The sequence below is a fragment of the Pisolithus orientalis genome (assembly GCF_024613125.1).
Source record: "Pisolithus orientalis strain OTSU chromosome Unknown F5J12scaffold_70, whole genome shotgun sequence".
NCBI classification, from domain to species: Eukaryota; Fungi; Basidiomycota; class Agaricomycetes; order Boletales; family Pisolithaceae; genus Pisolithus; species Pisolithus orientalis.
Genome location: NW_026260851.1, coordinates 1 through 72,089, shown reverse-complemented (window position 1 = coordinate 72,089; position 72,089 = coordinate 1). Strand labels below are relative to the sequence as shown.

The following is a 72,089-nucleotide window of genomic DNA, read 5'->3' as shown; positions in this document are numbered from 1 at the left end:
CATCTGTGGAGGTTGGGGTAGCTGAACCTCTTTGTGTAAGTCCCATACCCTCAGTCCATTGAAACCTGTTGGCTAATATGCATTGGATTCAAAATAACACTACTGAATTCCTATCTCCACTTGCCAACAGTGTTCCAGAGTTTGACACTGCTAGACAGAGGATTGCATCCTGGTGTCCCCACAAGTGGCACCCAAGTGCATACTTTGTCAGCAACTTGAGAATAGAGCTGAATATCATCAGGTAAATTGTTCATTGGTAAGGCAAAGTCATTGTTGATGGAAATACATTGTATCTGTTATTGTCTAACAGCTAATTCACATAATGTTGTAAAGGCATAACCTGAGCATTGCTAATGTGACACTTTTATTGTTATTGTGCCCTTACAATGGTGCCTACCAGGGCTAATAGAGGTGTGTTTCCTCCTGACTATGACCATTATGATGTTGCCTATTATTTCAGCTGTTTGTGAGGTTTAATTGTGGGAAGAATGCCCATTCTGATTTTAACAAGGTGAACAAAAAGCTCAACTTGAAATAATGAAGTGGCACAACTAAATTACTACCATAACTACAATCAGATAGTAGATGCCTGTAATGACAATGGAGGTGCATTTGCCTGGCTGTGCTGGAGACTGATCAGATCTTTGCTTTTGAGCAATTACCTCCTCCAGACCTGTTCTGTTCACCTGGGGTGATTATTGGCAATAGGCCCATACCTCTGCATGCATGTATGTGAGCATGCCTGTGATATCAACTTATTTCCCATATGGCAATGTGCCCACATTTGACTACCCTGTTTTTGTCTGCTTTTGTTTGCCTAGTGCTTGTCAAAGTTGCACAACACCCCTGACTTCCTCTTAGGGAAGAGTAGGAGCAGGTTGGGCTGCAGAGTACAGCAGTCAAAGTCCAAAGTGAATCCAACCACTGGGTGGTAAGTTATTCAACAAGCAGTGAGTGGAGGGGTATGGAGGAAAGTTTCAGAGACAGGAATCAAAGTCAGAGGTCAGAGGTCAGATGAGAGGGCATTGGGATCAGCTAGTGCACTGCCCCCTTGCATGAGCTCAGCCCTCATATTTCAGAGGTAGAGCACACTCAGGAGTGGAGGTGAAACTCTGGAGGGGACTCAGAGGGAGTCAGAAGTGGGGACTTTATTGACAATATTCATACTGATTACATTGGAGTACTATGCAGCCTTATATATGATGTAAGTCAAGGGCAGGGCAGTGTAGAATGCAAGCCAATAAACATATAACAGGTTAGCAGTACCTCCAACACAAGGGATAGAGGATAGGGACAACAGGGACCTTAACTGAGACAAGGGAACTACTATGATGGGGGAGAGAGGGTAAATACCAAAGGAGTGGAAGAACAGAAAACCAACACAAGGGCAGAACCCTATCTGGGATGCAGGGCTGCAAGTCTGATGCCCTGACAAGCCAACCAAGGTCTTGGAGGAGGCACAGGTGAAGGTCTGGCCTTCATGTGACTGGCCTGAGAGCAGAGGTGGTTGGAGTTGGTCAGAATACAGACAGGGGACCTCAGAGAGGTGGGGAGACATGTCAGAAGGATTGGAGGAGTGTGGGAATGCATCAGAAGAGGGCAGAGAAAGGCTCCCAGGGTGCAGAAGAGGGTGGAGTAGATGTTAGGGGCTTATGTCATGGTCATGGTCATGACAGTCATGACACCAGTGTGAACTTGCCACCCTTGAGAAGACTACATAAAACTGCCTTCTCACTGCAAAGAATGTGTTTGATTTGCAGAAGAAAGTTCTATCTGATATGCATACTTTGCTTGCTACTCAAGAACAAGAGCTCTGCAGACTCCAGCATGAAATTCAAGTCAGCCATCACATATCACTGTCTTGGACTGTATTCATGTGAACCAAGGAGCATCACCAAGAGTGCAGTGGTTTGCAAAACCTCCAAGAAGAGGTTCAGGTAAGAAGTGCATAGCTTTACTTAGTATCACACTCATGTGTTTGAAAGGAAAACCACAGACAGCAGGAAACTCTTCTTAAATCTCATGAGCAGGAACTTACCATGCTCAGAGATGAAATTCAGGTATGCCATCCTCAGTGCTCTGTCAGGCCATTTCTCAATGAATGAAGGAACAACACTGTCAGCATGATACCTTACTGGCAGCTCAAAAGGAGAAGTTTTTGAGGTTCTGAAATGAACTGCAGGTGAGTCATTGTGGATCACTATACACTCCTGACAATTTACATCACACTGAAGGAACATGATTGACTATGGGAAATCAAGATAGAACAACATACTGCTGCTATGGAAGAGCACTTGTGATCAGAACTAAAGAAGGTTGATGATGATGTGGTGACACACTCCCAAGCAGAGAAAGAGAGGGAATTAGCAGCAATTGTTCAACACAATATGTGACATAGACATGTAAGTGACCAAACTATGTAGTTTGTCAGGCTATGCTGACTGCCCTCAGACAATGCAAACAGCATCTCAAGCTGAACTAGCATGCTTTCCAGCTGAATCCAAGTCTCCTACCTGCCAGGACAACCAGCCACAAACACCATGACAAGCATCCACTGCACCACTGCCCTGGCATGCATGAACTCCATATTTGGATGCTATCAAGAAGATCAAATGAACCTGAGCAGCTTCATGAAGAACCCACCTCATTGGCATATCTCACAAGGTAAGGAAATATATGACTTGATATGAATATCTCACCAACAATAGCCTATTGACAATGAAGAGTTCCAATCTACTGCTTCAGAACTGAGGTATCACACACAAACAACAGTGATCCTGTATCAATGGTGGAGGCAATTGCCAAGGGGGTTGAAGCTGTGCTTTGGAAAGTACTTGGTGATGGTGCTATCACTATGGCATGAACAGGGCAGTCACAGTGGTCACCTCAAAAACAAAAGGAGGTGAATAAAGAAGTGGAGATAGAGAAGGCTACAGAGCCACAAGGACATCATGATCTTATACTGGTAAGTGACATTGCTAATTCTGTTCATGTGTTAAACCAGCTGTGATAGAGTGAAGTCTGTTGCTTCTTCAAGGAAAAACTCAAAATAAGTCAGGACCATGAATTTATTGTGAACAAAACAGCCACCCCTGATGATGTCCATGCATACAAACACGAAGATGGTCCACCACCCAACATGGACTCACCAACTTTCAACCTCACACAGGGCTATTCCTCACCATGGAATTCTTTCATCATCGACCACCTGCTCAACAAATTTCAGAGATCAGGCAATGAAGAACACTGGCCTGTAATGAAGTCCAATGATTATGTGTTGGAAATCTTACATGAATGCTACAAACATCTATGCATGACATGGCAGAAAGCTTGGCCATGTATTACAACAAAGGGCACAGTAGAAACTTCCACTGAGATTGAAGAATGCTTGGTAGTGGAACAAACCTGGGTACTCAAAGAGGGCAGACAGACCACATGACAATGAAATGTAGGGTGTTGATTTTGCTGTTTCATACAAGTAACTCAACCTGTTTTAGAAATATCAACATTGATGTGCTGTTCTCAAACATATCATTGCTCTCAAGAAAGAATCCATGAATGGCGAAGGTGATCTCCATGCTTGGCAATGGCTCCTGCAGCTGATCCACACACTGGGTGAGCATGGGATGAGTTCCAAGGACAGTGACATTGACAATAACATCATGACTATCCTTGGAGTTAAGAATATGGCATGGCAATGCAGTGTCAAATGGGAACTTGATATTATTGACCTCCAGAGACTTTTCAACAATGATGTTTTTGCACTCCAAGGATCAAAGCCTATCCAGAGGTTTCATGCACTTGGAAACCCCCAAAGTTTGTGCACTCCAGTCCCAGGCTTACCACAGTCTATCTATGATTCCATTTGGCTTTCTGGGCTTACTCACCATGAATGGGACTGCCTGAAAGTATCAGAGGAACCATTTCCATGGATGGAGATAGCCATTGCCTGATACTAGATACCAAATGTAGTGTATGTACATATGTATCAATACTAAGAACATCTATGTGAAAATGGATGATCACACTGAGTGGTTGTTGTGTGACCACAGGGCAATCATTGGGTGATGAACAGGTGACTGTCAGGCGATTAGTACAGGCTGTGGCAAAACTGAAAGTGTAGGCACATGTAGGAACACTAATTCTAGACTTTGAAGTAAAATTTGTTACTGGAATTTTGGCAGTACTTTGTGTATTGTCAGTTATGCAAATTAGGACAAAACTTAAAGTTTCACCCCACACTGCATGTGTTCACCTTGTTTACAAGGTCACTCCAGCCTGAAATGTGAGACACATTTTTTGACATCCACACTCATGCCAGTCAACCAACTCCACTCAGCACAACCCACTGGTCATGACTGCTGGAACCACCCACTGCCATGCAAGCTAAGGGTTGCCATGCTGGGGAAAGGCAATAGTACAGAGGTAGACTGAAGAGTATTTTTATCTTTATATACAATCAATCAGTCTCTATTTGTTTATATATCCCTTCTGTCATCTTTGTCAGATCCCACCATTGCCTTGTCTCTTCATCCATTTTGTGCAGATGCTTGTCTTCCCTTCAAGAGTATTCACTAGGATGCTGAGTGAACAGTTGGTCATTGAAGTCTCTTAGCAGCTGGATTGTCTCATGCCCATGGCTACACAAGAGTGCCACATATGCATTAAATGGAGTCAACTGACCACAAGGTGGTGTGCCAATGTTGACTATGCAGTGCTTGAGTGTTTGAGCTTGTGTGTGATAATCCATAAATGCATATGCTGGTGTTATTGGCAACTGCACATGGGAGATTGTTGATCAGTGTAGGGAGCTGTCTACTCCCTGAGGCTGAAACAGGATACTGCCAGTAAAATCCACTGCCTCCGTGACAAGCCCCTAGAGCTCTGTGCCTTCGGAGTTCTTCTGCTTGCTGCCTCATGTTCTGTCTTACCCCCTTTCAGCCTTGGAGTTTCTCTAGTCATCAATAAGCCAATCCAAAAAATTCCATGTTTGCCCAGAGTCCTCAATAGGCTCCACCCAGCCACATTGCCAGCCATCTGTGCAGCTCATTGCTAAAAAAAAAAACCCTGTTGCCCCTGTTGCCCCAAATTCTGCAATCTGACCCCTCAAACCTGGACACTTTTACCTTCTGCACTGCTGCTGTCCCACTACCCCCACTCTCCACCTGTATGCATATCCTTGTTCTGTTGTAAGATACCCCCCTTGCCCTTGTTCCTGTTACTCTCATTTACCACTTGCCAGACTAATTCATGTGCATCTGTATTTCATGTATGAGCTGATTTTTTTCTGCCATTTAACAGTATCATGCCTCTGAGCATTGCCTTAGATGTGGTATTGATTATAGCAAGTGACTGTACCTATATTGTGCAAAGTCTTGCTGTCAATCACCAAAGCTGCAATGCCTGTGTATGCTGCCTTCACAAGCATACCACTAGCACCTCAGCAGGCAAGATTGTCCATGATCATTTGTATCATCTTCAACTTGCCAACACCACCCTCCCCTGGAATGATCATACACAGCTGATTGGGACACCCACCCATGACAAACTGTTGTAAGTGCCAATCATTGATGTTGTGTGCTCAGTGTTGATCTTCTAACAGGTCATTGATGTCTGTTGGCTCAAGTCTGTTTTCATCACCCACCAGTTGTGCAAGCATGTAGGTGCCTCCTGCATCTATGCCTGCCATGCCATTTTTTTCAATGACACTGCCCTGGTCCATTTCATCATTGGCCATGACTGACATCTGGTTTTGGTTAGCACTATCCACCATGGTATGCATGGTGGTCATCCATCCTTCTAGTTGAGGTACATCCCCTCCTACAGCTATTCAATATGAATAATTATCTGAGGGCTGGGTGGGGGCACTGGCTGTGAATACCCCATACTGTAGTGCTATGGCTAATGTCTGTTTAGCATGAGCTTGTTCTCATGCTGAAAGTTGATCATGTTGGAAAGTTGCAAGGTCTGCCTTGAAGAGAGTTGCTGTCCAGTCCTTGCAATCCTCTGAGTCATTGGCAGTATCCACCACAATGTCTGCCAATTGATGATCACATACCAGTGCATAGTGTTGACATGCCTCACCAGGAACTGATGCTGTTTTGCATGCTGTTTTAGAGTCATAATAGTATTGCAAACTGGCCAGCACACATGTCACCCATGGTGTATTTGAACTGTTCATACATTCAAAAGCAGCACTCCATCCCTTGTCCTTGCCTTTCAGATCAGCTGCTATTTGCCATGGCTTCAACAAGGCCAACATGCATGTGCAGTAGAAATCATATGTGTTGCTGTCATCATGACAGGGTAGCCATGGGCCTACAACTTGAGGGAGCATATTGTGTCCTTTGGCTCAATGAACCCAGCAGTGTGTTTGAGCTTTGGGGTGATGCTCTTGATAAGGTGAGTGCATATGAGCTGTCCAGCCCCTTGTGTGAGATGTTCACTAACTTTGCTCCTCATCCTTTGGTGTATAACATTCTTCCCATGTATCACACATGAATGTGAGAAGTGACAGTTCCTCCAACTCAGTGCTGTGTTGGAGATAATCTTGCATTTGTGTGCTTGTATACAGCTGCCCTTGACCACTGCACAGTAATGTCACAACATCATTATTGTTGTCTCTGTCCATGCACTCCTTGTCCTCACTGTTCATGTGGTATGATACCTGGCCAGACATGACAGTGTGTACACTGGCCATCATGCTGCATGGGTGACATATGTATTAGCTTTCCTTTCTGTTGAACCTACCAAGAACTCTGGGTAAAAGCCTCTAAGGGTACTGAATAATGGTCCTGTGTACACCACAGTGTAGTGGTGTGATGTGAATGTGTCACCATATCCCATCAGGTACAATACAACCTGTGGTCCCTATAGTTCTGCTTCACAATTGATCATGTTGATACAGCAGTATATCAAAAGGCAGTTGTGTTCACAGACATCATCATACTTTGGATTATTTATGTGATAGGGCAATGCTGATGCCATCAAGGCAGAAAGGTTGTGGCTCTTCTTTTGTTTTTTGGTGGTGTATGCAGTGATATAGAACACAATGTCTTTAGTATCTACACTGTTTGTGTTAATTTTGAGGTCATTGTTGCATCACATCGTCATCACAAAGGCAGGGCAACATGCATTTATATATCCATACATCCATCATGGTCCCCAATTCCCTTCCAAATGTGAAAAGTCTTGACTGTTCATGGCCTCTGGACCATTGTTGCTGGTACAGACATGGAGGTAAAACCTCCAGACCAGAAAACTCATCCTGATGAGTATGAGGAATGGCTCCTCAAGGACCAGGAAGCATGTGCACAAATCACACTCACACTCAAGGATGAACCCCTTAGCAGAGTGCTGTATGTGAAAACTGCTGCTGAGACATGGAAGAAACTCAGTGAGAGATATGAAGGAAAAGGCAAGCAGACTATTGCCTGCCTCATCAGCAAGTTGTTCTGAGGAACACTTGCAGACAACCAACCAATGGAGATGTAGCTGAATGCAATGCATCAGCAGGCTCATATTCTTGCCTCACTTGAAAAACCACTCAAGGACTCACTTGTAGCCATTGCAATGGTCATCTCACTCCCACCATCATACTCTACCCTCTGCACAATCCTAATGTTGTCAAATGACAAGATATCTCCTGAGATGGTTATTTCCCAAGTCCTTGTTGAAGAAAAGTCACAACAAACTTTGAAATCACATTCTGCTCTTGCTGCAAAGACAAACACAGGCAAGAAGTCAAAAATGGCAGACAAGAAGAAGAAAGAGAAGAAGCGTGCCTATGCACCATGTGGCAAGACAGGACACACAGAGGACAAATGCTACAAGAAGACAGCAGATGAAGCAGCTAAAGCTCCATCCCAAAGTACCTTGCATGGGGATAAGGACAAGTCAAAGGAGAGGTCAGAACTGACAGCAAAGATTGCAGCTGTGGCAGAAGAAGAGGAAGGCACTCTTCACTTATTCATAGCTTGCACATGCCCAGAAAATAGTGCATCAGAGTGGGTTGTAGACTCTGGGGCCTCCACACACATGTGCTGCCAGTGGTCATGGTTTATGACATTCAGAAAACTGGTCCCCTCTCAACCAGTGATCATTGGTGATGGCAGAACAATCCAAGCCATAGGCAAGGGGAGAATCAAACTCTCCATGCACCTTAAGGATGGATGCACAAGCAAAACCATCCTACAAGACATATACTGTGTTCCTGATCTCGACACAAACCTCATGTCAGTCCCCTCCTTGGCCTTGAAAGGACTAAAAGTTACCTTTGGAGAACAGACATGCCAGGTTCATGCAGAAGGCCAGGTTGTAGCTCTTGCCACCAAATGCAGATCCCTCTACATACTTGAAGCTAGTGTCATATCAGGGAGCCATGCTGCCAATATCATCAATACCCCAGATGCACTTGATGCAAATGAGCCAAACATGTCTCTCACCTCTCAGATGATGATATCCAAAGCTACTCTGATTACGTGGCACCATCATCTTGGACATGCCAATGTCAAACATGTCCTAAATTTGCTGGACAAGGACATGGTGTCTGGAATGGATGTCTGTCATAGGGACCAGGGAGATCAGCACACACACATGCAAGGCCTGTCTCGAAGGCAAACAACACAGGGACCCTATTTTGTCAAAGTCAGACATGGAAAATCCATGCATACTACATCAGACTTACACAGATGTGTGTGGACCCATGGAAACAACAGCATGGACAGGCCACAAGTACTTCATGACCTTCATCGATGGCCATTCACATCATCTAGTGGTGAAATTGGCTAAATCAAAGGACAAAGTCTTTGCACTCACAAAGCAGTACTTTGAGAGAGCAGAAGCAGAGACAGGTTGTCAGCCAAACTATCTTTGGAGCAATGGTGGTGGCAAATATGGCTCAAAGGAATTTGAAGCCTACCTGAAGTCCAAAGGGATACACCATGAGAGGATGAATGCATATACACCACAGGAAAATGGAGTAGCAGAGCACATGAATCACACTATTGTAGAATCTGCATGTGCTATGCTAAGTGATGCTGGCCTACCCAACAAGTACTGGGGAGATGCAATCCTCCATATGGCACACATAATAAATTGCCTGCCTACAAGGGTACTCAAGCAAGATCTTACACCCTACAAAGCATACACAGGAAATAAACCAGTAATTTCTCATCTACAGGTTTTTGGATGCACAGCACATACCCACATACCTGAGGAAAAGTGGCAGAAGCTGGGAGTTAAGTCCCTCAAATGTCAGTTCCTAGGCTACTCAGAGAACAAGAAGGCATACACCTGTGTACACAAGTCTTCAGGTCAGATCATGGAAATGTGTGAGGTTGTTGTTGATGAGGGAGATGGGACAGACAAGTCCCAAGTCCAGATTGACATTGTTGTCAAGGGAATGAAGCCTGTAGCACCTGCTATCAGTGATCAGACCACTCATCAGGAAATTAACACTTTACTATTTTTGACCTTTTTGTGACTCTTTTTGACTTTTTTGTGACTATTGTGACTATTTGTGACTTTTTGGGAAGGAACCTACTATCTGTACTTTTTTTTTGACCATATACAGCATTTTGAAGAATGAAAAGAGAACAGAATCTATTGAGACAACTAAGTGATGATATATCTAAGCCAAGAAGACTAGAAAATGTCTGAAAATTCAGAGATATTGAGCCATTGGTGTGATGCACACTGTCTGAGAGAAAAATCACAATATCTCTTTGGAACCTCCATCAATTTGAATGGATGTGGTATCTACTGAAAGCTATGAATTAGGTGGTTTGAAAAGGACCAAAATCAGCAAGAAAAGTGCAGCCATGCCTGCAGGACATGGGTAATGATAGTAGATTCCTTCCCAAAAAGTCACATTAGTCACAAAAAGTCAAAAATAGTAAAGTGTTATTTTCCTGATGCTCAAGGGCACAAGTACCAACCTACAGAGGAAAATAGCAGCTCTGACAGCTCAGATGTGGCCTTGGAAGGAGGAAATAACCTAGTACATGACTGGGGGGACCTAGACGACACTATGGCTACTAATGGTGATGAGGCAATCGCAAATGATCAGGATGTTTCAACACTTGAGCCCAGAGCTCAAGTCCAGAATGAAAAAGGTGTTAGTGGGTTGAACCATGGGAATGATGAGGACAAATGCACCTTGGAATGAAGGCACCAGGCAATGCCTATGCCTGGTCGACACCCTGGGTCACCATGAACACCTCCAGGACCATATCCAGTCTCAATACCACCTCCAGGTGTCAGAAGATCATCTAGAATTCGAAAAACACCTGTAAAAGATGATGATCAACATTACTTTGTCAATGCCTATGAATGACACACACTACCTGTGATGGGGGACTCTGTGGGAAGGGATGAAGGTGGTGAGAGTGGCAAGAGAGTGCTGGAGAGCATGGAAATGGTGAGTGAAGGTGGTGATAGGCCTCATGGCAAACAGCAACACCACAATGCTTACCAAGCAAACATGTCATGTGATCACAAACCAGCAACCTTCGCAGAGGAAATGTGTCATCCTGATGCTGATTGCTGGTATGCAGCCATGGCTGATGAACTCACAATGTTTAAAAATATAGGATTATATGAAGAGGTCCCTTGGCTGCCTGATTGAAAGATCATTGACTCAAAATGGGTCTACAAAATAAAATGAGGACCAATGGGCAAAATTGATAAATACAAGGCATGACTTGTCACAAAAGGATTCACACAGGTGCATGGTATTGACTACATGGAGACATTTGCACCCATAGCCAAGTTCTATATGATAAGAATTCTACTTGCCCTTGCTGCTAAGTACAATCTCAAAGTTCATCAGATGGACATGAAGTCTGCCTTTTTGAATGGCAAACTTGAGGAAGAAATTTATCTTTGCCCCCCTCAGGCTTTTGAGACTCTAGCAATGTCATCTGGTGCCTTTATCATGTGCTCTATGGACTCACACAAGCTCCAAAATCCTGGTATACAAGACTTTGAGAAGTTTTTGAGTCACTTGGGTTCATGCACAGCAACACAGACCATAGTCTATTCTTCAAGGTTGAAGATGGTGCCTTAATCATCATAGCTGTGTACATTGATGATAACTTAATCCTGTCAAAGAGCTGTGAAGCCATTGAACATCTAAAAACCCAACTGTCAGCCAAGTATGACCTCTCAGACTTGGGAGAAGCTTGTTGGATACTTGGGATGGAGATTATATGAGATTGCGACAAGGGAACAATAGAACTCTCCCAATGTCATTATATAGAGTCAGTTCTTGAGTGTACAGGCATGCAGGATGGCCAGACAGTGTCCACACCCATTGAGCAAAACCTATAACTCAAAAAACTTGATGCCCCTGCATGCAACCTTCAGTCATATCAATCAGCACTCAGCATGCTGATGTATGCCATGTTGGTGACATGACCTAACCTTGCTTTCGCTGTAGGTGTACTCAGCAGGCATGTTGCTACCCCTGGAGACCAACATTGGTCTGTGCTGAAGTGGGTCTACCAGTACCTATGCAAAACTTCGAGTGCATGTCTACAGTACACAAGGGACCCTAGTGGCTCTCCCTCATTGGTTATGCTGATGCAGACTGGGCCACAGATGTTAATGACCATTGCTCAGTCTCAGGCTATGTCTTTATCCTGTCCAGTGGAGTTGTAAGCTGGTCTTCAAAGAAACAAGTATCAATAATAGAATTGATGAATTGAATGGCATGGACAGCATTTTTGAGCTGAGGACAAGGAGTTTGAGCTGGGTCAGGTTCAGGGAATTCTGGGGCTGGCTGGGGAGACACTTGGAACAGCAGATCAAGGGTGCACAGGTGAGGTGGGAAGAGCTGCAGAAGCTGAAGGATGAACTCCAGGACCTGTAGATAACCAGATCATGTCTGCAGATATTTTTGTACTTGTATGTTCTGAAAATTTAAGACTCTTTTGTGTGTCAGTATTAGTACTAAAGTGAGTGAAGGAAAAACAAGACCTTTGAATGAAAGAGTGTCATGGAATTTTTTTTTGACTGTTTCTTGTGAGCAGTGTGGTTTTTTATATGAGATGAAATGGGTATTGATAAAAGTCTTGCAGAAGCACCAGTCAGCTGGGTGACTTCAATATGAGTGCTATTCTGTGGGAAATAGGGGTATAGATGAAAGGCAGAAAAGCAGAATGTGAAGACAGTGCCATCTAATCCTGCAAGAATTTATGAGCCACCTTTAGTGAGTTGGACAATGATCATTGTTCCCAGGTAGCATGGTTTAGTTTTCTGGTTGAGTTCTAGCTCAATGCAAGAATTCCAAACAAGGATGAGTGACCCTGGTTCAAAGTCAAAGTCTTTGATGGTATGCCCAAAATGAGCAATGAAATCCTTAGCTGACACAAAGTGGGATATCAGGACTAGATCATGGATGCAAGTGAGGTCTTTGGGATGTTTCTGGAGCTGGTGAGCATGATGAGCAATGAGATCAGTAGTCAAATAAAATTCTGCCTTGAAAGGGGCCAAGAATGTTGCTTGATTGCTCCTTGACTCTGCTCCACATGGCACCCTGACTAGGACCCCAAAAACACTTTTGCCCTTGTCATGCCAGCCCCAGCAGCAGAGGCCCATCACAAGCACCTGCAATGTATAGTAGCATTCTTCAGGAATACAATGCTAAGACACATCATCCAACTCCCTAATCCACAGAGCCAGCAAGCCCTCTGTACACTTGACAACCCATGACCACAACAGGACAAACATCCTTAAGGTCAGGTTCCCACACCATGTCAAGCCCCCTGCTGGGACCCTGTATGTCTGGTGTGGCCCCACCCAGCAAAACCACTGGAAGCAGTGGCATCCCACTTGATGATATCATCAATGACCCAGAAGCAGAAATCAAAGATGCAGGAACAGCAAGAACCCTCCTAGACCAAATGTACATGATCCATGGAGAACCAGCATCGCCAGAACACATCTCCCAGGCACTCTTCTACATATTGCAAGCAAAAAATGTCAACAACACACTATGCCTTACCATCCATGCCACAGCATTCCTCATTAAGGAACTAGTGGTACCAGCCCTGGCTGACTCCATCATCAGGGCAGTCACAGATAAACTCAACAGTTTGGTACTGATCACAATCTCCCCCCATGTAGGAAAGATACTGGCAGCTGCTGACAACCTAGAGAAGATCATCAAGAAAGCTAGCAAAAACATCCAACTGCTCAATGCCAGGGTCACCAATCCCATCAATCTGCCATCCAATGCCCCCACCCACTCAAGCATCAACCACCTGGAAGGCAAAGTACAAAGCCTTGTTGACAACTTAGGAACAGTCAAATCAGTGCTAGAAGTGAAAAATCTCCTCAAATCCAATGCCCCCCCAGCTCCTTTCCCCATATCCTACAGGGACATTCTTGCACCAGCAACAGTCAACCTGAACTGCCTCCTAAGGGATGGCCTCTATAGGGGCCTAGACAGACTCTGCCCATACAAGGATAAAAGGGAACCAGTCTGGTGCCTCAAATGTCAGTGAACAGGTCACCTGGCAAAGGATTGCAAACAAGCTGAAGATACTTGTGGCCAGTGCACCCAACCATACTGCATGCAAGGGTGCAACTCCCTCACAGCCTACTGCATCATCTGTCAGAGTGACACCCACCCCAGCAATGACAGACAATGCCCTGGCTTCATAAGACAGTGCAACATGCTATATGACCACACCCCAGAGAACAGAATGCTGTATTTCCCAACATCAGATGAATGGACACAGGTAGAGCTACCCCCACACCCCCAAGACCCCATCAAGTGGACCAGACCCCCCCCCAAACCAGCTCACCACCCAAGGTCAGCTGAGGCAAATGACCTTAGGTGAGGTCATGAACATCCACACCCATGTCCCCAAATGTGGTCAACACAACATGATATGAGGGGGCAGAGGAGGCCCACCCCCTCATCCCCAAGCCCTACTTCACCCCCTACCACCCCACCCCAACTTCCAGCCTGCCACAACCCTACCCCCAGTGATGTCTGAAAACCATACACAAAATAATGCATTGACTAAACTACACATATGGCAACAAAACCCTAATACATCCCACATAGCCCTGCACTCACTAATCAACAGCCAATTAGCTGAAGAATGGGACATAGTCATGCTACAAGAACCACTGATTGATCAACTTGGCAACACCAGAGCAAATACCCACTGGAGGGTGGTATACCCATCAGTGAAACTAGCACAGGGTGTGAAGCCCCAGGTGGTTACCCTGATAAACTTGAAAGTTAGCACTAACTCCTGGGAGCAGATTGACTTCCCATCTGTGGACATGGTGGTCACAAGGATGAGGATGTTGAAAGGGGTGTACACACTTTTCAACATGTACAATGACTGCAAGCATGACTGTATGTTGGAGGGAATAGGGACGTTCCTGGCAGAGAGCATAAGAGACATCAGGAAGGGTGAAAAGTGATGGAATGACCTGGGTAGGTGACTTTAACAGACACCACCCCATGTGGGATGAGGAATGTAACCACCATCTCTTTATGGCCTCTGCAATTGCATTGGCACACAAGCTACTGGAATTAGTGGCAGACTATGGCATGGCCCAGGCCCTGCCCAAGGGCACCCCCATGCTCCAGTCCTCCTCCTTGGGGAACTGGGCACATCCAGACAATGTCTTTTGTACAGAGTCAGTGTTAGCAGACCTACTCAGGTGTGACACCAGCCCAGAGGACCACAGCCCCAATACCAACCAGCTCCCAATACTGACATTACTAGATACAACCCTCACCCCCTTGTTGACACCCCCACTCCTCAACTTCAGGGAGGTTGACTGGAAGAAGTTCAACAGTACACTAAAAGCTGAGCTAGTGAAGTTAGGCCCCCCAATGACCATCATCAGCAAGCCAGAGTTCCAGAGAATGGCCAAAGGCATAGAAGAAGCCCTGCACAGGACCATGGAGAAAGAGGTCCCAAGAACATGCCCACACCCCCATAGGAAAAGATGGTGGATGAAAGAGCTGACAATAATGTGCAATGAGCTGAAAATGCTAAGTAAAGCATCACATACATTCCATGCATTACACAATCACCCCAGTCACAGCCAGTGTAAGACAAAAGCCAAGGAGTATGACAAGGCCATTCAGTCAGCAAAAAAGAACCACTGGAGGGACTGGTTTGAGGAGGCAAACAGCAATGCCCTGTGGATAGCAAACAGGTACATATCCAAGCCCCATGGAGATGGCAACAAAGCCTGAGTACCAACACTCAAGAAACTAGATGGCAACAGAGTCACATCCATGCTCAGCACCAATGAAGACAAGAGCCAAGCCTTAACAAGCATGCTCTTCCCTCCCCCTCCACCCCAATCCTCAATGCTGCAGGACTACAGATACCCACTGCTGGAAGCACAGTGGACAACCATCACAAAGGACCAGCTTGCATGCAAGATCAAAAACCTCAGCCCATACAAGGCCCCAGGGCCTGATGGGGTGGCTAACATCATTTTCCAGAAGTCTCCTATCCTATCGAGCTACTTGTTACACCTCTTTAATGCAGTGTTCATGCTACAAACCTACTATGACCCTTGGAGGGAATTGACAACAGTAATTCTCTGCAAACCCAGAAAAGCAGACTACACCACACAAAAGGCTTATTGCCCAATTGCACTCCTCAACACCACAGCAAAACTCCTCTCAGCAATTGTAGCAGAAAACACAATGTACATCCTCAAGAAACACCACCTACTCCCAGGCACTCACTTCAGCAGTAGGCCAGTCTGTTCAACTGAAGATTCACTAATCCTACTAGAATCCATGATATGGCACACATGGCAATAAAAGCAAGTGGTCTCCACACTCTTCCTTGACATCAAAGGAGTGTTCCCAAATGCTGTCACAGACCACTTGTTACACAACATGAGGAAGTGGGGCCTACCTACTGAAATCATTAACTACACAGGGTGGCTACTCTCCAACAGGAAGACCAAGATTTGCTTTGATGACTACAAATCCAATTGGTTTGAAATCTGCAATGGAATAGGCCAGGGAGACCCACTATCAATGATCCTCTATGTAACTTACAGCTCAGACCCAGTGGACAGAGCCAAAGGAAAAAATGAACACTAGCCTTTGTGGACAACACCACCTTCATAGCTATCAGTAAAACCTTCGCAGAAACCCATACCATCCTATGTGACATGATGGAACAAGACAATGGCAGCTATGCTTTGTCTAAAGATCACAACTCCTGATTCAAGACCAGCAAGTTTGCACTGATGGACTTTACACTCAACTGCAATAAACCCAGGCCACCATTAATGCTAAGAGATACCACCATAAATCTGTCAACTACTCACAAGTTCCTAGGTGTGATACTCAATCAAGAACTAAGGTGGAAGACACAAGCAATGCAAGCTCTAGCAAAAGGCACAAAGCAGGCCCTCCTGCTTCAAAGGCTCTCTATGACCTCATGGGGCATCCTATGGAGAATCCCCAGCAGGCCATGGAGAATCTCCAGCATGACATGGAGAATCCCCAGCAGGCCATGGCAAATCTCCATTGTGGCATGGAGAATCCCCAGGGTCCATGGAGAATCTCCAACATGACATGGAGAATCCCCAGCCAGCCATGGAGAATCCCCAGCATGCCATAGAGAATCCCCAGGGGCCATGGAGAATCTCCAACATGACATGGAGATTCTCCAGCATGACATGGAGATTCCCCAGTGGGCTGCATCAGGAAAACAAAACTTTTTCTAAGTGGTCTAATAGTCTACACTGCATCTAATGATGTCTTGATATTTGCAGCACTTTAGTGCTCATTGTCTAACATCATCTAATTCATGCTGTCTTACTGACACACTTTTTTTTCTGTGGTCCTAATGTGGTCTGTAAGTGACTTATTGATATCTTCATGCCACTATATTACTGTAACTCTTCATTCATAGTACTTGTCACAACCATGCATTTACTCTAAGTCCTTACTCACTCCACACCCTACTCCACTGCTCATTCACACTCTCTGCACCAACTCTGCCTGCACTCTACCATTCATGAGTCTCCTCCACTCTGCCTTCTGTTGGACTTGTACCAGTCTCTCATCAGACCATGCAGACCACCCTTGTGCACCACATGGCCCATCACCTGGACTGTTTCCTTTTTGGCTTGTCCTGTGTTACCTGTCATATGTTCTCCATCTGCCCTTCATTCATCATCCAGAAAGTTGTTACTTGAAAACTTATGAGTCTCCATATGTCAGTCCTGATTCCAGTTACTGCACCTCCATAGCAGTATAAAAGCATGTACAGTACTCCACTGTTCTCCAGTATGAACATCACCAAAGTTCCTACTCCATCTCTCTCCATCTTCTGACTGTCAGAGCTATCTCCAAACATCTGTCTGGTCTCTTCCTCTGAAATATGAGGGCTGACATCATGCAAGGGGGTAGTGCACAAGCTAAACCCAACACCCTCATTCTGCTCCATTTCTGCCTCAGCTGACTTTGTCCCTGCCAATCTTCCACTAGTCAGACTTCCATTCATCTGTGTCAGGCTTGCTTCCACACCTCTCTCCAGACTCAGCTAAGCATCAGAGTTGGTTGGAGTAGGCTCAGACTTGACAGTGCTCTATAGAACCATATGTGTCTTGCTTAATTCACTTGCTCTATACATTCCTTGGCATCCATTCCACTTATACATCTACCTTTCTGAGATAAGTTGTGATTAGAACAGTTAGAACAACCACTGTTTTCCTGATGCATGGAGAATCCCCACCAGGACATGGCCTGGTAAAGTGGGCCTATTTAGCCTGGGGAAAACTCAGGTTTGCCCTGGAAAGGTGTCTAATTAGCCTATGGGAAGCCCATGTTCTGCCTGGAAAGCAGGTCTATTTACCCTGGGGGAACCCAGGTCAGCCTAGAATGTAGGTCTATTTAACCTGGGGAAAGCCCAGGTTCACCCTGGAGAGCAGGTGTATTTAGCCTGGGGAAATCCCAGGATCAACCTGGAAAGCAGGTGTATTTAGCCTGGGGAAAGCCCAGGATCAACCTGGAAAGCAGGTCTATTTAGCCTGGGGAAAGCCCATGATCAACCTGGAAAGGGGGTCTATTTGGCCTGGAGAAAGTCCAATTTGGACCCCAGCTACCCTTTCATTTGATGTATAATATATATATATTATGGAGAAAATGTTTTCTCCAACCATATTAAATCACTGCCCTGGAGAATCTCCAGGAATGGTGTGAGTCAAAGTGAGGTTCAGTGGTGAAAACCAACCAAAACCAATACAAAAGACAATGAAAGCAAGTGGTGGTGTGCCTATGCGGTACCTAGATGGTAGAACCTGTTCTTTGGGAGGGTTTTTGCAAGCTACAACACTCAAAGATGAGTCTGAGGGTTGGGGGTGCTCCTGATGGGGAGGGAGCAAGAATGTGATAGAAAGTGATAGGGTAGACTGCTGTCAGCCTACAGAAGGATGGATGGTGACTTAATTCGATGTCCTAAGCTGTACTGAGCTCAGGGAGGGCTTGGAGCGAAGTATATGGATGATAGATGATGATAAGCGAAGTAGATGATAGCTAGACCCTTAATAAAGTCTCAACTATCGAAGCTGATGAATGATTTACTGAGAGATGATAAATTGCGAGCAAGAGGGGCTCTCTGATGTCTTCTTCTTTTTTTTTGCTACCTAAGTACAGTGACTTATATACAGTACAGGGGCGTTGCCTATGGAAAATAAGGTGCAAACACTTGGTAAGTGATTGGTAACTGATGAGTAAGGAATGTAAGCGATGGGTAATCATCTTGGAAAGCATTGGTAAGCATTGGTAAGGATAAGTAAGCCAAAAAGCGAAGAATCAGTAAGCAAAGTCAAAAGATTGGTAAGTATTGGCAATAGGTGAGTCAAAGACAGTCAGAATGTCACAGTATGAGTCAAGCAATGTCAGGAACTGGGAAAGTGCACTGGAATCACATTAGGGGGAGGGCGTGCATGTCACATCTCGAAGAGATCACTTCTAGGCCAAAGTGGGATGACAGAGAGGCAGCACTGATCTGATGCCAATATAGTACATCCAAAAGCGGACAGGGTGAGTCAGATGTCAACAGGGGTCAAGCTTTGGGGGTCTGTGGGGTGACAGGAGCATAGGGGATCGCAACTTTCCCCCCCAAACCATCCTCTCAGTGAAGCAAATAAAAACTTCATGAATGAGGCTCTGTTGGAAGAGAGGATGAAGGGGGAGTGCCTTCTGCTGTATCTTGCAACAAGGAGGCAAGATGTGCATCATACTCATCATGGATGCGATCAGGGAGAGTGGAGAACAGTAGATTATACTGTGGCTGTCGCAATTTTGGAAGAATGATGGACAAGACTGGTATGAAGATGTTGCAGGGGGCAGGGAGGAAGGATCCATATGCTTCTTGGACTGGAGAGACTGAAATGACCACATAAGACCTTTCCAAGTGAATGACAGACCTGAGGTGACCAAAGAACGTCCTCCTGGAGGTCATACTGACAAAAAGAACATGCTGTCCAAGCTGGATGGGCTGAGAGGGGGCAGATGAGGGTGGGATGTACCAGGATGCTTCAGGACAGAAGCTGGTAGGAACTCCTGGTAGATATATGTAGCCATGGTCCCTAGCAAAGGGGACAAGTGAAATGACTGATGTGGAGGCAGCCATATCAGAAGAATTAGTGAAATGAGTGTCTTTTGGAGGGAGTGCTGTAGAAACGTGTGGAGTGTGCAAATCCTTTCCAATCTTGGAAGGTAGGATCGCATGGCTGCACTACAAGCGAGTGTGGGAATGGTTTCGGTGTCCACAGAATTGGTGGAGATATGTCGAAAACCGGAATGCCATACATGGGCGCTTAAGAATTTTATTGGCACTTAGCTTGCCTCCTCCTTTTTCTTTGGCATTGACAACTTGTTCTTGTGCGAGGGATGACTGCTGACATTGCTGGCTGTCCTTCTTCGCATGAGGGCTATGGTCTTCACCTCCATTCATCAGCTACATCCATGTCCACCTCACCAAACACCTTTGGTGTGTGACAATGGTAGTGGAGAATCCCCAAAAGTTGGGAATTCCCAACAAAATGACACCTATTAGGTTAATACTTATGTCAAAATCTCCAGACCTAATAGGCCTCCAAGGGGGGTTGACTGAAGTGACCATGATCCAAAGAATGGCTATTCTAGCAGCAACAGGCATCATGAAAGCCATGCCCATGGACACCCTGTTAGCACATGCACATATCCTCCCAGCCCCCCAGCTCATTCAACACATGCTTTACAGAGCATCCCTACACTTGGCATCACTACCAGACACACACCCACTATATCAACATATCAATAGAGCAGCAAAAAGGAACATAAAATGCCATCACACAGCTCTACACCACCTCTTCCACAACCTGGAAATCAACCTGAGAACTGTCAAGGTAATCTGCCCATGCCTGCTGCCACCTAGTGGCCTCCCCATGCATACAATCACCATAGCCCCAGACAAAAAGGAAGCAGTCAGGAGTTTCACAAAAATCAAGGACCAGACCCTAGTGTTCACAGACAGATTGTGCACAGACAAAGGGGTCAGTGCAGCAACTGTCCTGTATGTAAACTACCAGCATATCACCACCCTATGCTACTGGCTAGGCAGTGCATCAGAGCATACAGTCTTCAAAGCAGAAGTGACAGCTTTGCTCCTGGCAGCCCACCTGCTGGCCACAACAGACAAAGTTACCTTCCCAGCATCAATACTCACAGACAATCAAGCAGTCATCTGATCCAGTGAGTGACTGTCAGCTAAACCTGGGCATTATCTACTCATGCACCTTAGATCAATGTTACAAGACTTACACAAAAGTGAATGCCTATCTAGAAGAGACATCATGCTACACTGGATAGCTGGTCACATGGAAATAGAAGGAAATGAACTGGCAGACAGAGAAGCCAAACTAGCAGTGAAAGGAGACAAGTCCATCAGCCTGCCAGAAGCACTTCCATCAACAGTAGCTGAATGCCTACCCCTCAGCATCTCTACCCTGAAGCAAACCCACACTGCCAGATTGAAAGCCCTCTGGAACAAAGAATGGAGAAATCCCCACATTACAGCAGGATGTCACACATAGACCCCTTCCTACCCAGTAACAAGTTTGTGAAACTAACCACTTCACTCCCTGAAAGGCAGTCAGGCCTGTATATCCAACTCTGCACAGGCCACATCCAACTTAACAGACACCTGCATTGTTTCAAATGCAATGGCATGCCCTTGTGCCTGCAGTGTGGTGAGACCACCCTGGAAGATGTCCATCACTTCCTGTTCCAATGCCCAAGATATGACAAGGAAAGACATGTTCTCCACAACACCTTGGGCAGAGATGCCAACTTGCTATCCTACATCCTCTCAAATGCAAACATGCAACCCCATCTCCTCAAATACATAACATGCACAAAATGACTACAGGAAACATTCAGTGAGGTATCCAAATGCAAATGTGACACCAGTTAAAAGCCCTAGCACAGGTAAAAGTGGCCACCCAGTTGAACCTACCCAAACCCTCCCATCCCACTCCTCACTGCACCACCACTTAGTGAGCTTGGGTGACATAGTGAAAGCTGTTCAACTTTGGCATTAAGAACATGTCCATGTATGCTTTGTAGAATAGGGGTTTGGGAATGGCAATGACTGGCAGAATATGTACATATGTGATCCAGACAGCAGATCTGGCACTCATGGCATGATTTAACATACCAGCAGACACCCTGCTCTAGCATGGGCCACCAAAAGTGAGTCAGCAAACACATGTGGGTCAAGAAGATACCCTTGTGCCCCAGCTCATTGTGAGCCTGGTGGAGAATTTTGAGGTGTTTGTGTGGGGCTACCACCAGCTGATGCCTTCTCTAGGGCTCCTTCCTCCACAGTTCCCCTCCTTTGACAAAATACCAAGTTGCAAGATGCACTAGGCTCTCCAACTCCCCCTCCTTCAACCCTTCTGGCATTTTCTTCATCCCCAAAAACTCCTCCACCATTCTCAACCTCTCCTCTCTCAGCTTCACTTTCTCTGTTCTCAGAATTTCAGTCTCAAGGTTTTCTGGCACCAACTCTTTGGTGGTAAAGATGCCTAGACTCTGTGGCAGGGCAAGACAAGAGATGAGTCTGATACAATGCTCAGAATTCCAAAGGGTAAGGCTGAGACTTGAAATGTGCTTCCCTACAATTCAAGAGCTCAACAGTGAAAGCCCCACACTCATCTATCCAGTCCCTGTAGTCCTTGTCCCCCTCATCTTCTTCTGCTCTCAGCCTCCTCAAAAGTCCATCCAGTGCTGTATGCTTGTGTGCTGGAACATGCACAAGCTTGAAATTGAATAGAAGAATTCTGGCAATCCAATGGTTTATGGTTGTGTTAGGCTGCAAGTCAGAATTGTTAATCATCCCTTTGATGTACTGTGCATCCACCTTGACAACAAGATTCCACATGCCAAAGATATGAAGCCAGATGTTGTGTAAGGCATGGAAAAGTCCAAATAGCTTGAGCTTGGCTTGGCTGTAGCAGCATTTGTGATCATTGAGGGTTATCAAGCTGAACCTAGCATGGTAGCATTTGCTGTCTTCCCCCTCTTGCATGAGGAGGTACCCAACAGCAATGTTAGAAGTGTTGACTGCTGAGATGACTTTCCTTTCAGAATTATAGTTGATAGTTTGCAATGTGGGGGATGAGATGATCACCTGGCAGAGGTACTCCATTGCTTCTCTATGTTTGTCATGGAATTCAAAGGGAACATCTTTCTTGGTCAGCTCAACAAGGGGTTGTGCATGTTTGGTGAAGTCTTTGATGAAGATCCTCCAGTATGAGCAGAGACCTAAAAATCTGTGCACTTCAGTAATGTTTGTGCAGTAAGGCCAATCTCTAATCTTTTGGACTTTAGCTTCATCTGGAATTCTGCCCTCAAACAACACCTTGTGCCCAACCACTATGATAGACAGTGCAGCAATGACACATTTCTTTGCTGAGACAGTGGCTCCCACATGGTGCAGATGGTGTAAGACTCAGTTAAAATTCTGCAGATGTTCCCAGATGAAGCATCAAATCCCAGAATTCTGTGGGATCATCTCATAGGTTCCATTAGGAGTTTTGGTGACAGGATTTGGGGCCTTTGATAGGACATTTGTTGATAAACAGAATGGTGACTTCCAGAATTTCATCCTTCAAAATCCAACAGATGTCTCCATGGAAAATCTGGACAGCATTTGTGTAGTCCATAGGAAGTTTGGTGAGTCAAAGGGTACCAATAGGGGTTTGGAAGGTAGTGAGGTCGCAGTAATCATCATGGATGGTGTTATGATCATATCTGACCATAAGATCTAAAATTCTGTGGACCAAATGGCAGGTGAAGGCTTCAACAATTGAATTGACAAAGGGGGGGATGGCTGAGTCCTGAATAGAAATGGCATTTAGAGGTTGCAAGTCATGGATGAGGTACAGAGATTTTCCATCCTTCTTGACTATGCAGAACCATTTTGAGTGATAGGATGACATAGAAAGTTCATAAACCCCTGTGGAAATCTTTTGTTTGATGATGTTAACAACTTCACAGAATATAACTGGATGAATGGGAATATTATGCTTGACCTAAGGCTTGTGGGCTAGCATAGGTATCTTCAGAGGTGGGAACATATCCTCTCAAAAGGTCCCTCTTTCTGAAGTGTCCCAAGCAAAGGCATCCTCTTGCTCCCTGACCAACCATTGCACTAGGTGGGAAAAATGCTGGGGACTCAGGACTCTGAAAGATCTCATCTAAACTGAGATCTGAGTCTGACAAGTGTGGCTCTGAAATTTCTCTGGGATCACTTCAGTCAACCACCTTTGGAGACCTATTAGGTCTACATATTTCTACAGATGTATATACCTATGAGGTCTTGACAGGTTGGGTATCCCCAACCACTGGCAGGGAAAGTTTTTTCTCCAGCACCATGCCTGGGGATTCTCCAGGCCCCCTTTGGATTTCTCCACAATTAATATATGTTTCCCCAAATATGTCAGAGTGTCTGGGGTCCATATGGGCCTTTCTCCCACTGAAATAGGGCCTTAATGGGCCTTTCTCCATGCAAAAAAAAGACCCAAATGGTGCTTTCTCCAGCTTAAATAGGGCCTCCATGGGACTTTCTCCACACCAAATGGTACTTTCTCCAGCTGAAATAGGGTCTCCATGGGACTTTACCCATACCAAAAAGGACCCAAATGAGGCTTTTACCAAATGGGTTGGGGGATTCTCCAAACAGGTATGGGGAATCTCCAAGCAAGTGTGGAGAATCTCCAAGTGAGTTGGGAGAATCTCCAAGCAGGTGTGGGGAATCTCCAAGCAAGTGTGGGGAATCTCCAAGTAGGTACAAAATACTTGGAAAAACACAATTGTTTACACTAAATGTCACTTCTCCACAGTTAGATGGAGACTCCCCATATCTGCTTGGAGATTCCCCACACCTACTTGGAGATTCCCCACACCTGCTTGGAGATTCTCCCAACTCACTTGGAGATTCTCCACACTTGCTTGGAGATTCCCCATACCTGTTTGGAGAATCCCCCAACCCATTTGGTAAAAGCCTCATTTGGGTCCTTTTTGGTATGGGTAAAGTCCCATGGAGACCCTATTTCAGCTGGAGAAAGTACCATTTGGTGTGGAGAAAGTCCCATGGAGGCCCTATTTAAGCTGGAGAAAGCACCATTTGGGTCTTTTTTTTGCATGGAGAAAGGCCCATTAAGGCCCTATTTCAGTGGGAGAAAGGCCCATATGGACCCCAGACACTCTGACATATTTGGGGAAACATATATTAATTGTGGAGAAATCCAAAGGGGGCCTGGAGAATCCCCAGGCATGGTGCTGGAGAAAAAACTTTCCCTGCCAGTGGTTGGGGATACCCAACCTGTCAAGACCTCATAGGTATATACATCTGTAGAAATATGTAGACCTAATAGGTCTCCAAAGGTGGTTGACTGAAGTGCTGGGATCAGCTACTGGGATTAAGATTTCTGATGGAGAAATAGATAGTCTGCAGAAGGGCTCTAGGAACTCTTCAAGTTCAGTTCTTTGATGAATGGGTTGTAAGGATCTCCTTTCCAGATCTACAGACCCCCCACAGTGGGCTCTAAAACAATGTGGGACACAACTTCTGGGAAGCATGTGACTAGAGGAAAGCTGAAGGGAAAATTCCCTAGGATTATCTGAAGGGGTGATGAGTGGAAGGAGAAGTCAAGGATTACTCTAGAAGGGATGGGGTATACATGCAAGGATCACAGAAGTCAATTCTGATGGATTGTTGACATGCAAGCAACAGTGAGTTGGGTATACAGAATTCTGAGAGGCAGGTATGTGATGAGAAGAGTGTAGCTGAGACAAGGGAGACACAAGGAAGGATGTGATAGGCTTGAAAATGCAGGGGGCATGGAGAAAACTGAAGACACTGTAGATGCTGTAGACTCAATAGACACTTTTAGACACTGGGGAGTCTTGAACTTATGAAACACACACCGATAGTGACTCCAAAAGTGGGTGGATATTTTTCCATCACTACAGGAACATGGGATGTAGGTATGAGTCAGAGTAAAGTGGGGTGGAAAATCCAAAAGACCAGAAAATAAAGGAAAGGATGACAGACATCAGCAAAGTACAGATGCATGTGAAATAGATTGGTGAGTGGTAGATGAGAGTAAAAGGAACAATGGCAGGGGGGGTATCTTCCAACAGAATGAGGGTACATGTACAGGTGAGAGGTGGAGTTGGCAGGAAGGCAGAAGGGAAGACCCTACAGGTATGAAGAATGATCTGTGGAAAGTTGAGGTGACAGGGGGAACTAGAATTTTTTAGAGATAACTGGCATGGATGACTGGTGATGTGGCTAGGTGGTGGCTTGGTTGTGGAATTCCACATCAGCTTATTGATGACTCTCAGCAAATGCAGAATTTTTCAGATCAGCTTATTGACAACAAGGGGACACATTGGAGGTCTGGAGAAGCTCTGAAGCCAACAGGGGGTAGGGCAAAACATGAGGCAGTGAGCAGAAATGATTCTGAAGGCATAGAGTGACAGGGGCTTGTCAAAGAGGCAGCAGAATTTACTGACAGTTTCCTGTTTCAGCCTCAGGGAGTATACAGCTCCCTGCACTGGATGTGAAGAGAACAGAAATTTTCCCAGTGTTCCACATAGTTCAGTCAACCATAGTCCTGAAACTGGGACATCCAAAGGGTACATTTTGGCCTAAAGGTGGGACTAACTAATGTTGGCTGGTTGTCCCTGATGAAGGATAGGCTGACATGTGGAAGTGAGGGTGGCATGATCCCACCCTCTGAAGGTGGTGTTGGCTGACCCCACTGTTGGATGGTTCCACCCCCTGAAGGTGGGATCAGCCAACCTCACTGGTGGATCGTCCCACCCCCTGAAGGTGACATTGGCTGACCTGGGTCTTGGATGATCCCACCCCCTGGAGGTGGAATTGGCCTACCTGGGTCTTGGATGGTCCCACCTCCTGAAGGTGATATCTGCTGACCTCACTCTTGGATGCATGCACTTTGGCTTTTCCTGCATCTTGATAGTTGGCTAGGATCAATGCTGAACTTGGAGGTGTCAATGCAATCCCAAAAGCACCTGCATTAGACAAGTTAAAGGAGAGCATCATTGGATGTACCCACCCCCTCACTAGTGGATGGTCCCACCCCCTGAAGGGGGGCTTGGCATAATCAGTCACTTGTCAATGTAGATATTACCAGCAGTAGGCAAGCTTCCATCTTCCAAGGATCCCCTGAAAATTTCAACATCTACATTATATCTATCAGGCCTGTCCCAGAGCTGTCTTGCTTGGCTGCCTCTTTCTGCTAGATCTCTTTCCCTCTTTCCCCTGATCCCCATCCTCCCCTGAAACCCCCTTTGTCATCTTCTTTTTCCTCTCAACATTCCCACTACCTCCCCTTGTCCTTTTCCTGTTATCCTGTGTATCCTTCTCCTCACCACCCCTCTCACCACCACTGAAGTCCTCTGTATCCCCTCCAGGGATTGTTTCAGTGCCTCCCACCTCCTCTTAGTCACCAGAATTTTGCTGAAGCCATGAAATCACCACCACCAAGGGAGCCATAACATCTTCCACTCTGTTGATGTCAAGCTTGGAGTTCAGCAAGAAGCCCAGATTGACAACTTCTGGGTCATCCTCTTCCACTTCCTGTGCCTGCTTACACTGCCTCCACAACATACCAAATCCAAGTACCACAGGAACACCTTTTGACATGCAAGCAAACCTTTCTGAGTGCAATTGACCCAGTGCCTTCCAGAAGGAATCCCCCTGGACATGGATCTCTTTGGGTAGATACTGGGCACTCCAAGTCCAGGATTCCCATTCAGCTAACTGGGAGGTGTGTTCCATATCAGGTTCCTGCAAAATTTGTTCATTAGCTCCATGATCAATGCAACATTGCCACTTATGATCTCTGGTAAGGCATATACAAGATCAATAAGCTCCTGGCACCTGGGCATGATGCAAAGTGACTTTAAAAATTTGATCTGGTCCCTGTCTGCATGCCAAGTGGTGTCACACACCAAAGGTGTTGTGATGTCTGCTGAGATCTGACATGCATTGCCACCCCCTAATGTGATACCATCCTTACTCATTACTTACCAAGCATTTGTGCCTTGTTTGTCATAGGCTGTGCTCCCCCTACAGTATATAAACCCCCCTGTACTTAGCTACAAAACCTCAGAAATCATGAATCAAGAAGTAATCATCTCTGAAGTCACTCATCATTGAATCATTGACAGTTGAGGCTCCACACAAGGGTCTATTTGTCACCAATCATCATCTGTGGTAGTTGAGGCTCCATCAAGGGTCTATCTACCATCATTCATTATCTGCAGTTCCATTCACACTTAGTCATCATCCACTGCTTAGTCATCCTCCTTCAATCACTTTCTTATTGATGCTGTGGAGTGCAAAACCTCTGCTATGAGTTTCTATCAGAAGCTGAAGGAGGTTTACCGATAATGCTTTTCCAGAATGGGTGCTAGTTGAGTGCCATTCCCCATTCAACAGCTTACATTAACATTTTCCCTCAGATCAGGATAGGTACAGGGAGCTCATGAGGGTGTCCCATCAGTGGAGGAATTTGAAACATAGGAAATGGTTTGGGTTTGGTCATGATTCTGAGAAAGATCCTGGATGGGGAGGGCTTGCACTCTTTTGCCCTGCCTGCCCACAACCACATATCAATCTACCTGCAGACTGGAGAACCCAATACTGCAGGTACAGAGCCATGATCCATAGGGATTCCATTCCTATCCCCCTTTGGTGATACTGTGATGAGGCAATATGTGGTGCTGTAGAAACATGTAGGGTGCAAGGATCCTTTCCAAACCCAGAAAGCAGGATCACATGGCTGAGCACTATAAGCAAGTGTGGGAATGGAGTCAATATCGTTGGAAATGGTGGAGATATGACAAAAACTGGAATGCCATACACAGGCACTAAGAACTTTTGACAGGTGTGCTTAACTTGCTTTCTCTTTTCTCTCTAGCACTGATGACTCATTCTTGTGTGAAGGATGACTGCTAATGTCCAGTGGTCCTACTATGCATGAGGGCTATAGTCATTCATCTCCATTCATGGCATTGTGTGCAAGCCATCAATGAGTTAGGCAGAGTCAGCTGTAACCCTGTCCACAACACCTTTGGTGTGTGACAGCAGCCACCTACACTAACTTGGAAGTTTTCAAGGCCCACCATGTACATGTCCTTGTAGTAGGGATCATTCTTGAATATGACTTTAGTGAAATAGCTTGGACTTCTTTCTTGTTATGGCCCACTGGCCCCTCATCAGGTGAAGGTGGTGTGACAGTTGTGGTCTTATCACTAAAAAGGATGCTTTGGTTTGTGGGATGGGTGAGCAACCAGTTGACAAACATATTGGTGTGAGGAATGTCCCAGTTGTGGTTCTTTGGCTGAAGACCTTCTATTGTAGATGCATCACCAGTAGTGGTGATGGCTTGCTGGCTGGATGAAGCTGGGTTCTTGCCCTTGGTTCTGCTATGACTAGATCTACTGCTCAATTGTGACCAGAACCTGCATTCCCAGTGGGTCTGTTGGATCCTCCTTGATGGGTTTGTTCACTTGAAAACACCATGGGCTGACCTGAGCTTGCTTGCAGGCAAGCAGATAGAGCAGACATAATTTTTCAAACTCTGCAAGGCCAATGCCAGTTTTAAATGCCACTCCAGAACACTTCCAGAGTGCTTCCAGCACCACCTGGAGCACCACTATTCATTGAGATGGGGAGTACTGAACAACACTGCCAAGGAAAATACATTCTGGCCAGTTTTGTATGCTGATATCTAAGCATGAACTTTTCAGGAAATTAACACTTTACTATTTTGACTGTTTTTGGAAGGAACCTATTATTTGTGCTTTTTTTGACCATGTACAGCATTGAAGAATGAAAAGAGAATAGAATCTATTAAGACAACTCAGGAATAATAAGTGGATGATATATCTAAGCCAAGAAGACTAGAAAATGTCTCAAAATTCAGACACTGTCTGAGAGAAAAATCACAACATCTCTTTGAAACCTCCATCAATTTGAATGTAATTTCATCCACTTAGTATTCCTGAGTTGTCTTAATAGATTCTATTCTCTTTTCACTCTCCCAAAAAAACCACAGATAGTAGGTTCCTTCCAAAAAAGTCACAAATAGCCACAATAGTCACAAAAAAAAGTCAAAATAGTAAAGTGTTAATTTCTTGATGAAAGTTCCATAGCAATTCATAGTAAGATACTGGACCAAGTTCCATGACAATGTGACCATTCCATAGTAACAGACAACTCACCATAGCAAACAGTGTTGTTGGGTGCATCTGTCAAGCCTGGACCTAGCTAGGGGACTCTGTATTATGGAGCACTGTGGAGAGCTCCACAGCACAAAGTGATCTAATGATGTCAGGAGTGCCCAACATAGTGGTTACCACCTTGGCCACACAGTTTTGGACCATCTTTTGATTACACACACCACCTTGCTGTCAGGGACAAAGGGTTGGGTAAATCTGCTGAATCACCTGTACATCTGGTATGTCATAGTAAAATTACAAAATGCGACGGTAACAGTGATAGAGCAGAGAACATCATAGTTCCATGAAGAGTAACTCAACGATCGAACGAGTGCGGATTGTCAGCAACGTTAAACCACTTATCGTCTCGCTCCAGAGCTGCAGGTGGAATATCGGCAAGGGCCCTGGCAATGCCTCTGTCGTCAACTGCACTCATCCCAACTAGAGAAATGATCTCGTCGAGGACGGCGTCGCGACCCGGGATTATATAGTCTCGACTCATGATCTTCCGCTGAGCGTCACGCTGTGTTGTCGACGTATAGTATGCGTTGAAAGCCAAACTAATGGCTCCACGGGAAAGCTTCTTTTCGTTGTTGTTAGCAGTGAGTGCGAATAATATCTCCAAGATGTGGACCAGATCGACAACATAAGCCATGAACTTGCGATGCACCTCCGGTCTAAGGAGAAAGTTATTCGTAGGGAATACTGAATATCGTGTCACCCACAGTCGCTGATACGTCTCATGAACCCATTGTGCAAGGCCCAATCCCGCTTTAAACGGCAAAATTATAGGCACAGCAAGCAAGAGGGGAGCCCCTAGCCTTGATGTGTGACTTCTCATAAATGTGATGTATGATGGCTTACACAGCAATACTTACTCGCATATGTTGCTGGTAGTATCAGTATGAGGGAGAGGTGGAGCCGACGAGTCAATAGTCTCCACCAGTTTTATCATCAGCGCTCGAAATTTAGTACTATAGAGATACTGCGGGACAGGCATCACCAAGTGGTCACTGCAGTGGTAATTGAGTCACGCTCACTTGAGATGGGTCATTGAAATTCCAGACGGATACGATGTCGGTATGAATAACGGCAAGGCATTCAAGAATCGTATGATCCCCAAAATTGGCACCAGAAGTCAGTGCTCTCCAATATCCTTCAAAACATGGGTATCAATGTTTCGCACGTTGCGAACCATACAAGATTGCTTACTCTGCTTGCCGACACTACAAGAAAACAGCCTCAGGTCGTGATATGCAAACAAGTAAGCGCAACTCACGTTATCGATCCCTCGATCTTCAACCTTGGCGACACTCTCTGTGCCATTTGAGTCACGACCGAAACTGGGGATGGCGTGCCCAGCTGAGACCCAAAAGTTGCGACAACCTTCTTATGAGTGAGCTCAATCAATTCCTCAAGCCCTTGCCTATGCTCGCCGAACTCTAACAACACAAGGTAGAACCATGGAACGGAGTCCAAATAAATTAAACCCACCACAGCTAACTGTGAGATGTGTTAGGTTTGAGTTTCCGGTGAAGAGCTGGATGGGCTTGATGCAATGCTGTTCCAAGTATTCTTCTGCAGCTGAACCAAATTTGTCCACTCCCTGCAGTTGAAAGCTATCCAGGAGCCTGTCGTATTTCGTGAATACCACTATAGTCGGAACTAACGGCAATCAAGAGCTTGGAAGATGCCACCAAAGTGTGGATTTGCTTACTGTCCCCGATAGTACCCATATCTTCTTGCAAGAGCCTCTCCGCGCATCCTTCTGTAAGGCGTTCGCCATTAGATACGAGGGGCGTTTGGAAGCACAGCCTACGACCTAACTGTCCGTCAGGGTCTTATGATTATCTTGGATCTACTTGCCAGACTGCATGCAATTGATCTTTGATATGTAGCTGATTTTTACGGTTCTCTACGAACTTCTTCACACTGCTATAGTTGTTGTGTTCCGCCGGTTCGAAACCCTTGCTGTCATGTAAGACAAACCGGTCGTTCTGCCACGAAGTGAGTTCTTTGCCAATATCAGCTTCACCTGGCTTGTCGTCCTTAGCGACCTGGGAATTTCATGAACAAAGAGCATGCACATGCTCTCGGTTACTCAACTGCCTCCTCGATTCCAAAGGCTTGGCGAATCAATGTAGATTTCCCGACACCAGACTAAAATGATATCATCGTCAAACATGGACTTTGGGCACCGGCCAATGTTCACCACCTGCCCGATTACCAGTACCCGAAAACTAGTATAGATGTGTCAGATATTTGTGCAATGGTATGTTGGACTTACTCACCGAGGGCACTCTTTAAGGAGGTCCTCAGTGGTAGGACGTAGGACACCGGTGTTCGTAGGCGCGGAATCACCCTGTGGATGCTGCATGAGAACCCTTCAAGGCTCCATCCATTTGCACATACGACCGGGGTGCTACAGGGTGAGAGTCCAATGGTGATGTCCAATTTGTTGCGCACTGTCTGAAACTCTACGAGCGTTTAAATGAAACATGGGAGAGAAGGGGCTAGTTTCCTTCCGACTTACTCTGCTCCCTCGAATTAGACAGCACATCATTGACGTTGATCCGGACGACCTTGACGACTGGAATGACTTTGGAATACCACTTTTTCTTATGAACGGAAAAAGAGAAGGCTTCGCCTTCAACGGTACTATTGGGTACGAAGAACCTGAGGAATGGCAAGCGTGTCACATAGACACTCTTACAGAGGTTGAGGGAATTCTTCCCGAAAGAGATTTTTACTTCGTGGACGAATACTGCGTCGACAACTGGGGAGGATGACCTCGATAAATTCAATATGATCCTCCAACATCTGGAGCTCGATATCTGTCCTATCGGTGTTAGTCTGCACAACCATGGGGAATCGAAGTTCGAACGTCGTACATGAAATTTGCAGCGGCTGAGCTATAGACATGGTAAGAGGTCAATGTAAGCCTAGGTACAGAGTTGCCTAGTGGCAGGCAGTTGAAGGAAGCCGTTTAGGCCTATCAGGCGTGCACGCCAGACGGTAGACACGAGGCTGAGTGTACGATATCAGGATGATGTAACATGGGAAGTGCCGTCCGCATCGGCGCTAACCTTGCTTGCCAAATATGACTTGGTTCGAAAAATTTGCAGGTGGCGATGCCGTGGGAACGTCCTTAAAAGGAAAAGCCGCCCTCGGGCGGGTGGGCGGGGAGGGGGTTCGAGTGTTCGAGTGGGCCCTGCCGGGCATCGCAATGTCAGGGCTCCAGCGGGATGGCTCAGGAGGGTGCCGAGGCACTCTGTTCACGTCCTACACATGTTTATCTATGCTCTTAACCAACGAAAAGTGGGAAATTTGCAGCCGGATAAGCAAATTTTCAGGAGGGCGGCCGGTGCCAATTTTTTTGCGAGCGCGCGTTCGCACGCATGCAGCCGAGCCTGAAGCGCAAGTGCCACACGCGAGGCGTGATCACGTGACCACTTCCCGCGCCCGAACACCACTCATCTAGCAAATTTGGGCGGGCCTCTTTGCAGAATACCCATTTATTTCATGAATAATTACATGGCCAACATAGAGTGGCTTCCAGTAGCATTGAATTGAGTACAGATGTACAGGCAAGGGTTGTGCACAGCCTGCAAGTCTCCCGACCCTCACTTTCTCACACACATGCCTTCCACTTAGTCAGTGAATTTGCAGTGGCTGTAAGCACAGCCACCTGCAAATTTTTCAGAATAAATGTACTTAGCACGAGACATTCGCAGTGGCAGTGAAGCAGCCTTGCCAACCGCAGCAGGTGCACGCATGTGATCTGAGAGGCCGGAAACCCTGTGACATCACTGCTGTCAGCCACCATCAGCCACCTCAGCCCCATGCCAGCATTGTTGGCACAGCTGGGCATGCCATATGCAGTTGTGTGCCATTGGCAATAGTGTGATTGAGTGCAATCAGGCTCTGTCACCCAGCTTGGAAGCTTCTATGGCATTGTCCACATATGCCAATGCACTGCACACATTTACTATGGTCAGACCATTGACTTGAGACCCCCCCCAAAAAATGCTGGTTGTGAATGATGAAATTGCTGTATGATGTGTATGACAGTAATATGTACAGCATGTGAAGACAACAATGACAACAACAACAACATAGTTTAAGTATTAAGGAGAAGAAAAAGACAAAATGATGTCAACCTGGTGCAATGTGCATCAATGCTGATCATTGCTGGATTGCCCCATTGAAGGAATGTCATGGACTTCATCAGTGAGGTGATGATGGCATTCCCCATCTCTGGGATGCCATTTGCAAGCATCCACAATCACCTTGAGGAGTCTTGTGTGTCCTAGACTGGCAGTATTCCATAAGCCTTGAGGAAGGCTTCCTCTTCACCTTGGAATCTGAGGGGAAATGTCATCAGAGATTCAGAGGGCAGGATTTGCCAGGAGGAGCTCAGGAGGAGGTGGCATGAACAAACTGACTTACTCATTGAGAAATTCTGTTGTGATGACACCTTGCTGGTGGTGCTTCAGATTGAACTGCCACCCATGCTTCCCATTGTGGTGGTGGTGTGGCCAGTCCTTGAGCAGAATGTACAGGCCAAGACATGGCTCACCTTCCATCCAGTGGCACACTATGTCCCTCCAGGAGTTGGATTTTGGTGTCCAAGTCCCATTGACATGCAAGGCAGGCACATTTGGGATGCAAAGGGGGACTGAGGGGTGGTGTCACACACCAAAGGTGTTTGGTGAGGTGGACATGGATACAGCTGATGAATGGAGATGAAGACCATAGCCCTCATGTGAAGAAGGACAGCCAGAAATGTTGGCAGTCATCCCTTGCACAAGGACAAGTCATCAGTGCTGAAGAAAAAGAATGGGAGCAAGTTAAGTGCTGGTTAAAATTTTTAAGCACCTGTGTATGGCATTCCAGTTTTCGACATATCTCCACTGTTTCTGCAGATACTGAGACCATTCCCACACTCACTTGTAGTGCTCAGCCACACGATCCTACCTTCCAAAATTGGAAAGGATTTGCACACTCCACATGTTTCTACAGCACTCCCTCCAAAAGATGCTCATTTCACTAATTCTTCTGATATGGCCACCTCCACATCAATCATTTCACTTGTCCCCTTTGCTAGGGACCATGGCTACATATATCTACCAGGAGTTCCTACCAGCTTCCATCCTGAAGCATCCTGGTACATCCCACCCTTGTCTGCACCCTCTCAGCCCATCCAGCTTGGACAGTGTGTTCTTTTTGTCAGTATGACCTCTAGGAGGATGTTCTTTGGTCCCCTCAGGTCTGTCATTCACTTAGAAAGGGCTTATGTGGTCATTTCAGTCTCTCCAGTCCAAGAAGCATATGGATCCTTCCTCCCTGCTCCCTGCAATGTCTTCATACCAGTCTCATCTGTCATTCTTCCAAGATTGCAACAGCTACAGTATAATCTACTGTTTTCCACTCTCCCTGATCACATCCATGACAAGTATGATGCACATCTTGCCTCCTTGTTGCAAGATACAGCAGAAGGCACTCCCCCTTCATCCTCTCTTCCAACAGAGCCTCATTCATGAAGTTTTTATTTGCTTCACTGAGAGGATGGTTTGGGGGGGAAAGTTGCGATCCCCTATGCTCCTGTCACCCCACAGACCCCCAAAGCTTGACCCCTGTTGACATCTGATTCACCCTGTCCACTTTTGGATGTACTATATTGGCATCAGATCAGTGCTGCCTCTCTGTCATCCCACCTTGGCCTAGAAGTGATCTCTTCAAGATGTGACATGCACAGCCTCCCCCTAAGTGATTCCAGCACACTTTCCCAGTTCCTGACATTACTTGACTCATACTTTGATGTTCTGACTGTCTTTGACTCACCTATTGCCAATACTTACCAATCTTTTTGACTTTGCTTACTGATTCTTTGCCTTTTGGCTCACTTATCCTTACCAATGCTTTCCAAGATGATTACCCATTGCTTACATTCCTTACTCATCAGTTACCAATCACTTACCAAGTGTTTGCACCTTGTTTCCATAGGCAACACCCCTGTACTGTATATAAATCACTGTACTTAGATAGCAAAAAAAGGAAGAAGACATCAGAGAGCTCCTCTTGCTCACATTTTATCATCACTCAGTAATTCATTCAGCAGCTTCAATAGTTGAGACTTTATTAAGGGACTAACTATTGTCTACTTCACTTATCCTTGTCTATCATCAATATACTTCACTCCAGGCCCTCCCTGAGCTCAGTGCAGCTTAGGACATTGAATTAAGTTGCCATCCATCCTTCTGTAGGCTGACAGCAGTCTACCCTATTGCTTTCTATCACATTCTTGCTCCCTCTTCATCAGGAGCACCCCAAACCCTCAGCACTCATCTTTGAGTGCTGTAGCTCACAAAAACCCACCCAAATCAAAGGTTCTACCATCTAGGTACTGCATAGGCACACCACCACTTGCTCTTTTTGTCTTTTGTGTTGGTTTTGGTTGGTTTTCACCACTGAACCACACTTTGACTCACAGCAGGTGCTGGTCCTCTGCAGTCCGACATGAGAAGGGAGGGATGTCAATATGGAGATATCAATGTCTGGTGGCTGGGTGACTCATGGTATCCTGAACTGCATGAGAGTTGGCTGTAAACTGAAGGCAGATGCATGGACATGGGCAGCTGGGATGGAAATGGACTGAATTTCCAGGGATGATGAGGTCATGCCAGTCCAAAGTACAGGGCATGCATTTAAGTGGGACTGTGCAGCTGGGATGGAAATGGACTGGGTTGCTGGAGGCACTGAGGCCATGGTCTGTGCAGGTGATTGGTGGGCTGATATGTGCAGCTAGTCAGTTGGCTTGGTAGAATTGTTATAGCATTTATGGACTCACCAATCGCTGGCATTACCTGATGCAACACTGTTTCAGGTCGAGCCAAGTATGTTGAGGGTGAGGTTAGGACCTTCACAGTCATGTGCGGTGAGGCCATGTCTGCTGTTAGCAATGTGTGGGCCATGTTGAGTGCCTTGGTGGAGGCTGGCCTGGCAAGTGCAGCTTCACCTGCAAATGAACCATCAGCCTCATGTGAGACTGGTCACAGTGCATCACTGTGGTCATTTTCATAACAGTGTAATTCATTGAGCAGGTAGCACATTAGCATATTGCACTGTGTTGGTGGTGTGGAGCAAAAGAGAAGTGAGTATGACACATGCTGATCAACTACTGCACACCCAGATAGGAAAGAGGGCAACTCACATGCTCACCTTCTGCCCACCCTCCCCACCACTGAACCTGTGTGAGGGTCCATCACTGCCCCAGTGGGGCAAACATGAATCTGTATTGTGCCTCACCATGATGGTAACAATGTGTCAAGAACATACCAGGAATCCCAGACCCTGCTACTGCTTTGTTGATCCACTTCTGCACCATGTCATGGGAGAGTGGCTCACCCAGCTGCAGCACACTATTTACACTGATAGTGGGAAACAGGAAGTCCTTGTCAGCCATCAGCTGGTCAAGATGGACAAGCTCAACCCACCTTATCCAGAACACAAGGTGCAGGAAGGTGTTGCACACCTTTCCCATATCAGGGCATGGATAGATCTTATAGTGATTACCTTTGGTAGGAAGAAGATCAGATATGCATTGCCATGCCATGATGAAGATGGATGGATGCACTTTGCAAGTCAGCTTCCCTCATCCCCTTGTCCAGCTTTTTCTGCCATCCCTTTTGGTTTCTCAAGTGGATTTCAAAGTAAGTGTTAAGCTCATTTATAGTGAGTGCATGTTCCTTGCCTCGCAGGTATTTCATGAACATGGCATTGATGACAGTCCCATCAAGTTGGACATCTCTGCTTCAATTTCACCAGTTCATAGTTCCTGTCATGGATTGCTGTCAAAACCATTGTTAATGTCACATATAGAACACTAGCACTTGCCTTGTCCAGAGCATGAATGCAACAGCACCACAGGCCAAGTATTGGAGGTGCTGTGTGATTGTTAGCTTTGCCTTGTTACTCAAGCACTCACTCATTGGCAGCCCTTGCAAGCCTGTCATCATGAGATGAATATACCACAATGGGGCATTGAGGGGACAGAGATTCTGACCAGGTGAGGATGCGATCCATATACTCCTTTTTCATGGCTCCTGAGTGCATTTGCTCAGCCCCTTTGGAGTTAACCTTGTGCCTGATAGATGCAACAACATTGTCAACTTCTGCCAAAAGGACTGGGTTATCTTCCCATTGGTGTTGTGCATCATCATGATGCCATCACTTGCAGAATGTTGTGCCCTTGCTGTTGGGAGGAACAATGCATTGAGGGTATTAGTCAACAAGTACAGGGGTAAAATGAGTGGTCACAGCATGCATGTCTCATCCCACAACATCTTGAATGCTGCTTGAATTCTGTCAATTGTGCTCTGGCTACAATTCTCCTGGAATCCCTTCCATGAAAGGTAAAGTGCCAATGCCTTATCTGAGCACCAGTTTGGCACATGCTCAAATGTGTTCTTGACATTGGGATCACTGTAGACTTCCAAGTTGTCTACAGCATGGCTCAGAGCTGATGGTGTCCCCTCTGCTGGAAAGTGGCTCCCCAGCCATGAGTGTGCTTGATGGACATGCCTAAAGTACATTGCCCTTATCTTTGCTGCTTGCAGGTGAGTTTGCTTGCCAGCTTCCTTGATTTGATGGACAGTATGCAAGCTTGGCATTTCCTTTGCAGCAGACACCCTTGCCTTCTTCTTTGGCTTGTTTGGGGACCCAGATGAGGCAGGGTACTTGGTAGTCGATGCCTTCTGTCTGGCCATTATGACAGGACTTTAATCATGGACCCAAACTTGACTTCACAATGTGGGTGTTGTGAAGTCACAAGCACAGGGGCATTAGCTACCATGTCCAGACATCATTTGTTTCAATTCTAATACATGAGTCGACTTGGCAGAAAGTCTCAACATGTGTGTAGTATGGAGTGTGCCAAGTCAAGTAGTACTAATGTGTAATGCTAGAGTATTGAATGTATATTTGACAGGTTCATAGTAGGGAGGAGAGCAAGGCTCTGCATGAGGGAAAATGAATGACTACAACCTGCAACAGTCCCATACAAGGCAGGTGTATTCTTCATCAAGTTTCTGATACCTGTGGTGGGGAGTAGGGCTGTCTGCATGAGGGAAAATGAGCAACCACAACTTACAATGGTCTTGTATGAGGCAGGTATATTCTTTGTCAAGCTTGGCATACCTGTAGTGAGGAGTAAGGCTGTCTGTGCAAGGGAAAACGAGTGACCACAACTTACAACAGTCTTGTACAAGGCAGGTATATTCTTCATCAAACTTTGGATACCTGTAGTGGGGAGCAGGGCTGTCTGCACGAGGGAAAACAAACACTCATGATGGTCCTGTATGAGGTGAGCATATTCTTCATCAAGCTTTGGATGACTGTAGTGGGGAGCAAGGCTGTCTGCACAAGGGGAAATGAAAGATCAGGCCTTGCATACCTGCAGTGGGAAGTAAGGCTGTCTGTGCAAGGGGAAACAAATGGCTGCAACTTGCAATGGTGCTGTACAAGGCAGGGGGATTCTTTGTCAAGCTTCAGATACCTGTGGTGGGCAGTAAGGCTGTCTGCATGAGGGGAAATGAATGATCAGGCTTTGTATACTGTAGTGGAGAGTTAGGTCATCTGTGTGAGGGAAAATGAATGACTGCAAAGTCAGTTCAGGAGTAAGGCTGTTGGTGCAAGGGGAATTGAATGATCAGGCTTTGCACACTGTAGTGGGGAGTTAGGCTATCTGTGTGAGGGAAAATGAATGACTGCAATGTATGATGGACCCATACAAGATGGGCATATTCTTCATCAAGCTTTGCATACCTGCAGTTGGGGAGTCAGGCTGTCTGCACAAGGGGAAATGAATGATCAGGCTTTGGATACCTGTAGTGGGGAGTAAGGCTGTCTGTGCAAGGGAAAACAAATGACTGCAACACACCTGTATGTCATGAAGTGAGCGATCAAGCATTGAATACCTGCAGTAGGGAGTAAGGTTGTCTGTGCAAGGGCAAATGAATGACTGCAACACACCTGTATGAGGCAAGCACACTCTTTGTCAAGTTTTGCATACCTGTAGGGGGGAGCAAGGCTGTCTGTGTGAGGGAAAATGAACAACTGCAGCTTGCAATGGTCCTGTATGAGGCAAGCATATTCTTTGTCAAGCTTCACACCCAGGGAATTGTTATCAAGACTGATCTGGAGGACTCCAGGAGGGAAGACCTCCTACCACTGAGCCCAAACATATTAAACCTCTCCACATACAACTGAATGAGGTTGCCCAACAATTTGTACACTGCACTGTCACACACCTTGATGAGATGTCATTGGATATAGCCTGTCTCCACTGTTTTAACATTGGTATCAATGGGCCTTCCTCAGGGCAATGATGTGACTCACCAATTGACCCTTCTAGCACAATCAAACACCAGCTGAAGGAGCCTCAATGACTTAAGGTGGATCTTCAACTGCATTTCCTCATCTGGGAGGGCAAAGAAGAATTTGACAACCATGGAGTCTTCAATAATTGTGGATGTAGGGTCGAGGTCATACTAAAGTCTGAAGCAGTGTGTAAGCGAGCTCTTGCTGCACATTCTTCACCAGCATCCTGTCCCAGGTGATATCAGATTTCAAGTATATGGAAAGCAAACATGTTTTCAATATTGGTGGCAATGTTGATGATTTCTTTCAGATGAGGTGCATCAAGTGCAACATTTTTGCTGGATACACCAACATAGTGGAAGGTGTTAATGATCATCTGAGTAGCTGGTTCACCAATAGATCATACAACAGGGGATTAGTTGAACTTTATCTCAATCTCATCCAGCACCCACTCAAACAGTTCATGGTTGAGGTGGAACTCTTCCAACAAGTGGCAGGCAGCAGTTGTGGCTCATACCTGCATGTGGAAAGTGTTTGCCTGTGCCTCCCCACCAAGTTCATTGTCACCCAGCACAGCCAGAAGCCTCTCTGTGAGTTGGTGGACTGCATTGATAATGATGCTAGTTCAAGGTTGCTAGGCTTGCAGCAGTTGATTGGGAAGATCTGAGCAGCATTCTAGATGACACAAGCAAGTTGACAGACATACAGTGGGGAGTAAGGCTGTCTGCATGGGGGAAATGAACAACCATGACTCACAATGATCTTGTGTGAGGCAAGCATATTCTTCACAAGGCTTCATTTCCAACTCCAGGGGGCTCTTGCCAATACTGATCTACAAAACTCCATCCACAAAACTCTGTCATTCTAGTATTGATGAAACAGATGTAGAGCCATAAGTCATTTACCAAATGGTGGGTGATGCAAACACAAACATCTTCATCTTTGACAAGGTATGCACATGCTCCATTGAGCAGTACCCCTGTGAAGATGATGCAGATACAATTTTGGCTGATACATTTTCAATGCTGATGGGGATAGGTGGGGGTGTGGAGGAGGTCACAGAGGCAGGTACCATCCCAGCCAAAAGTTGTTTACCAAACAGCAAGTGATGTGAATGCAAACATCTTCATCTGCAATGACAAAGTATGTATGTGCTCCATTGAGGAGTATCTCTGTGAAGGTGATGTGGATGCAATTTTAGCTGATACATCTTTGACACTGATGAAGATAGGTGGGGGTGTGGAGGAAGTCACAGAGGTGGGTACCATCCCAGCCAAAAGTTGTTTACCAAATGGCAAGTGATGTGAATGTGAACAACATCTTCATCTTCAATGACAAAATGTGCTCCATTGAGGAGTACCCCTGTGAAGGTAATGTGGATGTGATTTTAGTTGATACATCTTCAACACTGACAGGGATAGGTGGGGGTGTGGAGGAAGTTGCAGAGGCAGGTACCATCCCAGCCAAAAGGTGTTTACCAAATGGCAAGTGACATGAATGTGAACAACATATTCATCTTTGACAACAAAGTGTGCACATGCTCCATCAAGGAGTACCCCTGTGAAGATGATGCAGATGCAATTTTGGCTGACACATCTTTGATGCTGACAGGGATAGGTGGGGGTGCAGAGGAAATTGTGAGGTGGGTTTGACAGTGGTATTGATGAGACCTCAACCAGTTGCAACATGGAAAAAGAACTGCTGCAGGGTCAGTCTGCACAAGTCCCCACAAATCCCCTCACCTCCAGACTGAAGGTGCCCTTGGTAAGGTAAGGTAATGTCCAGTGGTGGAAGGTGGACATCTGCAAGACATTGATATACACATTCACAAGCAAGGTTTTTGCATTCAACTGTACCTCACAAAGTTGCATCTCACCAACTAAGCCCAGTGCATATTTTGATTTGTGGGCATTGCAGAGTTGACAATCATGAGAAATAAGGTAGGCACACCGTGCATGATCCCCAGATATAGTATGTGAGGAAGGTGAAATAAATGAGATGGACAATATTGGGGCATGGAGACAGGAGGATGCATGTGGCTGAGTTGACAATAATGGGGAGCAGCACAAGCACAAGAGTGGGCAGGGAAGTCAATGAGATAGACTTGCACACACCCCATAATTTGTTGAGAAGTGGGGAGCAATGCTGTCTGAAAGGGAAAAAGAAAAAGAAAGTCAATTTGTGACAGTGCTGTATGAGGCAAGTGTATTCTTTGTCAAGCCTCGTTTGCAACTCCAGGGGAGCCATCATCAGACTGGAGCTGGCCAAGGACAGCATAACATCACACAAGTATCTGTACACTGCCAACAGCTTCAAAGTTTGTGAGGGATGGGATGAATAGTGCATGCAATGTACCACTCACGAACTGATACAACACTACAAATACATGTACTAGGTGTGACTAGTCCTCACTCCTCATGAGAACAACATCTCCAGTTTCAAGACATGCTGTGTCCTTGCCACCTGTCAAGTCAATCACTCTAGCTTTGGGAATGAGTGGAACAAGGTTAACCATTGGCTCAGGTGGTTGAAGACCAGCATCCTCATCCACCAATTCCATGCAAGATGGCTGGGATGATAGAGTGACAGTGCCTTGCACCAAGTTGGGCCTTGAGTGTTCCAACATGACTGTGGGGACCTCCACTTCATAGAATGGGTTACCATTACTGACCTTGCCCAGTGGTGACATAGCACAACAGCTGACAGATCCACCTCCACTGGCAATGGAAGGAATCAGCTTGGCACAGAGAGCCTGTATGTAGGCAGTGACTTGTTGAAATAGCTGTTGACCTGAATGCCATGTCACAAGCCCTCACCATCAATGTTGCCTGGCAGCTGCATATGGTGGATGATGAGATGGGATGGGCATATTTGGCATAATTGCAAAACTCACCTGTAGAAGGGCACCCATGGCTGCACCAGCACAAGCATCCATCAACACAGACTGGACAGTATCTGGTGGCCAGCCAAGGTGCTGTGAGCAGAATGCCACCAGGGCAGTGAGATTAGGCTGACAAGACATCACACAGGTAATGGGGGAATGTCCACCATCTGACCATGAGGTGAGGGGTGACAGATACATTGCCAGGATGGCAGGGTCAGGGAACTTGAAGTGTTCCTCCTTGATGACACAAGCAAGCTCATGGTACCTACATCCCAGGAAGTGCTGAGGATCTGTTCTTAGTACCTCACAGACATTGTTGCACCACTTAGCAACAAATTCCATGAACTCAACAAACTGGAGTGAGATGGCAGCTTCAAGGAGGGTCCTTCCAAAGCCATAAGCTACCAACTGATGGGCAACATCTGTGTTGCACCAGTGGCAACCTGTCTGTAAATCGCACAGAACTGAGTAATGCTTTTGGGGTACCAGATACAGTACTTGCATCACAGTCTGCACTGTTCATCAGTGTGATCAGAAGGAGATCACCCCATTCCAGGGTGGCACTATTGTCTATGGCTTCTGCCAAGTAGACTTCCATGTCTTCATCCCCACAGATGCCATTGTTTATGACAAGTCAGACAGTCACACTGGCCATGTTTCTATGTGTGAACAGACTCACCTGTGGAGAACACGGGTTGCACTGAACAGTAGTGTGTCAACATAAGGGGTCACCATGGCATCAATAAACCCACATGACTGAAGGCAGCTGAGCTCTGCCTCCACCTCTCCTGGAGCCTGATGAGCTGCATTAGCATTGAGCAAGATCCACAGTGAGCAACCTACCACATGCCAGTCGAAGCCAAATGCCATCAGAAGTTCTTGAAAGTGCTGCACAAGGAGGAATGGAGGGGACCAGCCCAGGACATCTTTTCCCCTCTTGATTTGAGGGCAGTCTGGTCCATCAAAAACAAAGTAGGGGTGGAGGAGCATCCAAGAGATGGTGGAGAGGCAACAGAAGATGGTTGGCATTTCGTGTGACTGACCTGTACCAGCTTGATGCCATGAGAATACATTAAGGAGTGAGAACATCCAAGCACTAGTGTCATTTGTCAGGGATGAGATGGACTGAGCATGGCAGGCCACTAACCTGGCATTAAACTCCACAGCAAGCAAACCTGCTTTGTCACCAGAGAGGTCAGAGCACTCACACAGCAAGCATTTTACAATTTTCTTTGCACAAACATGCAAAAAAAATTCTTTTAAATGATACTCTATTTTATCACATGCTCTCTGCTTGAACTAGTGGAAATAATCTTATGTATTGAATGGCTTTTCTGACAGAAAACATGGCACAGTAGATTTCCAATGTTTTGCTGGTGAAAAACAGTTACTATGACCCACCACCAAGAACTACAAACAATCATCAAAAAAAACATTAGTACTGTTTTCTGCATGTTATGTAATTGATTAATCAAATGTTGTAACATGAAATAATTTAAACACACTAGTCATTAGAGAATGTGTGATGTTACATAGAACATCACAAGTAAATGATAAATGTTTTATATGTGATAATACTAATAACCTTTAACCAAGTCTTTCAATGTTGACCCACAAAACATCAGATTATTGGCTCAATGTTTACTTCATAAACATGACATTTAAAACAATATTTGTTATGTGCAAAAACATGCTACTGAGATTCCATATTAACATGCTAAATATTTTCAATCAAATCACACTGATTTGTCTCCCAGAGAACATGATAAATAAAGAGTGTATTAAAGTGTCCTGTTGTACCACAGAACATGATCAGTGGCATCTGTAACCATCAATGCTATCACTGCTTGTCCTTGCTCAACCACCCCATCACATGCTGTCACATGATCTTATCTCATGGAATAAACCTCAGTCAGTCATGATATGTACCACCTGACTTTTTATACTTGAGTATTCTGTGTCCTTTGTTGTTTTTTCTTGCAACAACACATTGATGACACACATTATAATGTTCTGTGGTAGAGCAGGATAGTCCAAAATCCATGGTTCCATGGTTGCCCTGACTGACAAGAGAAAGAGTAGCCTCTGATAGCACCCCCACCACTCATGAATGTCCCCAGTCCACTTTTGAAAGTGAAAGAGCACAAGGCAGTTCATGCAAGAAATGGGGAGTTCAGCACTGTATTTGCAGTAGGCAGCAGTCTGACAATAACTGTACAGCTCAGAACCTTCACAACACCTCTACATATAACATGCTTACTTCACAGTTTATAATGCTCCATGGTGGAACAGGATATTGATATTTTATTACACTATTTATTTATCATGTTCTGTGGTATAGTTGTGGACAGACAAACACAATGATTTTGACTCTGGATTCCCATGACTTTTTGGGGGCAAGGGCAAACTAACACTTGATTCAGATGCTACAGGTGAAAATACATCAAAAAACAGTGGTCCAAAGTTTTCCCCATGGCTTTTTAGGGTGGCCAAAATTTTGGTTAGATTGAGTGTGGTACTTAGGGTGTGGTAACATGTTATTGACCCTATATAAGGTAGGATTAAGAACCACTTCAATGAACATCATGGCTTTCTGTGAGAGCTGATGGACATCAGGACCCTTCTTGTATTCCTTGGGGCATCTGAGTGACTGTTTTCATTGGGCAGCACACTTTGCTTCTCTCAGAGGTAACCAAGTCTCACCAAGAGGGTCATCACCAGCACTAATGGCAAGGTTGACCAACTGAGCACAGAGATCAGCCTCACCAAAACCCATGACTTGGAATGTGGCATCATCATGTTCAAGCTCATCCTCTGACTCACTCTCACTGGCTGTAAACTTCAAACTGTCAAGTACATTGGTGTATTTCCACTTCAGTTCTTCATCTTCTGCCTCAGGGCTGGGAGCTTGAGATCATGTCCTCATGCATTTGCTTGTGTGCTGATCCTTGTCAGATTTGGGTGTATCAGGGAATGATACTGTTGGAGTTTATCACTTTTACCTTAGTTGTGGTTCACCAAGCACAGCATTATGTAATCCAAAAGCGGACACTTAGCAGTTTATTTTTTTTCCTTACTGCACCTCAGCGTCAACCAACTTGAAGTCTGAGGTGGGACTCCTTCCATTCATTATATTGGAACACTTACTTACCTACCTACAGTATATTCCTCTCTATAGGTAGTTAATTGTTTAGCTTCAACCAACTTGAAGTCTGAGTATATTCCTCTCTATAGACTTGACAATCCTGCAGCTCGTCATCCTCCAAAAGATACATTGCCTGTTTCAACAACAGCTGAGCTCTGGTTATGCAGACCAGCCATGTTGCATGTTACAGTAGGTTTTCAAGGGCATTCCTGTGTCTCAGATCAGCAACTCACATGACCACAAACCTCAGACTTGCTCAATTTTTTCTGCTCCTCACTAGTGTGACAGCTGCACCCTGACATTGCAATCATACTGTACTAGGCCAATGCTACTTATTCCGCTTTTTCCAGGATTTTTACAAGTTCTTTTGTGGGCTGGCCACATTTTTGGGTCAAAATTTCAAAAACTTAGTATAACAAAAATTGGCTCATGCAGATTGCATTGTTATGTCCTAAATATGCCTAGTATACATTTGTAACACCCCTGGAATGTTGTGCCATATTGGAATAATTCAATGAGTAAAATTGTCATGTTTGTCTGTCCACAACTGTCAAACAGGATATTTTGTGCATGACAGACCCACCATGGTCCTCAATGGAAGAACTGGATGAGTCATTTTATCAGTGATACATTGTACTGTTTTATGTGTTTCATCTTTTATTTCAGGATATAATTGTGGAATCTGTAGATAGACCTCAGTATGCTGACACACTACTGAGGGATTAAGTGCACAGCAGAGCAGAGCAGCAAGAGGCCTGATGATGCAGCTAGGGCAGAGATGCTGAAAGATTGGAAAAACAAGTCAAGCACACTGGAAGGGAGTGGTCAGCTTGTCACCTATGAAACAATGTCAAAGAGAGACAAACTTGGATCTGTGCACAAGGCAGTCATGCCCACAAATGAACCTAAACAGCTCAGAACCTTCACAACATAAATCTTGACCCAAAAGCTTTGGTGCATCAACTGTATGTCTTCAGGGGATCACTGGAAGTAGTTTCAGCACAAATCCTGCATATGGGTCTTATCCTGGTGCCTCATCCACTCAATTCATCAAAGGTACTATTTGTCATGCTCCATCTTGAACATATTTCACCTGTTCATCCACATAGTATTCTCAGCCATATCCATCCATAGCCATAGCCCTATATTGTGCATCTGAGTTTCTCACATAGTAATTCATTTCAGCACTTAATGGAAAATTGTTCTTCAATGTGTCATGCACTCTCAAGCTTCTTCCTGATGAGATTGCTAGAAATGGTTAGTAAGGACTTCTTCAGGAAAATGAAAGCCCCTTGTGGTGGGCTCCAGATGAAGAGAATTGATTTTTAGTAACATAGAAAAATTAGTTAGATAGGGTGAGTGCAGTCTCAACCCCAAAGGGGCTTTGTCCTGAAGAATTTGGGTGAAATAAGGGAAGACAAAACAACCCTAATACTTAGCTCTTGGTGCACTCCTGTTCCTGCTTGACCTTCAAATCCTCACCTTGTGTGAGTCTATATTCTATACTTCTCCTCCCTTGTACATGTGTGAACTTGACAGAAAAGGCTAGAGTACTAGAACCTGTGAAAGCCCATAATCTCCCAGCCAAGTAAGATGCAATCATGCCAATAGCAAGCAAGGTTAGCACTGATGCAGGCAGCACTTCCCAAGTTCTCAAGGACATATAGCACAAAACACCAAAAAAAGAACATGCCCCCTCTTTTTTAGCCCTCCTAGAACACTGATTTCCTTTCCCTTCCCTCCAGACCCCAGAAACTGAATTACCATAGGTGAAGACTTCATCTTCCCTACACTGCCTGCCTTGATAGATACAAGGATACATTTCACATCCATGTCATTCCTAATGTACTCCAAGTTCCACTCATGTTTGGAGTTTGGATGGACTCATAGATCCATCATCTAAATAATATGTCAGCAAGTTTGAAGATAGTCAGAAGGTCTCACACTCACAGTGAGTAAGTATGAAGCCTTTTGGCACTGAGGAACTTTTGTACCAAATCCAGCAAGGATGTGAAGTACAAGAATATGATCATTTTTACTCAGCCTGCTGAATCAGCATCAATCTTGAGAAGGTCAACCAGCTGTCTCATCTTTGCTGACAGGACTGGAACATTGCATGTCCCAGACACAGATTTATGACTAGAAAATTTCACTGTGGGGTTTGGCCAAGCCCGTCACTAGCTGTACAGCAGAAGGTACATCCTTACATCTGGTTGTTGTCATCATCAGCTTCCAGATGAAATCTGGTCAAGAGATCAATTCTCTGATGCACTGACTTCATCCACCAAATGAATCAGAAGACAATGATGCAGAGACATTTTCATTGACAACACCACTACAACACACAAGCATCAGGTGATCACAAGCTATGGAGCAGGCAACATTAATCCTTAATGGCATAGCAGAGAACCAAGTCACTCACCTTGACAGAGGCAAAGAAGCATCTCCAAAACACAAGCAAAATGAGTCTTCACTATGTCCTGCTTTACCCATTCCTTGACCTTGGACCTGAGGTGCCCCTCAAGGGTATGGTATAGTCCTCATTCACCTTCATCAAACTGGTATCAAACTGCATGGGCATGACAGCCAGGGAATTGCAGTGCATCAATTTGAACAATGTCTTTCCAGTGAAAAAGCATAACAGCACTTAAAACAACCTGCAGGATGAATGAATGCAAGTAATAAATACACTACACCAGCCCACAAGTAATGGGAGTGGAACAGCACACAAATGCCAGGATAGGGGATGGTGGTGAATCTGGGTTCAAATTTGATATAACTGAGAATGCAGCACAATCAGTGCTTGGGAGATCTGGAGGCATATGATCATAGGCAGTTGAGGGTCATTGCTACTCAAGGGTAATGTAAAGCCGAATTCATCATTGAAGAATGTCACCTCCAAGCTAATGGCAATGGGGGCAATACTGGACACAGTGAACACACAATGTCACAGGATCAAGAGAAAACACACATGTAGAGGCAGTCCAGTAAAGACCGTCTGCAATTGCATATGAGAAGACCTCTGTCAAGTGTCTGAAATCTGGCATCATCAAGGGAAAGGTGAGACACAGTTGACAGAGATGGTCATGATGGTACCATTGTTGAGCAGGGTAATGATCAGCACCAGCCATAGTGGAATGCAATTGCAAGAATAGTGAAGTGGATGACAATACAAATAGTCATGGCACACATGCCACACACATGTTGGAAGATGATAAGGGAACCTCAGATGGTATGGACAATAGTGGAGAGACCAGGTTGTGTGAGGACAATATTGGCAGCAAGTCAAGCAACATCAGAGAATGGCCAGAGTGCTAGATCTCGCTGATCACCATGCCAGCTCGAAATTTGTGAATAATTGCAAAGCTTCATGGTGTGCAGCCCTCAGACTTGAGTGCATGAGATCACTATTGTCATACCTAGCAGCATTTTCAGTGATTATCAGAATCTGTATGTGCAAATGACTGGACTGAGAATTAAGTATGAGCCTACCTCTAAGTATCCACTGTGTGGGCATGTACCATATTTTGATATATCTGTGTTCACAGCTGATGCCATTGCACCTATAGGCTACCAGTAGTCTACCAGTAGCTCCTGGAAAACCATCTGCAATCCTCATTTATTGCTCAGCATCTGAGTTATATTAAAAAACACCTACTGACAACCTCACCAACATTTGGCCCAACTGAATTGCAGCTCTTTGTGAACACAGGCTCAGTATCACCCCTTGAGCACTGCTGGGAAGTTTGGCTTCAAGATGCATGTACTCACTGATTCAGTGTAGGGAGTCTGCATTCCCTGGATGCATAAGCCCCTATCATTGACTGTTCCATGACTACCATTACATCCCCTCACCACTCACATCCACCACTGTTCACACACTGCCTTCCCACCTACCTTTCTACCTTCCCACACCCTCACTCCCTCTTGCACAATGCTATACCCATGGCTGCTGTGCTCTGGTTGCTTCTTTCTCCTCAGACTCTTTCTTTTACCACAGTCTCTGTTCCTTTTGCACTAGTAGTATACCCTCAGCCTCTGTTCCAGCCTGTCTTGTGTGTATGTGCTGTTACATGTCTTTTTCCTTGCTTGTACTCTGTCTTACTTAGGTTCCAGGTTTGCCCAGGCTATAAAGCCCTGTACTTAGGTACAGAATGATACCTTTTGGCACTTGGAAGGTCACCATGAGTTGCTTTTCCACTTCATCTACACCACACATTTTGCATACTGCCACACACAAACTATGCACACTGCTCACACCACTTGCATCACCAGTACTACTCCACAGACCATGCCACACATGTCATGAATTACTACTGCTACAAAGTGCTGGGTCTCACCTTCTAGTCTTGGCAGTCCAGAATCCCTTGGGACAAGCAATTTGTTCCCTTCATTTTTATTGTTGTTATCTAAGCCATCTAGCTTGTATTATACAGCTACTTGGACTTTTCCTACATCAAGATGTAAGTTGAGAATTTTGAGTTACTCATAAGTAGTGATCAAGTTTGAGGAGACATGTTCCTGGATGCCATCAAGCCAGGTCTGCAAACTCTTTGTCCTCAATGATCATACCAGACCATTAAGTCCAGTCATGTGGCCTTTGGAGGGTGTTGGGGTTTTGGCATTTTGTTTGTATTTGTCATGTCAGGGAGTGTCATGCAGACAACCATGGACACTGGTGTGTGCCACTTGTGTATTGATGCTGCTGGGGTCAGCAATGTTGTTGCCATCAGTTATGAGTTTATTCAGTGAGAATATATGCTGGACTGTGTTACTATACACAAGGAATTTACTGCCAAGTCTGTGTACCCTGGGGGACCATTGTTGGTATGTCATACAAGCTCTGTATGCAAGTTTGTGGCAGTTCCCTTTCCTGATGTTGAAGGATATTACATCCATTGTGGAATTTCACAGTGGTTTTGCTTCATCATCTGCACCATCAGGGGTGTGTCAATGCCCTCTGCAGTCACGAGTCTACAGCTACTTGTCTGTTGCTCTTGTATGTGTTTCAACAGTTAAAGACTGCTTGGAGAGGGAGTGTCACTCAACTTTGCTACAGTTCCTCATTGTGGCACAGACCCCACAGCAACATTCTACCATTTGGGCATCATTGATGCTGTCTGGATGCTCAGGGGACAAGTCTGTGGCTCCACCTCATTATGTGTGCCCCCCATCCTCCAGATTGCTCATACGTCATTTTCTGAGCATCAAAACAACTACTCATAAATAACAGTTATGTCATTTACCATCCCACATAGTCAACATGAACACATGCCCCATAGACTTTTCCATTCAATATCGCACCCCCACAGTACTAATCTCTTACAGAAACTTGGACCCACACTCACTCAATAGAATTGCCCATAGAATCACTTGTAAATCTAAATAACTACATTACATGCTTTCCCCAAATGCATCCAGGAGTGCCTGGAGGGTTTTGGTATTGAACATTAGCATGGTCAGAGGTTATGCTTACTTAATCACCTTGTTTACAAGTTTACAAGGTCACTCCACCCTGAAAATGAGATGCTTTTTTTGACATCCATGCAGTTGCATCAAAATCCACTCTGCATGGCAAATGCAACACTCCTGCAGGCTATAACACATTCACCCACCCTGGAGTCAATGAGAGATTCTGTAGGGTGTTCACTGCATGGCACAAGTACCTTGCATTGACAGCATCCACCAACATCATCCATGATGGAGCTGGTGGTTGGCTCAGTACTGCAGCACTCAATGCCATGGTTCAAAGTGCTGGTGGCACTCCTGATCAGGATATGTTTGACAACTTCTTCATTTGTGACACCAGTGACCCTCACTACAGGTTCAAATCCTATGATGGGCTCTTCATCAGGGAGTTGAAAGCTGTCCACCATGCCATGGTCTATCCCAACAACCCAGTGATCATCAACTCTGCATGCTCATCTACTGTCCACATGCTTTACTACAACCTCAAGAAGATGGACAGATTCTGGATCAAAAATACCCCCTACTCCCTCAACCACATCCTCGCAGAGGATGAGCTTGTTGACACATTTGTCAACAGGACTCTTATTCAGGCTATGCTTGGATCTCTTGACTACCACTGCTGGTGCAGTCCTGTGAATGGTACTGTCATGAAGACATGCCTCATTTCTGGTGTGACCCATCCTAACCCACCACCTACCTACTACATGGCTTGCTTAGATGATGGCCATAAGGATCTGGATGATGTTTCCTGCTAGCAGGACTTTGTCTCAAACATTTCCATGCATGCTTTGATCTACATCCAAGCTGAGGAGCGCATTGGCTTGATGTGTTTCATGGGTGTTGGCTTGGGCAAGGTGTCGACCTGTAACATTGTTGTCAATGAGGGTCAGGAGCTCAAGAAGGGAGATGAGCTGGGCCAGTTCCACTTTGGCAGATCTACCCACTGTCTCATCTTCTGACCTGGCATGACTGTGACACTGATTGACCAGGATGGCCAACTGTTGGAGGGATCAAAGGTGCAGGTTGGCAAAGATATCCTCATCACAACAAAGCTGCCTTGAAATGATAACTTTGGTTGTGTGTTTGTATAACCTCAGATTTAAACAGTGTCATCACTTGCATGTACAATAGCAAAGTTGAATTGGTGCCTTGGTGTGTTTGTGTATGATGTAACAGTTCAGGTGTATGGCAGCAAATGCTATCTTTGAGTGTTTCACTTGGTTCAGTGTAAGGTGTCAACAATGTGGTAGTTTCAAGGCAGATAAGTTGGACCAGTTCCATTTCCAAGGGTCTACCCACTGGCCCATGCACTACTCTGGCTTGTGTCACTGATCCCTCAGGGCGAGGACACCACATTATTAGTAGGATTGTACATGTGAACTGGCAAACATAGTTTCTGTCTAGGGTGTTTCCTCTAAGTCAGGATTGAAGACTGTATCTGGATGTGTTTGCAGAAGATTGGCTTCGTGACAGCAGGTACATGTTGTAATTCTTTGAATGTTACTACTATCAGTGCAGGAGATATGTGCATTGCTATATACAGTAGTTATGGACATAATGCAAGATGCATGAATGCTGGGGAAGGCACTTGGGAAACTGAGAAGTAAGGAAGGGAGAGAATGTGGGAAGTGCAGAGCACTTTCTGACCCCAGATGGGTGCAGGATCCTGTTGGAGGCATGAGCTGTGAGGACAGATGGATATGCCTTGCAGGTTGTGCTGCTCCTGATGGGTCCACTAATGCACCAGGGACCCCAGATTGGGTGGTGCTGTGAGGTGTTGAAAATGAAGAGTGTGAGGAAAGGGAGCAGAGTGGGGTGTGATGACAAGAGTGGTCGAGCAATTCATGGAATGAGCAGGGCACTGGAGGCATAGGAATGAGGGATAAAGAACCACTTACCTATGATACTAACCATTGCACCACTTGTAAGATCCTCTGGGATCAGCACCTAGCTCTGAGGTAACTTTTTCAGTGTCAGGTAACAGGATGCGCCACATTCCTGGATGCATCCTGGTCCAGGTCTGAGAGTTGTTTTGTCTCCCAAGTTTTTGCCAGACTGAAAATTGCCAGGTCATCTATTTTGCAGGGTCAAGGTGGGATACTAGGTTTGTGCATTTGTGGTGTAGCCAGTCAATTGCATTATCCTCTCCTTCCCCAGGGGAGTAAAGTCCATGCTATGGGTACATGAATCAATTGGTTGTACACCTCTTTCATGTGGTGCATGCCATGAGGGCAGCACTCCAGCAGGGTAAACAAGGTGCCTGCTGGCAGCACCAGCCATGTTCTAGTAGCACTTCTCTCCCATTGATTTGGTCTGAATTTCTTTGCACCACTCCAAACTCAGACCTGGCCACAGTGGCCACAATTGGGCTGTCTCGAAACCAGGATACATCCAATGCATGTCGTGAGTTAGATTCCATCCTGCTATTAATCAGTATCAGTAGCCTTGTTTCCACTGTTCAAATCAGCAGAAGGCTTGGATATCAAAAATAGATGTAGTTCGAAACTGTGTGCACTTGTAGGTCTTATTCCTGATAAGTACAACTATCTGCTTGAAGCTGACATTTCTCCACTGCTGACACCTTATTTCTGTCTTCTCTGAGCCTCTAACAATCCCATTCAACACCATGACAGGCCCCATTATCAAGCATTCATTCAAGCGCTAACCATGAGGTATGTTATACAGTAGCATTGATATACCAAATGAATTTGAGGTGTCATGGGCTTAAGGCTATGCCACACATGCTGAGGTACTGTAGGAACCTGCAAAGGTATGTTCACTCTGCAACTCCAATATATATCCTCATACATAACTCACCTGACCATCTAGTAGTACATCTTATCATGAAATACATCTCCCCAGATATCCTGATCCAGTAGGTGGGGATTGTCTATGGCATGGTCCTGTGGTTGCCCAAGTACATTGTTCACTACCACAAGGAAGTCACTGAAATTGTTGACTTCAATAGGTTTCATCCACACAGGCCCCTCACACAGAGGGCAATCATACAGCATAACTTGGAGATATCTTCCATCATACAGCTCTGTTAATGTCTTGGCAGTAATGGGATGCCATCTCAGGTGCTTAGGTATGTTTCTCCACTTAGCATTGAGTTGCTCTCTGAGGTGGGTATGGAACCAGTCCCTCAAGCAACTGTAGCAGGATGTGTGGTTGCATTCAACAAGACTAACATGGTCAGTAAGTGATAGCCATGATATCAATAACACCACTTACACAAATAGTCTGTCAATGCAACCTTTACAAACCTTGCACCTGGTGGCAGCATCATGAGCCACAGTTATCTATCAATAGACCAATAAATATAAAGGCATGTGTGAACAAGGGGAACAGACCTGTTGAACTGTCACCTCAAGATCTTCTTGTATTGCTTGTGCCTTACAGAGGGCCTTCTCTGCCTTTTGTTTTTCAATTCTCAACTTGGTGAGTTCCTGGACCAATGTCTACCATCTACTGTGACAGTAGGAAACCAATGACTCACTAAGCATGATTGTTTCACTTCTTTCTTGATGAATGCTGCAATATCCAATACTTCTTTAAGGATTCAGTTACCATCCACCTTGGACTTCTGGAGGAAGGCCTAGACAAGGAGTGCAGGTGGCGCAGAATTCAGCGTGAGTGTGTGGTGGACATGGTTTGGTGCAGGTATGTTGGGTCACCACAAGAGATGGACCAAAATTCTTATACACCTTCCAGCACAAAGGCATTTATTCATGCTCCTACTTGTATCACAATCATCCATATGCCCACTTCCACTCTTCACTCTTCACATTTCACATCCAACACTTGACTGTGGGCCTGATCATGCTTGAGTCATGTCTCCAACACATTTACATACTCCAGCATGAGAAATATGTATGTCTGTTCTGTGAAATGATCATTGCCTTGAAGAATTTGTGAGGGACCACCAGTTACAAATTGTGCTGTGGAAATGAAATCAGGTTGTCAATGCACTTGTTAGGAACACCTGCACTTTTTATCACACTCAGTATTTAAGAGACACAGCCCTTGAACATGAGACTCATGACTACTCACCACCTGGATGGCTTGGCCCTGTCCACATCATCCAATCCAGATGTGCTCTGGATCTGGTGACATGCTCTCTAAGAGACAAAGGAAGGACCAACCTGTAATGGGCCTGCACAGCTGCTTGTGATTGGATGGAGGATTACCTAGTGTACTGCAACCAATAATTCCATGAACCTGAGATGGCTCAGAGCACAGCCAGTGATACAAGTCCACAAGGTCATTGGGTTAGAAGCCCTCCATGATGTCCATCTGACATAGGTAATAAGAAATGGTGCTGCTCCATTGGAGTGGGCAAGAAGGGTGTGCTCTCAGTAAAAGGCTGAAGGAGATCCCCAACATGGACAGGGAAGGATCCTCGATGAATTGTCCAATATGCCTAGCTTTGTAATTGTCAAATTTTCAGACATGTTTCTTATTGGTGTCACACTTGTCAAACCATGGAAGTGGAGTAGCTCTGCATGGCTATAGATGACAATGGGCATTTGGGACTTCCCCCTGCATGCCATGTGCTATAGTAGTCATCTGTATCTCACCTCTTACCTGCCAGTTACATATATACTGATAGTTGCGAAATATAGCTCTCAACAGCCATGGTGTCTATCAAATAGTATTTATTATGCAGATCCAGAAGTCTCTCAGTCTCCCAGTGTAACCTTCCCTAACCACATCTTCTCATGAAGGCACTCTCCAGCACCTTGTTTGTGGCAGCAACCAGCCTCTGATTCTGCCAATTACAAATAGTCCTGAGGGCTTGAACATAAATGTAGATCAGAGCCAGGTGCTACAGATATGCAGTGAACATAATATGAACATAAACCCCCAGTGCCACTAGTGAGATGAAGAATATGATCATTGCATCCAACTACATCCACATCAACAAGTAAGTAGGGATTCCAAAAGAAAAAGGTAGATGAACACACCTGGTGACTAAAATCACACCAGATATCTCATCAACACCAGCTCATAAACAGGATGAGCTCAAAACTTTGATCAAATCCCTGTCTTGTATGTTGCTCAGTGACCCAGACTATTCCCTCCTGTATTATCAAGCCATTAAAATGGATCCTGATGCTACAAAGGTCCTTCATGCCCCATCTCTTCATCCTGCTCCTGCTCCTGCTCCTACTCCTGCATCTGCTGCTCCCATTGCTACTCCACCAGCTCAGACTCATCCTGCTAGAAGGACCATCACTTGTTATGGCTGTGGTGTCGAAGGCCATGATCTTGACAATTGTGAAGCAGTTAATGATCTTGTTCAGAAGGGTTCCTTGGCATGAGATGAGAATTGTCAAGTTATTTACCCTAATGGGCAATGCATTTATCACAATGGCAAAGAGACTATCCTCCAGGCCTATGAGCACACTCTGGCTGCTGCTCAGCCTGCCAATGTGGTTCACTTTGTTGTCCATGAACATGGTGAAGAAGAATCCAGTGCTGAGATTTACAGTGGCTCAAAAAACTGACCACATGTTTGGACATTTTTCACTAAAGTCAATACTGCCCCATATCCCCTAAGCTAGGCCCTAACCTATAAGTGTATGAAACAAAGCCATTACCATTGGCTCTCTATTGGTGCAGGGGTCAAGGGTTTTGGATAAGGTTTGATCAAATGGCAGCCATTTCAAAATGATCACTCATGCTGTCAGTTTTTTGACTTTAGGTTTCAATTACATATATTAGACCCTGGCATACTGTAATATTAGTACATACATTTGGTAGTGGTTCTATTATGACACCTTTATGTAACTTAGTGTCAGACACTATAAATAAACCCCACCATCACTATGGAACTCATCTCTGCATCTCAAAGAAAGAGCAACATATCTCTCTCCTCTCTTGATCTTTCCACCAGGAAAATTGCTTCCCAAACTGGCTTAGGGCAGTCTACAGTATGCCAGGTCCTTCAGAAACTCCAGCCAGAGAGGACTAGGCTTTGTGGTGGCCACCCATTAAAGCCTACCCCTACCAACAAAAGGGCTATTGTTCAGCAAATCATTACTGGCAAGGCCAAAAATGCTGTCCCTGTCATTCAATTCATCAATTCTCTTATTGATACTCCTGTCTGCCACAGACTGTTAGAAATAGCCTCAAGGAAGCCTCTGTAAAGGGTGTGGTCAAGAAAAAGAAGCCCTTGCTTTCTAATGGACACAAGAAGAGAAGGCTAGCTGTTGCTCTCAAGTACCAGAATTGGACTGTGGAGGACTGGATGAGAGTTATATGGTCAGATGAGACCTAAATATGCAGGACTGGGTCAGATGGGCAAGAGTATGTGTGGAAAAAGAAGAGTGAAGGGCTAATTGCTAGAGAGGTCAAGGGTACAGTTAAGTTTGGAAGTGGTTCACTGATGGTATGGGGCTGCAGAAGGTGGAATGGAGAAGGGGTTTTGAGTGAGATGGATGGATGGATGGATGGCTGAACAGTATGTGGCCATTTTGGAGCAGGGGCTGCTGCAAAGCTTAGAAGATTCTGGAATTCCAGAAGGTCATATAATCTTTCAAAAAGATAATGGCCCCAAGCACACCTCTAGGAGAGCCCAAAGTTGGTTGGAAGAACAGGAAATCAACCTTCTGGACTGGCCTGCACAATCTCCAGACTGTAATCCCATTGAACATACTTTGAATCACCTCAAGAGATGCCTCTCAGGTTATGAGAGTGCTCCTACAGTCATGTACTGACTGTGGGAAAGAGTGGGAGAAGATTGATGAGGAGCAGTGTCAAAAATGGATAGAAAGCATGCCTAGAAAGATTGAAGCAGTTATTAGGGCCAAAGGAGCTTGTATGAAGTACTAGATACTTAAATTGATATAAAGTCAAAAAACTGACCACATGAGTCATCATTTTAAAATGGCTGCCATTTGATCAAGCCTTATCCAAAACCCTTGACCCCTGCACCAATAGAGAGCCAATGGTAAGGGCTATGTTTCATACACTCATAGGTTAGGGCCTAGCTTAGGGGATATGGGGCACATCAGGGAAATGGGGAATGACAGAGTTGTGGTCATGACCAGTCAGTGACAGGTTTAAACCATTTTTTCACTTCCTGATGCAGTATTGACTTTAGTGAAAAATGTCCAAACATGTGGTCAGTTTTTTGAGCCACTGTAAGTACATGGGGGTGTATATAATGTGGGGGGAGTGCAGCCTATGACAAATGAGGCACAGATGCTTGGTAAGTAATGAGTAAGGACTGAGTAATCATGATAAGTATGTGAGAAATGAAAAGTAAGCAAGTAAAAAAGATTGGTAAGTATTGGCAATAAACAAGTCAAGGATAGTCAAAATATCACAGAATGAGTCAAATAGAGTCAGAAACTGAGTAAGCACACTGGTATCACATTAGGGGGTGGCGATGCAAGTCAGATCTCAGCAGAGACTAATGAAGTTATGAGTATCTCAGTGTACAAAGTAGTCACTTTATTGGTACCTAACAAAGTTATGAGTATCTACACTATGTCAGTACCAAGTAAATGAATGTAAGTATAAGTATGCTCACCTCAGTGTATGAAGAAGTCACTGAGATGGAAAAGAACAGTGCAGAAAATTTATAGTACCATAATTAGTAAGCATAGTGACATTGGAATTTAATTCCAAGGGCCAGGGAGAAATTCCGAGCCCTCTGGGCAAAACTCCGAGAGGCTACCATAATTCTGGAACACATTCTCAACACTCCCCCTCAATCAGGACAGAGTCCAAGTGCAGATGTGAAGTGTTTTGCCTTGATGCTAGGTAAAGGTTTGGTAAGGGTATTGGTGACCATGTTGTCAGTAGGACAATAAATTAAATGAAAGGAATGGTGTTCCACAGTGAAACGAATGAAATGGTATCATATATCGATGTGCTTGGTGCAAGCATGGTAGCTGCCATCCTTAGTGAGTGTGATAGCAGATTGGCTGTTGGAATACAGCGGGATAGGATGTTTGAGTGGTCAGAAAACTTCTCCGATGAGTCATCGAAGCCACAAGCCCTCTTTGGCTGTATGAGTTGCTATGACACACTCTGCTTCAGCAGTGGAGAGCATTACAAGTTCTTGTTTCAGCAAAGCCCAGCTAATAGCTCCTCCATCCAGTAGATATGCATATCCACTGATAGCCTGTCAATGCTCCTGTGAAGCTCTGTCTGCATTGGTATAGCCCTCAAGGCCTTGTTCTGTATTTCCAAATGTCAAAGTGAGCACTTTTGTGCCAGCAATATACCTGTAGATTTGTTTTATGGCTTCCCAGTGAGTCATGTTGGGTGTGTTATTGAACTGCACAACTGTGGAGACAGCAAATGTGATGTCTGGGCAACTTTGCTGAGAGGATGAAAGGGTGGGAGGAGGAGAAGGCAGGACATCTTCTGCTGGATCTTGCAGTAAGAAGGCAAGATGCACATCATACTTGTCTGAATGAGATCAGGGAGGCTGGAGAACAGTAGATTATGCTGCAGCGGTCACAATGTGGGAAGAATGATGGATGAGATTGGAATAAAGATGGTGCAGGGAGCAGGGAGGAATGATCCATATGCTTCATCAACCAGGGAGACTGAAATGACCACATAAGACCCTTCTAACCAAGTGACAGACCTGAGGCAACCAAAGAACATCCTTCTAGAAGTCATACTGATGAGGAGACCATGCTGACCAAGCTGCATGGGATGAGATCAGGCTGACAATGATGGAATGAACCAGGGGGCTTCAGGGTGGAAGCTGGTGGGAATGCCTGGCAGATATATGTGGCTACTGTCTCTGCCAAATGAGACAAGCAAGATGATCAACAAAGAGGCAGCCATTATTGATGGACTTAGCAAATTGAGCATCTGATGGATGGAGTGCTGTAGAAATGCATAGGGTGTGAGGATCCTCTCCAAATTTGGAAGGCAGAATTGCATGGCTGAGCACTTTAACCGAGTGTGAGAATGGAGTCAATATCTTTGGAAATGGTGGAGATACAACAAAAACTAGAATGCCATACATGGGTGCTAAAATCCTTTAATGTGCACTTAACTTGCTTCCTCTTTTCTCTTTAGCACTGATGACTACTCATATCCAGCAGTCTTTCTATGCATGAGGCCTTTAGTCTTCATCTGCATTCATGGGCATTGCATGCAACTTGTCAATGAGTTAGGCAGAGTCAGCTGTAACCATGTCCACAACACCTTTGGTGTGTGACAGCACTGTGCTCACCCTTTTGTCAAAGGTGATCTTGTGTACATCTCTATGAAGAATATTAGCTTGTCAAAGGGAATGTCAAGGAAACTTGTACTGAAGTTCATTGGTCCCTACCACATCTCAGAGGACTTTGGGAATAACTGTCATGACCATTGTAGGAAAAGAGAATAAATGGGGAGAGAGGTTTAGTAGGAATATCTGAGGGGAATGAGTAGGCCAAAAAGGGCTTCTATAGCCTGGGACTGGATCCTTGTAGTTGTCTGAAGGCTTCTATTGCTGTCTTGGTGCAGGGAACAACCTGCTCAAGCTTGTCTCTTGTCTGTGGTAACTCATCTCTTTTTTTTCTAAAGAAAAAAACTGTACACAAGTAGAACTACTGCTGACTAAGCAACCAAAAAAGCGAAATCTGAGTATAACTTGTAGAAAAAGTATCTAGGAATGAAAACCAAGTAAAACAAGGAAAATAAACCAATTCCCCTGGTAGGGAAATTACATTCCCTACACTGTGTGTTCATCCTAAGTCCTCACTCACTCCACATCCCTTTCCACCAGTCATTCACTCACTCCACACCAACTCCACCTGCCCCCTGATGTTTATGAGTCATCTCCACTCTGACTACTGTTGGACTTGTACTGCTCTCCTACTGGACTGCACAGACTGTTCTCTGAGGAGTCACATGACTACCCTTCAGACTTCTCCCTGACAGTGCATAGTCAGGTACTCTGTGGCATGCACACTGCATGGTCCAGTGCCTGGACTGTTTCCTTTTTGGGATGTTCTATGTTACCTGCTTGTATGTCCTCCATCTACCCTTCATTTGTCATCTAGGAAGTTTTACTTGAAAATTTATGAGTCTCCATATGTCAGTTCTGATTCTGGTTACTGTACCTCCATAGTAGTATAAAAGCATGTATTGTACTCTGATGGTCTTCAGTATGAATATCAACATAGTTCCTACTCCCTCTGTCTCTGTCTTCTGTCTGTCAGAGTTACCTCTGACTATCTGTCTGTTCTCTCCCTCTGAAATATGAGGGCTGAGATCATGCAAGGGGGTAGCACACAAGCTAAACCCAATGCCCTCACTCTGCTCCACCTTTGTCTCAGCAGACTTCATTCCTGCCAACACTCCACCAGTTGGAGTTCTGCTCTCTTGTGTCAGACTTGCTTCCAAACCTCTCCCCAGCCCTTGTCTAGCATTGGAGTTGGTCAGAGTAGGCCCAGACTTGACAGTATATTCAAACTCACACTTGTGTGATCTCATTTTCTGTCTTCCAAGAAACTTACACCATTATGAGAACTTGAGCTCAATCCCAGAGAGAGGTCACTGAGAACCTTGCTGCAGCACTAGCTAATCTGCATTGACTCCCTTCTGTTGTTGAACAGTTCCAATCCTTCTCCACTCAATGCTGCTCTCATGCTAAAGGTGAAAGCACTTCACAGGCTGGTCACTCTGATCTCCACCCAACAGCCTTCCATACTCTGTCTCCTCATAACTGAGATGATGGACCCAACCCTGACCCTGATGACCCCAATGGTGATCCTGATGGTGGGGGCAGCAGTGATGGGGATATCCCCAAAGACCTGGCTGAGCTGCCAGAGGATCCCCTTGTAGCTCTTGCTAGAGCTGTCCATGCACTTGTGCAGTCTAGTTCACACACTGGGGACTCTGCTCCAAAAACCAAAGTCCATGAGCCTGACACCTTTGACAGCTCCAACCCTAAGAAACTCTGTGAGTTCCTTGTACAATGTGAGCTGAACTTTCAAGACTGCCCCTGCACATTCTGCTCCAACAGGGTGAAGGTTACCTTTTCTCAGTCTTATCTTAAGGGTATGGCTCTGGCTTGGTTCAAGCTGGACCTACTAAACCCTGAAAATTATGACCATCCACTCTGGATGGATGACTACCATGAATTCTTACATGAGCTCACAACCAATTTCAGTCCACATGATGCCATAGCAGATGCCATCCAACAACTCCAGAACCTTACTATGAAGGATGGCTCTTGAATTACCAAATATGTCATGTAGTTCAATCACTGGGCTTTGCAGGTCAAAGACTATGGTGTCAGTGCACTCCACCACCACTTTTATAGCAGACTTCCAGACCACATCAAGGATGAGATCACTCATGTCAGAACACCTTCTACCCTTGCACAACTCCACAAACTTGCCCAGACCATTAATGCATGCTACTGGGAGCATAAAGCAGAGATCTCACACACCACCAAGTCTGCAACCAACAAGTCACAGTCCTCCAACTCCAACAACAAGCCTAAATTGTCATCCTCCACCTCCACTCCAAAGTCCAATGCAAAGGGCAAGGGCAAGCAGAATGATCTGCCCAAGTCCAATGCATTGAAGTCTGATATTGCCCATCTTCAGGGCAAGGATGGCAAACTCACCTCTGCTGAATGCCAGTGCAGGATGAAAAACAACCTCTGCCTCTTCTGTGGCAAGGCTGGCCACTCTGCTAAGGACTGTCCCAAGTCTACCTCTCATGCAGCCAAAGCCCATGCAGCTATGGCTGGAACTCTGCCTGCTCCACCTGCAGAGAAGGCAGAGCCAAAACATTAGTCTGCTCCTCCAGGGAGCTCACACAGCCTGGAGGAAGTGTTGATCCCAACTGTGTGCAACTGGACATCTGACTCAATGTGTCTGCTCTCTCTACTCCCAATTCTTTACTTCCATCTGTAACTCTTCCTGATTATTCTGTTGATACTTTTTCTGCATTGATTGGTTCTGGCTCTTCTCATTGTTTCATAGACCTGTCCATAATCAAAAAATATGCTATTCCTGTTTCCTCCATTTCTCCACCAATTCCACTCTGCTTGTCTGATGGTAGTACAAATGCTGTCATTTCCCAAGAAGTAGATCTTTCCCTCTGCTTCCCTTCCAGCAATGTCAACTCCATTTCATTTTATGTTACTCCATTGGATTCTTCATGTTCACTGGTATTAGGACACAACTGGCTCACCCACTTCAATCCATCAATTGACTGGGTACTGAGCAGTATATTGTTCAAACCACTGTTACAGGGAATGCCAACACCCCAGGCACCTTCATCACCTTCCACTGCAATCTCTGCTCCAGATCTGACACCCTCTGCTCTGTCTGCAGCTCCAACTACAACTCTGACAGACTCGCCATGCTCTGCTCCACTTGTCTCACTCATCAATGCTGCCACATATGTCAGAGCCTGTGCTCTCCCTGGCTCTAGACAGTTCCACTTACAGCTCTCCACTGATGATGTGAAGCTTCATGCATCCTCTGCTTCTTCTCTGCCTCCTGACCTCTCCTTGGTCCCTCCTGAGTATCATGAGTTTGCTGACATCATTAGTAAAGACAAGGCTATGGAACTTCCACCACACTGCTCATTCAATCTCAAGATTGACCTCAAGGAAGAAGCTTCTCTGCCCATTGGCATGATCTACTCTCTGTCTCCACCAGAGCTTGAAGCTCTCCACACCTTCATTGATGAGCATCTTGGCTATGGTTTCATTAAGCAGTCCACCTCCACTCACAGTGCCCCTGTCCTCTTTGTAAAGAAGGATGGTTCACTCTGCCTTTGCATAGACTATCAAGGACTCAATAAAATCACAAAAAAAGACTGCTATCCACTGCCACTCATCTCTGACCTACTTGACTCTCCAAGCTGTGCTAAAGTCTACACCAAGATTGACCTCTGCCATACCTATCATCTAGTCCACATCACAGATGGAGATGAATGGAAAATGGCTTTCTGCACTTGTTATGGTTCTCACAAGTGGTGGGTGATGCCATTTGGTCTGACTAACATGCCTGCAGCTTTCCAGTGATTCATTAGTAGCATCTTTGCAGACATGCTTGATGTCTGTCATGGTATACCTTGATGACATCCTAATCTATTCACAGGACATGGAGTCACACTGTGAACACATAAAAGAGGTACTCTGCTGTCTTCAAAAGCATGGTCTTTATGCCAAGCCAGAGAAGTGCAAGTTTCACTCCAACTCCATTGAGTATATTGGTTATGTTCTTTCACCCTCTGGTCTCACCATGTCTGCTGAGAAGATTCAGGCAGTCTGCGACTGGCCTGAGCTGTGGAAGGTGTGAGACATCCAGTCTTTCCTTGGCTTCACCAACTTCTACAGATACTTCATTAATAACTACTCTGACATCGTCATTCCACTCACTCACCTCACATGAAAGGGTGCTCCTTGGAACTTTTCCAAGGAGTGTTGCTCCACTTTCCTCTGCCTGAAGGATGCCTTCAGCTCTGCTCCTGTTCTCACTCACTGGGTTCCTGACACTCCACTTACAGTGGAAACTGACACCTCTGACTATGCCATTGCCAGTATTTTGTCACTCACCTGCTCTGATGGTGAACTCTGCCCAGTTGCTTTCTTCTCCCACACCATGACTGCACCAGAACTCAACTATGATACCCATGACAAGGAGCTGTTGGCTATCTTCGAGGCCTTCTGCCATTGGTGGCATTACCTAGAAGGTTCTGCCTTACCTGTTGACATGGTGATGGACCACAAAAACCTTGAGTATTTCTCCACCTCTAAGGTCCTCACTTGTTGACAGGCCTGCTGGTTGGAGTACCTTTCACAGTTTAATCTTTCCATCTGCTTCTGACCTGGCCACCTAGGAGCCAAACCTGATTCACTTACACAATGTTGGGATGTCTACCCAAAAGGGGGGGATAGGGACTATGCACAGGTAAATCCTCACAATCTCCACCCTATGTTTACACAGGAGCAACTTGCATCATCCCCCTGTACCACTACCCTCATGGCACCTGTGCTCCACACTACCATGGTCTTTGATGTTGAGTGCTTGCACTCCAACATCATCTCCACCCTACCATCTGCCCCTGTCTCTGCCAGCCACCTCCCAACTCTGACTAAGCCTTGGTGGTCCCTGGACTCTGACGGTCTACTCTGCCTTGACAGTTGCATCTTTGTCCCTGACATTGATGATCTCCACCTTTGAGTGTTTTGGTTCAAGCATGACCATCCTCTTGCAGGCCATTTTGGGCAGAACTACATGCTAGAACTCATCTGCAGGGACTATGTGTGGCCTAACCTCCACTCTGATGTGAAAGAATATGTCAGGTCCTGCACTGCCTGTGGACAGAGCAAAACTCTGTATCACTGCCCCTATGGTCTGCTGAAGCAACTCCCCATCCCAGAGAGACCTTGGAACTCCATCTCCATGGACTTCATTGAACACCTCCCCAACTCTGATGGTTACTCTGCCATCCTCATAGTGGTGGACTGCCTCTCAAAGCAAGCAGTGTTCATTCCCACTCATGACTCCATCACCTCTGCCAAACTTGCTAAGCTCTTCCTTACCCATGTCTTCTCCAAGCACAGAGTACCTGCTAATGTCACCTCCAACAGAGGTCCTGAGTTTGTCTCACACTTCTTCTGCCCTCTAGGAAAGGCCCTTGATATGTGTCTTCACTTCACTTCAGGTTACCACCCAGAAGGCAATGGCCAGACTGAGTGAATGAACCAGACCCTTGAGCAGTGCCTTCATGTCTACTGTAACTACCAACAAGACAACTGGGCTGAGCTGCTACCTCTAACAGAGTTCACTTTTAACAACACACCAAGTGCAACTACTGGCATTTCTCCCTTCTTCACTAGCAAGGGATATCATCCAGACCTGTCTGTGGTCCCTGACCAAGACTTCACCTCTCCAAGGGCTCACAACTATGTTGTCAAGCTCTCTGCCCTTCATGACTTCCTCTGCTCAGAAATGTCCACCACTCAGCAGTGCTACCAGGGTCCAGCAGACACCAAACACATACCTCCACCTGAGTTTAAGGTTGGAGAACAGGCCTACATCAAAGCCAAGTACTTCTGCTCCACTTCCCCTTCAGAAAAACTCTCTGAAAAGTACTTAGGTCTGTTCACCATCTTGGCCAGGCCAGGTATGCACTCCATCACCCTTAAGCTCCCTGACTCTATGTGCTCAGTATATCCAGTCATCCATGTCTCACAACTGGAAGCCACAGTGGCTAACCCCTTCCCAAACCACTAACAACCTCCACCTCTGCCAGTGGATGTTGATGGTGACCTTGTGTATGAAGTATTGGAGATACTTGACTCTAAGGTGGACCACCATTGCTGCCACTGTCAACTCTTGTACCTAGTCTGCTGGACTGGTTATGAGAACACCAATGAGGAAACCTCTTGGTTGCTTGCAACTGAGCTGGGTCATGCCTCCAATGTAGTTTCTGCTTTCCATGAATGTTATCCACACAAACCTGGCCCATACCAACCTCCACCATAATACTCCACCTACATAACCCTCCTCTGTGGGCCAACTCCACCCCTTACCAAACTACCTTAAGTACTTTAGAATTTTCTCTGCTTATCCATCTCACTTCTCAGAACCACAAATAAAACCACAAGTCTATTTCATAATAGTACAAAAATATACACACTAAAAACAAAAGACAAAAAAAAAAACAAAAAAGAAATCTACACTACTCTTCCATCACTTGCTCTCCACCACCCTCCTGCTCTTCTCCACCTTCCTGCTCTCCTCCAACTTCTTCCTCTTCCTCATTATCCCCCTTGGCACCTTCATCTGCTTCCTCATGCTGGTCCTCCACCACCTCCAACTGAGGCCTCTTCCAACTGCTGCCTGTGCACTCAAGCTCAGCCATCCTGGCCTCACATGCATCCTCCTTCCTCCTCATCTCCACCCACTCTGGCCAGGTGTGGTACAGTGCCCACTCATCAGCTGTCCACTCTGCAGCTGCAGCCATCTGCTCTGCTGCCTCTGCCATCCTCTCAAAGGCCAGCACAGTGGTCTCATGCACTTCAGCCTGCCTCTCCATTGCCTGCAGCTGCCACTCCTGCTCCCACTCTGCCCACCATGTGTGGACTCCTGCACCTGGAGGACCCTCAAGCAGGGTCACTGGTTTGTCTTCCTCTCTGCCTGCCTCCCACTTGTCATCTGCCTCTTCCATCTCCATTGCTCTCTCCTTCCCCTTCCCTCACAGTCTCTTCTTCTTCTCCCCTTGGGAGCTGCCTGTCCCCACTCTCTTCTGCAATGGTCCTGCCATGGTGTCCTCCCTTGTCCAGCTACACACCTTCTTCTTGTGGCAGGGCACACAGGCCCTGGTCTTGCCTTGCCCAGGCTCACACTGTCCCACTGTCAGACTCACTATGCAGTGAGTACAGGGGGGCTGCCTGGTCATGGTGACCACCACAGAGGTCCCAGGGACCCTCCAGGTGGTGTTGACATCATACACCATGCTGCATAGTCTAAGAAAAGAAAACTGTGACTCAGCTCTGCCTGGCTCACAGTACTCTGCCACTTACCTTTGTGCAGCCTCGTCCCACCTGGCCTGAGCCCTCTCCTCAGAGGCTCTCTGCCTCTGCCTTTCTGCCTCCTCCTCTGCCACCTTCTTCCTTTGAGCCTCCTCCTCCTCCTCCACTCTCTTCCTCCACTCCACCTCCAAGCACTCTTCCTCTGCCTTCTGCCTCTTGGCCTCCTTGCACTTGGCCTTGTGCTCTGCCTTGCACACTCTCTCTCTCCACTTGATCTCCTCATGTCAGCACACCTGCTCCATGGACTTCTCCTGCTCAGTGTCAGTGGAGTCATCAGTGAGGACAACCAGTTCTTCATCCACAACTTGGGAATAGTCATGGACATGGCTGGGGGTTTGTCACAAATTTTTGAGGTGCATAATAATGCTGCTGGCTGACAATGCTTGCATATTTCCTTATTAGGGTCATTAAAATGGTCTGGTAATGACATGTCAATGGCTTGGGGGCAGTGCCAAGGGAAGAAATTTTATTGGATGGGAATTACCTGAGTTACCAAGTGATAATGATCTGATAATGACTGATATGGCATGACATTGTCTTACATCAGCCAAACCTGGGATCAAAGGATGAACTAGTCCAGCTATGATACATCTTCTCTCATGGCTCCCTCCCATACCACCCATTCAGCTTTGACCTGTCAAAATGCTGAATGGAATCATGCTGTTCTCCATCAATGCCCTCACTGTAACAGGAAATTTCAGAAAACCAGTTTCAAGCAGCACAAGGCAAGTTGCAGGAAGCACAAAGAAGATGAGAGGGAGCGTGTAGCTTTTGAACATCAGTATGAAGAGAAACAACAAGGTATGTGAATTGGTGCATAGTGCAGGCAGACCCAATGTAATGGTTTCTGGCTTCAATTATTAACTCAGCTGCCCACCATCAAGCTGCAAGAGCATCAGTACTCAAATCACAGCCTTGAGTGCCTGAAGCTCACCACATGGATACAGGATATTGTTTCATTGATGAACCCAGTGAGTCTGATTTCCATTTATGTTGTGGTCCTAGTCTCAGACAACCTGCAGCTGCAGTTGAGGTGACTATGGGACAAGATTACAATGAGATGAGCAATATGCTCCAAGCCTCAGGTACGTATTCACTTCAGTGCATGTTCTTGTAGTGCTCATAATTCCCTCAGATGTGTTGATGCCAACTGCCACAAGTTCTAATGTGGCAAAACTTCCTGAATTCAAGATCCAATTTCATCCAAGAAGCAATCAACCACCAATTTATCAGTCTTATGAAGAGTTCTGTGTTTGCAGTGAGAAGTCCCCATCCCCAGTTGACAAAACATCTTGGTCCCCATTTTGCATGTTGGGTGACTTCAAGTTTGCAGAAATCACACTCACTTCACTACTCAACCAGCAACAAGTCAATGCCCTGCTGGATCTCTTTGCTTGTGTCATGCAGGGAGCTGCCCAAGTCATGCTCAAGAATGATGCCAAACTTCACAAAGCATGTGATGCAGCTGCGATGGAACTCACTCTGGTATGATTTTCAAATATCCATTCATTGCCATCCGTCCTACCTACCTAAATAGTTCTCCAGGGTTGAAGTTAAGGTACCATACAAAAAGGAAGAATGTACGTTCAAAGCACATATTCACCCACTGTGGGAGTGGGCACTTGATATCTTAGAAAATCCATTCCTTGGTCCACACTTCACCTGGGGTGCACAGCAACTTTACAGACACAACAGCATTGAGTATGAACATTTTTACAATGAGCCCTGGACCAGAGATTATTGGTGGGATATTCAAGTATGTGCCTGGTCGATATGTCATTCATTACCTGTACATAACATGTTGTATTTGTGCTAGTTGAGTCTACCAAATATCAAGGATGCCATGCCATTTGGCCTGATCCTTGATGCTGACAAATCCAACCTATCATCTTTCGGCACTGCCAAGAGTTACCCCATTGTTGTGCACTGTGCAAACTTGCCAGTTGAGATTCAGAATAGCAATGTCATTGGTGGAGGTACTGTTGTCAGCTGGCTGCCTATTGTGAATGACATCCACTGTTTAGATATTCATATTCATATAGGCTAAGAACATTTCAGGTCCCTGAAGATGCTGAAGAAGAGGGAAAGCTAGGCTACACAACCCTCAAGCATGTCATTTGGCACAAATCTTTTAAAAAGTTTCTTCTGGAGATTGAGCAGTACTCAAAGACTAGGTACATACATACATCTTCACACAACAACATTACCCATTGGCTCTTTCCAAGTCTTATGATGTTGTCTGCCAATTTTGAAGAGATGTAAAATACTTCCTTCTTCTTGCTTGGACTAATGATACTAACTCAATGGCCTACTACAGATGCATGATGGCACTCACTCATGGTCATGGTGGCAAATGCCCTTGCCCTGTATGTCTTGTACCATCAGAGCTACTCCATGACCTCTCTAGGACTTTTGAACCTTGTATGCATGCCCAGGGCATCAATGCATTATGTGTTCATGCTATGAATCAAGCTGAAGGCAATGAATTGCTGAAGTGGTTAGGTTTATGAGTGATCAAAGTAAGTTTCCACCAACAAATCACCATCAGTGAACTAATATATAATGGGATGCAGAATGTGTTCTGGCTGATTGGGTTTTCTGATCTCCACCTCACCTGCAGCTTTGATCAACTGCATTATGGGCATGGTTTTTTGGGCAAGCATGTCTTTGGGGACCTAAAGGTGGTTGTAAAGGCACTCGGGTGACAGATCAAAGCCAACATCAAGAAGTAGTGAGTCACTGTTTTACAATCAATTGCTCTGAACATTGTCACTTCTCACATTTGACAACGACAGTGTTGCAAGTTTTCCTTGCTGGCAAAACCTCACACACTTCAACTAAGTTATTCATGTCACTTTTTCAGATGGTAACAAGCTGGCCAATATCTCCAAGGTATGTGTGTCCAATACTGGACAGCTGTCAATGAACTGTTTCCCTAGCAAATCTTCTACATGGGGATCAATGTTTTGAAGAAGAGTATAACCCCTGAAGGGTACCAGCTCCTCTGAGTCATCTGAAGCTACCTACAGCTTGATAGCCTTGTTGGCTTAGATGTCCAGACCAAACATACAGTTAACATGATCAACAATGAAATATTGACATTTGATCAGACACTGAAGGTAGTTATATGCTTCGTGCTCATGCCAATTTGTCATAATGTGTCATTTTCAGGACTACACTAAATGCATCATGAAATCCAACATTGATAGTCTGTGAACTGACTGGAATTTCCTGAAGGTCCACCTCTGGAAGCATGTTGTTTGAGATATCCACCTAAAGGGTGCCACACACAACTATAGCACTTGGCCCAATGAAAGTATGCATAAGCCAATCCAAGACACATATGAACACCATTCGAACAGTAGAGACATTCCTGCTCAGGTATGACAACCATGTGTGCCAACACTCCTACTCACAGTCACTTTAAAATGCATGTTAGGTCTTGCAGGTAGATCATCAAGTTCTTGCTACGAAGCTTCTCAGATTGTGTGTTGATCACCTCAAGAAATCTGTCTCTGGGGAATCAGATCCAGAAGTTGATGCAGTCAGTGAGCATACCTCAGTTGATCATATTAAGCTTGGTGCACATGTTGTTGTGACCCAAACCCTGAAAGACTTGGAGGAAAATGGTCAGCCAGATATGGTGTTCCATCGGCTCCATCAAAGGTTCTGTGAGTTCCTTAATGACACCCTTCCAGCATATGGATATCAAGTCAAGTCATGGATCTCCCTCCCTGCTGACTTCATGGAATGTATCTACACTCTCATTATGCATTCATCTAGTTGAAACTGTGCTTGTGCTAAGGTTAAAGAATACCATTATCTGCTGGTCAACTACAAGTTGACTGTCACTTGGAACCAG

General features: G+C 45.4%; 8 protein-coding genes across 8 annotated transcripts; 4 read left to right on the top strand and 4 right to left on the bottom strand.

Moving 5' to 3' along the window:
* Nucleotides 1-5,440: 5,440 nt before the first annotated feature.
* On the bottom strand, nt 5,441-6,679 carry F5J12DRAFT_786847 (uncharacterized protein; the record flags this gene model as incomplete). Its single annotated transcript, XM_051743535.1, has 4 exons — nt 5,441-5,548; nt 5,645-5,826; nt 6,085-6,318; nt 6,451-6,679. The coding sequence occupies 4 exons, from the start codon at nt 6,677-6,679 to the stop codon at nt 5,441-5,443; spliced, it is 753 nt and encodes a 250-aa protein (XP_051594837.1).
* Nucleotides 6,680-12,755: 6,076 nt separating this feature from the next.
* F5J12DRAFT_898169 (uncharacterized protein) lies at nt 12,756-13,508 on the top strand (the record flags this gene model as incomplete). The annotated part of the gene is made up of 1 exon (XM_051748088.1): nt 12,756-13,508. One exon carries the CDS (start codon nt 12,756-12,758, stop codon nt 13,506-13,508), a length of 753 nt encoding a protein of 250 aa, XP_051594836.1.
* Nucleotides 13,509-30,137: 16,629 nt separating this feature from the next.
* On the bottom strand, nt 30,138-32,743 carry F5J12DRAFT_898167 (uncharacterized protein; the record flags this gene model as incomplete). The annotated part of the gene is made up of 15 exons (XM_051748087.1): nt 30,138-30,498; nt 30,547-30,642; nt 30,700-30,806; nt 30,862-30,977; nt 31,034-31,047; nt 31,101-31,263; nt 31,316-31,486; nt 31,539-31,636; nt 31,745-31,878; nt 31,928-31,981; nt 32,037-32,061; nt 32,113-32,183; nt 32,234-32,298; nt 32,355-32,479; nt 32,535-32,743. 15 exons carry the CDS (start codon nt 32,741-32,743, stop codon nt 30,138-30,140), a joined length of 1,809 nt encoding a protein of 602 aa, XP_051594835.1.
* A 4,008-nt stretch (nt 32,744-36,751) lies between these two features.
* On the top strand, nt 36,752-38,605 carry F5J12DRAFT_786845 (uncharacterized protein; the record flags this gene model as incomplete). The annotated part of the gene is made up of 10 exons (XM_051743534.1): nt 36,752-36,863; nt 36,925-36,974; nt 37,014-37,464; nt 37,523-37,533; nt 37,703-37,777; nt 37,819-37,889; nt 37,975-38,101; nt 38,312-38,385; nt 38,411-38,439; nt 38,478-38,605. The coding sequence occupies 10 exons, from the start codon at nt 36,752-36,754 to the stop codon at nt 38,603-38,605; spliced, it is 1,128 nt and encodes a 375-aa protein (XP_051594834.1).
* Nucleotides 38,606-42,602: 3,997 nt separating this feature from the next.
* F5J12DRAFT_786843 (uncharacterized protein) lies at nt 42,603-44,114 on the bottom strand (the record flags this gene model as incomplete). The annotated part of the gene is made up of 7 exons (XM_051743533.1): nt 42,603-42,991; nt 43,018-43,036; nt 43,095-43,528; nt 43,584-43,685; nt 43,765-43,785; nt 43,838-43,880; nt 43,929-44,114. 7 exons carry the CDS (start codon nt 44,112-44,114, stop codon nt 42,603-42,605), a joined length of 1,194 nt encoding a protein of 397 aa, XP_051594833.1.
* Nucleotides 44,115-51,815: 7,701 nt separating this feature from the next.
* F5J12DRAFT_970442 (phosphatidylserine decarboxylase-domain-containing protein) lies at nt 51,816-52,658 on the top strand (the record flags this gene model as incomplete). The annotated part of the gene is given in 2 exon segments (XM_051750075.1): nt 51,816-52,442; nt 52,458-52,658. Coding segments are annotated over 2 exon segments (828 nt in total), but the record flags the coding sequence as incomplete, so codon positions are not given.
* Nucleotides 52,659-54,524: 1,866 nt separating this feature from the next.
* Nucleotides 54,525-55,967, bottom strand: F5J12DRAFT_786841 (uncharacterized protein; the record flags this gene model as incomplete). The annotated part of the gene is made up of 8 exons (XM_051743532.1): nt 54,525-54,852; nt 54,934-55,001; nt 55,053-55,160; nt 55,199-55,233; nt 55,270-55,297; nt 55,552-55,640; nt 55,753-55,844; nt 55,921-55,967. The coding sequence occupies 8 exons, from the start codon at nt 55,965-55,967 to the stop codon at nt 54,525-54,527; spliced, it is 795 nt and encodes a 264-aa protein (XP_051594831.1).
* Nucleotides 55,968-69,376: 13,409 nt separating this feature from the next.
* F5J12DRAFT_685078 (uncharacterized protein) lies at nt 69,377-70,920 on the top strand (the record flags this gene model as incomplete). The annotated part of the gene is made up of 6 exons (XM_051740297.1): nt 69,377-69,712; nt 69,786-69,983; nt 70,044-70,229; nt 70,286-70,485; nt 70,545-70,724; nt 70,776-70,920. Coding segments are annotated over 6 exons (1,245 nt in total), but the record flags the coding sequence as incomplete, so codon positions are not given.
* Between the last annotated feature and the right edge of the window lie 1,169 nt (nt 70,921-72,089).